Source organism: Centrocercus urophasianus, unplaced genomic scaffold, assembly GCF_019232065.1.
Source record: "Centrocercus urophasianus isolate 14NV4802_14NV808 unplaced genomic scaffold, USGS_Curo_1.0 seq_12, whole genome shotgun sequence".
Classification (NCBI taxonomy): Eukaryota; Metazoa; Chordata; class Aves; order Galliformes; family Phasianidae; genus Centrocercus; species Centrocercus urophasianus.
In genome coordinates, this window is record NW_024884364.1 from 15,641,354 (window position 1) to 15,708,545 (window position 67,192).

Below are 67,192 nucleotides of genomic sequence, written 5' to 3' on the forward strand. Positions count from 1 at the left end.
GTTTTGCCCTTTCTTCCCCATGTTGCACCCAAAGCATTGCCCTGTTGGCTGCTGGGCCAGGCCTTACCTCACACGGCAGCATGGTAGCCTCTAGCCCAAATCTGGACAGAATACTCAATATATTCATACAGAACACAAAGCAAAATCAGCTACAGAAAGGATGACCAGACAAAAATCATACCAACCACTCCTAATGCCTAAGTTTCAAAGCAGCAAAGACTAAGTGCAGCTGCCTCAAAGGAGGGGAGAACCGCCTAGCTCTACTCTGAATCATCAACCACCAGAAAACCACCAGTGCTGCAGCAGTTTCTCAGGTTTCCTTTCTCACCAAGTACTTCAATGCACTAAAGAAAGAGGGTTTCCTGCCTTTGGTAGCACAGCCAGTCCTGCGGCACCCTAACAGCTCTGAGCAGCAGAAATGCTGCTGACACCTTGCCTATGAACACCTACGACTGACTTGCTGCTGGGAATGAATGATCATCCCCCAAGCAGATATGGGCCCAGAAGAACAGCTGCTAACACATTCGCTTTCTGTTGGCCTCTTTGCACAGTCAGTTGGGCTCTGCCTGACTCAAAGATAAGAGAAAAAGTGAAAAAACACTGCATTTTATCTCAAGTGGAAGAAATAAGGTTTTGCTGAAAGCCTTAGGCAGGCTGCGGTAACCCTGTCAAAGCTGTCAATAACTGTGTCACTTTGCCCTGCATATCTCTGTGTACCTATTTGATAGAACTTACAGACAAGTCTTACAGTCGCATTGGTACCGGCTTCTACAAGCTCGGTTTTTCAGGTAGTTTCTTTCATATTATGCAGAGCTGTACGTTATTTCACAAAGGGGCAGCAGAAGAACTCCTGCCAGATTTACATCTCCAGATCACACTTGTAACAAGCAACTATGGACATGAGAAACAGCATGAGAAACAGCAGAGTGCCTGAGCTCCCTTGCAAGATAGGCCACAGATTTCTTTCTCTACTGTACTACTCCCTCAACTTGGGAAGTATAAGAATGTAGATGCTTATGAAGGCCCAGAGTTCCACAAACAAGTATTGCTGTTGAACTGCTTCATGTTCCACAGTTACACAACCAGTCATATGTCAGGTTTGGGCAGATCCGTATTTAGCATAGAAGGCGATAACATCTAGCCCCACTCTAGTAACTTTTCCCCACAGATCACAAGGCAATATACTTCCCTGCCTATGCCAGAGAGTGGGACACTTTCCAACCTTACGTGGTTTTCCTTCCGTTACCAACTCAGTTTACAGGAGTTCAAGTTCAAGTAAACAGTTTTTGTTGACCAAGTCAAACCGAAACAATTAAAGACCTAAAGAGAGAGTAAACTTACTTAAAGTGCAAAGGGTATCTGGAACAGCTGATAACAACTATTTTACCTCTAATCATGCAATACTAACACAGCTGCTAGCAAACACAGCAGATTATCCCTGCGCACAAGAAAAGGTTCATGAAAATAGGAACTAAGATTAAAGAAGAGCAACAGAGAACAAGATAAACAATATACCTTAAAAGAGTCTCCTTGAAACACAGTGGTCTTCTCCCACAAAAAAAAGAACTTTAAGTTTGTTTAACTACAGAACTGAGAGAAACTGAGTACATATGCTCAACATGTGACAGAGATATTGAAGAAAGAATCCCATCATCACAAACATTTCTTAGAATTATTACAGCAATCCACTAAAACTGTCGCAATGTCTACTAACATACAATATTATGGATCAGAAATTGGAAATAAAAAGAATTCAAGGCACAGACAGCAAAGGTATTTGTCACTGGCTGGAACAACTGCCTCCATTCTAGGTCAGCACTAGGTACTGGTACAGTTGAAATGAAATGGTATTCAGGTGGTTTTAAGAAATAAAAACACAACCATGTTGTGAACTGCTGATACTCTGAGAAAATCTAGCACTAGCAGCACAGAAACTAAGTCATCCAACTGATTACCAACCTGCAGCTGGCAGGATTGGACAAGGCCAATCTGTCCTGGTATGACGGGAGACTTACTTTCAATAGCTCGAGCAAACTTAAAGCTCTCTGCAGACTCTATCCTGTACCACCTCCACTGATGCTTGCTCACCCTAATCTTTCACTACTTGCTAACCAAACTTGGTAGCAAATTCAGTAAGCTAATAACTACTTATAACCTGTGTCAGCGTGACTACAAAACCAAAAGAAAAAAAAAACTGGTGCTACATATTTTCAAGTAATTCTCGCTTCACAAGAATTTGTCACTGATGGTGCCAATTTAAATAGCTCCCATGCCCACTTGTGATGTAACACGATGAATCTGACCAGGAACTAGCTCATGTTCAAAAAAGCATTTCTTCTATTGTTTTCCTTTAAACCAGACCAACACCCTAACCCAGTTCACTATTCACCACGTTTGCACAACAATGACTGTGCAAGATTAGGAAGAAATGACTAGCAGCTGCTTCAGACAGCTTGCCTGAGGAAGACTTCTCTTTTGGAAGTGCTGATGGCTTTGCTGCTCCCTCTCTCTATAGCACTTTCTCAGTTTACACCCAAGCACTTCTAGAGACAGCCCTTCCAAGTAAGGCAGCACTTTCACCCATGCCTGTGCCGACTTTGTCAAGCTTTAGGGTATGCAGCATCACCACACAGCCAACAGCTCTTCACCTTCCACACTGGAAGAGCGAAGCAAATGGAAAATTCCAAGATGCATTAGCCAATTAGATCTTGGAAGTTCTGTTACATACGCAGCTTTATAGAATTTATTACCAAGAGAGCCCTGTTCACCATATTTCACTTCAGTACGTTACAAAAACAAGTTACCAAAAATTGTAACTGATGGGAAACAGACAATTGAGGATGATCTCCTACACTGGCTATTTCACCTAAATTCACACGCCCTGATTTGACCCACCTCAAGTATATCCAGCAAGCTTCCTTAGCCCCACTTAACATTACGTGTATTAAGAGCCAGCAAATGTACCGCAAAGCATCTTCTGCCAGATTGGAAGGAGAAATTCATATGACAATCAGCTTTCTTGTTCTCCTCATGCATTTCAAGGCAAAAGGTAGAGCAGCACAAACTGGAAACTGCTAACCCAACAGTGAAGATAAAAATGCAGAAGCTGAAAGACGCAGCAGTAGAAGGGAACAACGTACATGTGACTTGATGTAATCACCTACAAAACAGACTTTTTTAGGTCAGCTAGCAGACTGATCTGATCACTTTAAAGTGATGAAGGTGGAAAGGAATCACTGGAGAGACTGCCCAACTGAAGGGTAACCTAATCATTCAACTAGTTCAGAAAACAATACTGATGTTGATCATGCATCAAAGTGCATATCCACAGCACCCATGCTATGGGTATGGGTACAGCATACTGTGAAACGCCATACCAAGTAAATACTTGCTCTGCTAAATAGCTGTTGTTCTAAGATAAACATAAATCACTGCAATTTGAATTCCCTATCAGTTCAGACCTTCTTATCCTCTCCTGTCACAGCTTCCGCTTACACAAGAATTCAGTATCCTTTCTATTGCACTAGTCACTATGCACAGTGTAATTCTAATCTAGACCAGCCCACTAAGAAGATAAGCAAAGCTCAAAAAAGAAAAAAAAGACAATAGCCAACACTGTAAGAATGTAAAAAGTTTCCACACTTTTTGATTTATTCCTGGGATATCTTGATTCAATAGTCTTTTAATTTAAACCTGTCAGCATGTTTGCCTTGTAAAACCGGATGGTACCCTGTACAGTACACAGGCACCCACAGCCTACTGTTCCCAGTCAGGATAAGACAAGGCCCCTGACACACAGTGCAATAGATGAATAACACATTCCCTAATCTACTTCAAGTTAGACAGCAAGTGAAAAGGTTGTATGCATCATTACAGAGAGGTAGAGGACTGGGAGGCTAGGGTCAAGGGAAGCCTGGGCATCTTGGTAATAGAATGTGGCTTGTAAAACATTAACCTATATTTTCAACTTCTTCAAAAACTTATTGCTGCTACAAGCAAGGTAATCTGAGGAATAGTCCCACCTTCAACCTAGCTAACAGAGAGTTTTCCCACCTTAGCACTTCTTCCCTTTGCAGAAACCAAGTAAGCGCTGCAAGCAAGGAAGTCTTCCTACCTACAGCATCAGTGGGCTCTGTTTGAAAGAACTAACTGCTTCTGACTGGTTGAACACAACAATCCTGACTAAACCTGGCACAAGCATGAAGACAGCACTGCAACCCTGACTTGCACTGTTATTTTCATAAAACATTTCAAGAAGCAACTGAAATATGCAGGTAAGCTCAAAGCAATGATAGATGCCAGAGGTATTTAACATCCCAGTACTCCTCTGCTTGTTATACTGACCTGTGTGTATGTGCATGTGCGCACACGTGTGAATGGGTACAAGGAGCAGTAAGAGACAAGGAGCGAAAAAAATCAGACTTTGTCAGCATGAGAAAGAATGCTAGGAAAACTAACACTCTTTCCAGTAGAAACATTCCAGTCTAGACATTCTTCAAGACTTTCAGAAGTAATCAGGCACTGACTGCCCTTGTGTTAAAGACAGATCTCACTTTAAGTGATTACTTATATGGCTTACCAATTGAGGATTCCAAGATAATCTGTTTCCCTGATGCTCTGGCTAGCTGCTCTAGGCTCACCCACCATACAAGATATAATACCTAGATTCACTACTCATGCCACAAATGTGCACAGAATCACAAAACATTTGGGAACAATCCTTCATTTTTACAAGGAAGCAACCAAGTCTTCATACGACTGAGCATAAACAAATGGGACAAACTCCAATGCACACCTGCAGCTGCACACAAGAAAATAAGCCTAACACTTGTTGTCTGGATTTAGCCATGAAGCAACAATTACATGCTTGGCCTCACAAAACAAACTATGATATTAAACTCAGCCTGTACAACACATCCCACTTAGTAACATTTCTGTCTCACTGCAGGTTATTGGCCACCAAGCATATCAAGAGGGAGAAGAGCCACAAACCACAGCAGCTAACTGCACAGCACACTCCCCAGCCACATAGCACATCTGGGTAACCAAGTGGCAACAACACACAACAGAAAGTTACTTCTGCCCTTCCACTTGCTTGGTGGAGTCTCACTTCTCAGTTTCTCATAAAATGAAAATTCAGCTCAAGGAAAAAGGAAGGAAAAAAAATTCTTGCTAAACTGCAGGAAGTGAAGCAACACATGGGAGCAGAAAGGCAGACTGCTACATATGACTGCTTACACCCTTAAACCCTAGAGAAGGTCATCTTCTCAGTACCAATCAGCTAATTACCTTGGATATCCAAGTGGACAGAACAGCTTGCAACATAGCTCTTACCCCCCTGCACGATACAAACCTTGTATCAACTCCACACTTAAGAAGAAGAAAAAAGAAAAAAAAAGAAAGTATTTTCAAAGGAAACGGGATTAACTGTGTGTGGTGTAAGCATGAGGAGAAGCCAACATGAGAGTAATTTCTGATTTGAAATACTTATATTGAAAAAATATATATATATATATATATATATATGTGTATATATATATATATATATATATATATATATAAAATAGGCACAGAATCACTGTCCAACACAGATAAAATAGCTGTTTTAGCATCCATTTAATCCTTTAAATTGTTATCTTGCATTACCCACCCACCGTAGGGAAAATCTCCTTCAAAAGAATATCTTGCACCTTTGCTTGCCTTTAAGATACTGCATTTGGTTACATACTTCATGCACTGCAGCGATCTCTTTCTCTGAGCTTCCCAGAGCATTACTGCAGTTCTACCTTTTGTTGTGGTCAGGGGAAGTATGTGCCCTTTTTTCTTTTGTCTCCACATTTATTTTCAAAGAACTAAGTTTTACTCTAAGCTATATACTCAGCTTCATTTCAAGTATTACGCTGCCTCCGAATGCGTACAGCAAGCCTTAGCAATCTCTACTTACATTTATTGCAAAATGCAGAAGTTTAGGTAAACGACAGCCAAAGCGCAGTGTCATTTGGAAGGAAGTTCCTCACCACTGGGCACGGATCCTCAGACTTGCAGGTTTTTTTTTTTTCCAGAAGTTTCCAGATACAAATAGACAATAGCCTTCTTTAGAGATTGCTACTAACTTCCTTTGTACAGTTTCAACCACTAAGTCTTACCAAGCAAAGCCACTTTCAGGTGGCACACAAACACAGGTGCCTCCCTTCTGTGCACACACACAGCTGCTTTGGGAAAGTTGCTTGTTTTCATTTCAAAATTAAATGGCAAACACAGAACAATTAAGCCCATCAGTACGTATGCCACAGCAAAACTATGCTTTATCCTTGCCATTACTAGCACTCCAACATTAGCTGTGTACTTACTCCCCATTCACAAACACTTGATTTTGGCTGATGTCATTACTGCTCCACCCAAATATTTCACCGCTGACCAAACACAAAAGGTGCTTTCTAAGTTGTTTCCTACAACTCTGGCTTCCCAGATGCTGCTCACCTTCCCACTCCACTGTGTTCTCCCTCAACAAAGAGGACAGGTGTCCCATGACTGTGCAACCAAAAACACGAACCAGAAAGGCTGATGTGCATCATGGTTGCCACACGCCACATCGCTGGGCCCTGGCAGACCTGGCATCTACGTGAGCAGCACAGCACTGCTCTGAGATGCTCTGGCTACATCTGCAGAGCGATGACTGACTCTTCGCCTTTTGCAAGGAAACGACATGCCTGAATGCCACACGGTCCCATCCACACTGGACGTTTTGCTTTTCATCTGGGAGGAGAAGGGGCAAATTCGTGCAGAAAACACACAAGGCACCAGTTGGAGAAACCTCCACCTCAAAAACCTCTGGCAGCTAAGCCAGAGGAGGTGGATTTTAAACCGAGCGTCTTCCTCGGCCATCTGGGGCAGCTCTCAGGACGGCCCTCCGCGCTATCAGCCCACCAGCGACAAGCAGGGGAGGCGTTTAAAGAGCGGGAGCGCCTCTACCCAGCCGCAGGGCAGCGCGGTACCCCGTCCGGAGCTCTCCCCGCTCCGGGGCCTTCCCGGCGGGCGCGGCCGGCCCTTCTCCCCGACACCCTCCGCTCCCTGCCCACGGGGAATCGTCCGTGCCACGGGGCCGAGCCGCCCCGCTCCCCAGCGCGAAGGAGGGCGGTCGGCGCCCGCAGCCGCCGCCGGCTCCCTCGCCTCGTCTCGTCTCGTCCGCGAGAACAGCTCCCCCGCCGTCCCCCAGACCAGCCCGAGCCGCGGGCGCAGCCCCAGAGGGACAAACGATGCCCGTCCCTCACTCACCGGCAGCCAACGAGGCGGCGGCGGCCAGCAGGCAGGCCGAGAGCGGCAGCCGCGCGGCTACAACGGCCGCCGAACGTCCCGAGGCGCCTCCGGCCGCTGCCATTTTCCTGCCGCCACCTCCCCGCGCCCCTATTGTCCGCCCCCGGCCGCCGGCCCTCCCCCTCTCGCCTCGCGGCCCTCTTCCCTGGCCGGGATAGGGCCTCGACGCTGTCACTCGCACACACCTCCCGCGGCCAGCTCGTCCCCTCCCCGCTTCTTGTCAATGATTGGTCAAAATGCCGATCCGTCAAATGTCAGTGCCCAATCCAGGATGGAAGTGCGCCGTCCCGCCTCCCGAGCAGGGCACGTGACCTTCTCTCCCCGCCCCTCCGGGCGGTGCCGCCAGGGCGCCGATCCCGGTGCGGTGCGGGCGCGGCTGCGGCCGCTACGGCGGCCGCACCCGGGTAGCACGGGGCCGGGTTTGCCAGGAGCGCCGGAGTGCGTGCCGGGAAACTGAGCGCCCAGCGGCCAAAACCCGTGAAAGTAGCCGGGCGGCACCCAGCAGCGCTCTCTTCGATAGGCAGCGCGGCGACGTCCGGCCGCTGCTTCCCGGTCTGCCGGAGGAGGGTGGTAGGGGTGAGACCCTGCCGGCTGGGAGAGCCGGCTCCGGCACGCATTCCCTGCAGCGCGGGCTGCTTCCGCGGCCCTTCTGGCTGCCAGCAGGATAACCGCGTTTGCATTTAACCTGAAAATTCCAGTTGTATTTTAATGAAGTTGCACACGCTCCAAGCCGGATCACAAGACTATTGCTCACCGCACACGTGAGACTTCCCAGGCCTAAAATATAGACGCAGGGCTCCTGATCTGCACTGTGCCCGTGTGCACCTTCCTACAGCCGCTCGGGGAGGAGGCCCACGGCTCTCCTGGGATTGCAAACGTCATTAGCTTGTGCCTTCATAATCCGTGCCCTGAGGAGAGCTCTGGAGTGTGTTCCTCAGCTAACCGTTGGGGAAGTTTCCTAGAAAGTCAGGATGGGTTATAGCTCTGCTCGGTGGCTGAAGGTACTCATTGCCACAGAAGATATGACATAAATACCCACTGCTTTACATTCAGACCCCCTGAATGGCCCAAGTTTCTCTTTCCAGGCATTTTTCCAAGGTAGTGGAACCCGAAGTGTTTAAAACTCAGACCCTGTTCCTTTCTAAATTACTCTCCTCCACGGAGTTCATGAGTTCTCTGTGTCAAAAGCAACAGCTCCTACTTTAGTATGTTGTCCCACGTCAGAGGCATATGTTGGAGGTTAAGCAGTAGAGGTAGAATCTGCCTACCGATATTCCAATACATGTTGTTGCTGTGCGATGGCAGCAGAGGGGCAGTTTGACACAATGACATCTGCCGTGAAAATGCACTTGGAGCAAAGCACTGAATTCCTCCATGAGGAAAAAATGATACCTATTGACATTCAATGATGCTTGCTGGATGTTTCTGGAGACCAAACAGTGGATGCGAGTACAATGAAAGATGGACTGCGTGGGCAATGTTTTCCTAGCAACGATGCCAGCATAGCAGCTGTGAAACAGTGGGTCACTTCTGCTGGAGCAGATTTTTACAAGGACGGCATGCAGGCTCTTGTTCATTGATTGGCAAATATGCATAGCTAATGGCAGTGACTATGTTGAAAAACAGCTTTTGTAGATGAGAATTTGCTCTATCAATTAGTGTTATTGTGTGTCCTTTATATTTGTCGTAGTTTCCATGGAAATAAATAGGAGCCATTACTTCCAGAGTGACCAACATAGCATGGCTTGGCCAGGTGAAGCTGTGGGATGACCCAGCTCACCAAGCAGCAGCACTGCTGGTCAGCACAGAGAGCACGTGGGAGAGCACCGGGTCTGCTTTTTCAGATCACGATGACTGAATTAGTGTCTTCTGCTGCTTTCAGACTTGGCAGCGCCTCCAACAGCCGCCAACGAACGGCCACTGCAACAAGTTGCTCAGGCAGGGCGTCTTCGGTCAGTCGTTCTTGTTCAACGGTAGGAACCCTTCTTCCGTGGTGGCTCGTTGGTCTAGGGGTATGATTCTCGCTTAGGGTGCGAGAGGTCCCGGGTTCAAATCCCGGACGAGCCCACTTTCTTATTTTCGATGCTTTTTTTTTTTTTTTTTTAAATCCCCACCTCCTTGCCGTTCCGCACCCACCCACTTGACGGCTGCTGCACAGGCTGAGCCCCGCGTGCATTGCGCGCACAGCGGCCGCCGCCGCGCAAAGCAGCGGGAGGACCGACGCACTGTTGCATTCCAAAAACAGAATTAGCATGAGCAACTAACGAGGAAAGCGACCCCTTCTCCCCTTGCCTTCCCTCCCCCCACCACCATGAGTCTGGCTCCCCCGCATTCGCCCCTTCATTCCCCAGTGCCTCCCTTCACCGCTGGCACAGCCCCGACCGCAGCCTTCTGAGCCCCGCAACCTCGCTCCGCTCTGCCTATCCGTCGCGGGACGGCCAAGACAACAAAAACACTGCGGAGCGCTGCGGCGGCAAAAACAGGAGGAACTGATCCCTCCCCTCGCAGAGGGCTCGTCCGGGATTTGAACCCGGGACCTCTCGCACCCGAAGCGAGAATCATACCCCTAGACCAACGAGCCGCTCTCTGCTGAGTTTTCCCCAGCTGAACACTTGACTCATCTCCTCCGCCTCTCGCCCGTGGCCATTCCCCCTACGACTGTTCTCGTATTGCGTTGTGCCCTGCCCTCCCTTCCGACTGCCTCTCATTCCGCTCGCCCTTCGCCCACGCCGCTTCTCCGCCGAGCTGCGGCACCTGCTGCTGCTTACCCCCCCTCGCTCCGAATTTGGCCGAGCTGGTGGGGCTTGAAGCCGGGCGAGCTCATTCTCAGCGAAGGAAGGGAGCTTCTACCCCCCTGTAGCCGTGGTTTAACCCTGCCGGCAGCTGCCAGGGTGTTGATATCTCCTCCCCCGGGCGGGCAGAACAACGGTCTGAAAGATCGACAGGGATTTCCGCTGTCGCCACTTACTGCTGTTTGCCTATGCTCGTCCTTACCTTTGCTTCTGTACACGCCTGCCTCGGTGATCTGCCAGATCTCTGGGTGTGAGGGGCTCCACTCAGCTCATAGCCCCAAGCCTACGCTTCATCAAAATGCTCAGAGCCTACACAACTGAAGGACGGAAGACAACACCACCATCTGTGGGCCGAAGCTGGTGTGTTCTGGCAGCATGGACACAGCAGGGACACGTACCCACCCACAGTCTTTTGCAGTGTCGTGGTACTGGCCAGAGTTTTTTCCAGAATTGCTCTCACTCAGCCTGTAGAAGGGCTGAGTGTGAGGTTTGCGTGCAGCCTTTGCTAATGTTGCCTGCTGCTTCAGGCTCCTACATTGACCCGTGAGAAAAGACACATATTTTGTTCTGTTTTGTTTTTATTCCACCGTTTATTTCTTCTGTTTCTCCCTCAGATTTCCACTCCCTTGCTTGGGACACACATGCTCATTCTCTAAACAAGCACACATGAATTGATATATACAGTCAGGCACAGTCACTCACAGGTAGGACGCTGCTGAGAGAGGAAACAGGATACAGCAAATGATTGCAGCCTGCCCTGGAATACAAGATTTAACAAACATGTTATAAAAGGTCCAAAGGCCACAATACTCTGCAACATGGCTCAAAAGGATGCACAGGGGTCATGTTTGCCAACAAGCCCATTCTGTGTACCAGGGCCAACACGGCTGGCTCTCAACAGATAACCCCTCAGTGCTCTGATTTGAGGAAAAGAAAGGCAAGGCACAGAGGCATTTCTTCCTTTGTGATTTTAGTGTTGGTGAACAGAAAGGGGACATCCTTCCAAACTCTGGGTTTTGTAACAGTGCTATACTTCAGAGCCCAGTGCAGGAAGGATGTGGGCTGTGTTGTGTTAAATCCTTGTGCCTGCCTATAAAAGAGGGACAGCATGAACCTCCGACTCTGCTCAGCTTAATATTTACCAGGAGGAGCTTTGTGAGGGACGAAGGGGAGTTGCTTAACTCTGCCTTTGGTCTTTGTAGCTGTGTCCATATTGCTGAACCCCAGGTGACTGCTGCAGGTTCATGCACTGGCACCATACCTCTCATGGCTCTGCCAGCTACCTCTTGGGGCAGCTCAGCTTTGTGTTCCCACAGCAGCCTGCTGCAGAGGGGCTGCACCTAAGCAGACATGAGCCCAATGGCCCTGAGCCACAGCAGCATTTGATTCAGTAATACAATCACAGCTCCAAGCATTACTGACAGGAAACCAGTTAGGTATGGTCCTGTTTTCTTTTCCTGCATAACTTATTTCACGCTCTCCAGATGTAGATGTAAAAGTTTATTTCACTTAACAAATGTTAGTTCCATATCTTAGCTATTACACCAAGAGTGAGTGGAAATCTAGCAAAATGCCAATCCTAGATACTTCCAAGGGACTGGCTATCTGCCCTACACCAAATCATATGCAGTCAAGCCACATGATTTGAAATAACTCCACCATCTAAGACCTCACCGTTGACTCACAGAAAATTAATAGGCAGTTTCTAGTAAGTCAGAATGCTTTCTGTCAAAAGTGTCACAGAGTAGTTTCAAAAAAAAAATAATAATAATAATAAATCAAAAAGCAGAGTCTGGAAGTTAAAAGGACTGAGGGACAGGTGGCCCTTCTAAATCAGAACTGGACTACAGCATTGGGTAAGAGAACTTGCCCTGCTGACCTACACAGCACATCTTTTCTGTGCATCGTATCTGTTCACTGTTACTTTCCACCAGCACTAAAATCATTCCAAAGTTGAAGTACACAAAAACTGCCCACCAACAATGACTGGATGTTTCACAGATCAGCCAGCTCAGCCCCCACTTCAAAGGCATTTTATGCTTTATGAACAATTTCCTAGGAGATTTTCTGATATTCAGGATTCACATTGTCTGTATTAACATATATGGAGAAAATACACACTTTCCCACTATTAAAACATTATTTACTGACATTTGAAAACCCAAGATATTTCAAAAAAAAAAAAAAAAAAAAAGCTATTGAAAAGGCACCATAGGCATACGCATGTAAGTGATGAACTTCACCTAAGACCAATGCAGGGGAGAATAAAATGACATTCTGGAGCTCAGCAGGAATAAGGAACAGAGAGCCCAGGAGTGGCGGTGGCTGCCAGGTCCAGGACAGCACATAGCAAGCAGGTCTCTCAGTCTCCAGTTACCACCTTGGGATGTCAGCCAGCACCTCAGTTTTGTACTCCCAAATGATTGTAAGGCAGTCTCTTGTTCTGACTGTCACAAAATATGATGGTGCAAAGCAGAGAGCTGGTGAGCAGCCACTCAGCTCCGGGATCGGTCTGGACCTCGGGGGATATCTGTACTCTGCTCCTCTCCTGCCACTGAAGGTTTTCCAGTAGCTTCCACCTTGATTAAGTTAGATGGTTCCTATTCACACATCATCTCCTGTGTCCTGGATGGGTACGTCCTTTGGAGAAGGAAAAGTAAGAAAATGATGAAAAATAATGAGCAAGTCTAAGTAAATACATGAGTGGGCAATCTGTGGTACTTCGGCGGTTTCCATGCTAGACTGCCTCTTTCAGTCAATCCTTACCCAACCAAGGATACTTTTGAAAAGGGGACTGGCTGAGGTGAAAGATATTTCCTCAGATCCCTCTGACTACGCAGTCAGTGGCTGGAGAACAAGGAAAAAGCTACATGGAACAAGTCTGTGGAAATATTCTTCTATTTCAAGCAGTGGAGGCTCACAGAAGCTGCTTGCAGGGCTGATTATGAAACCGGTATGAGTGTATTTTTGTTGGCACAGCTAACAGGATAACAAGATACATATCTATAAATATGGTGTATGTATATGTATGCATGTATCTATACAATGTGTGCACACAACAATAAAAATACATACATGTAGGGAAACATACAGAAATTGTACATACAAGGTAGAGTTAGTATATGCATGGTTTCTACTTTCAAACTGCTTTCAAAACAGCAGTTGGGTAGGGTGCCTAGCATCAGAGAGCCTCTTCCATTGTACTGCAGCCAGAATTGTTTGTTCCTTCTCTGCCTCTTTATCCCTTCTTTCTGTAGCACCAGCCAGGAGGACTGGTTGTTTAAATGTACTGCCTTGAAGACTCTGCAGAGATTTGATAATCTTGAGGTGTGGGAAGCAGCATAAATATTGGCAAGTTCTATCATTTTTATTAGTAAGCAAAATCTTTTGATATTTTAGGAGCTATTCTCATTTTGGCAGTACTTACCTAATGTGCATTACGGCTACTCAGTGCCCTGCTCCTGCATGGCTGATGTTAAAGGCTCACTGGCAGTCTCTAAACCCACTGCCTGCTGCAGCGGTTGAGGTGCCAGTGGTGTTTCCTCAGTGTCTGATGTTCTTCGTGTGACTGTGTTCTCACTGGTCTCCTTTTCTTCAGTTTCTTCCTTCTCTTTGTCTCCCTTTTCCTGTTCACAGGCACCACCTTCCTCCTCTTTTTCCTGAGGAGCCTCACACACCTTATCTTCCTTGTCTTCAGAGGGTGACTGGGGTGAGTTGTTCTCTCCTGGAGCACCACAACACACCTCCTCCTCCTCCTTTTCTGTATCTCCTGTGTTACTCTTGCAAGGAGTCACTTCTTCCACTTGCTTTTCCTCTTTGTCTTCATTGTCCGATATGCTGGATACTCTCCTCGATGGGGGCTTCTCATCAGACACTGTCTGTTTCTTTATTTCTTTGTTCCCTGTTTCTGCTTCCTCTGTCTTGCCTTTATGCTCAAATACCTCATCCCCATCTTCTTTGGTACCATTTTCTGGAGAGGGAATGATGTTCCCTAAATCTTCCCCATCTCCATAGTCGGACAGAGATCTTCGGAACTTCCTGGAGGGAGGCCTACGCTTTATTGATCCCCTCGTCCGCACCTTGAGGCAGGAAAGCAGAAATTGAAGCAGTCAAAGAACAGTACTGGAAAGCAGGAAAGCACAATAGAGGGAAATGCTGGGGAAAACTTGATTACTGCGCTGGTTTTCCTGCTCTACTACTGAGAGGTAGGGAGGAAGGATTGCCTATTGCTGAAGGATAAGCAGCTCCCCAAAATGTAACCTTCTTTCTCTCTATAGAGCTGATGCTGAAGATCACTGTCCCAGTGTTAACTGTGAGTCTGTCCAAGTTAAACTCTAAATCAAAGAAGCTGATTTCATGGTGCAGGTGTTGCTGACATTGGTTGTTTCAGCCTCTTCAGCTTTTCGCAGTTTGGTGGCTGAGGAAGGAGTCTCCAGAGGAAGCTGGTGAATGCAGGTTATAGCTCCTCATTTACGTGCTGTACACTCTGTGGAACACCAGGGCAGACTGTCAGGGCTCCACAAACAGCACCTTAGCTATCTTTGACATTTGCTGGCATGTGGCACCATTTCCTCATGGTGCTCCCTGCTCAGCTATCAGCCACCCACTTATTGCTGAGCTGAAATAATTGAATCCTTACACCTTACCCCTTCTCTATTGCTATGGGGCCATGAAAGCTACTGGAGCCAACTGGCCCACAAAACCCTATGGACTGGTAGGTAGAGAGAAGATTCACAGAACTACACCAAAAGCTGATTTAAACTCAGCACTTAGATCTCCTGACTTGACTACAAAGGCACGCTGTTATGGCAGGACTGAGGGCTAAAGCCTCCCTTTCCTCCTCAGCTGCAAGCAACAGACAAACTTTATCCTGCTGTGGTGGAGAACTAGAGCATGCCCTACCTTGTTATAGAATTGCAGCTGAGTGCCTTCTGGAGGTTTATCAAAGCTGACCGGTGTCTCACTTGCTTCACTGGACTGCGGCTGGATCCCTGGGCTGCTGGGCGTTGAGGGAGGGGTGCTGAACGGAGAAACCATGACTTTCAGACCAGGGCTTTTGGGAGATGCTCCCGGCAGCAGAGCTGCTGGCGAAAAAGCCAGATTGGCCTGCAAAGTAAAATTCCCGTCACTACTGTGGGTGACACCGGTGTGTAATACATGCGTTAACCACGTGGAGGAACCCTTGCTCACACTGCAGGGCCACCACATTTCAGCTGTCACAGCCCACATACCTTCTGGTTATGGGTCTCTCCTGGTGACACTGTCAACAAACAAGTCCGGGCAGAGGAGTTATGACTGGACATTTGCCCTTCCCCAACAGCTGGATCTCAGGATGAGTTCTTTTGTCATCCTAAGGACTTTGGGGATTTTCCAGTGACCCAGCCAAGCCAGCACAGTGTACAGCGGCTGAGCCAAGGTATCAACAAGCAGTCAGCGATCAGATTGAGATTTAAACCATCCCTGTCTGTGCCCAAGCAGACCTCACATTTTCAAGGTTGGTCTGCAGGTCTTCTGAATGATCTGTGCAGCCATGAGGAGAGAGAAGGCCATAGGAAGAAACAAGGCTGTGATTAACTGTGGCAAAGCACCTTGTGCTAGCCTGCTATTAAGAAGTTCTACAGGCAAATGTCCTTGGGTGCATTAACAGGGACATTGCTATGAATAGGCTTGCATTGCACTGGGGTGCTCAGGAGGCATTATGTCCAGAAGTCACGCATGCTGCCAGGAGTGGCAGCTGGCAACAGAAGGACATCACGTCTCTGGGCTATTGAGCTGTCCTCAGTGGCATGAATCAGGTACCACCAAGAGACAAAAAGGACAGGAAGCGCAGGCTGCTTATGTGTAATTCAGGGAACTGAGGCAAGGAAAGAACAGAGCTTCTAGGCAGTCTTAGGGAGTGCCAGAGACCCAAGGGCACTGCCCACTCACAGGACTTTGTCTGTCTTTGCTCCAGGTCAATTCCCTGAGACATACAAGTGGTTTAAACTGCTGTGGAGAAAGAGCTGGAGGAAGGCTCAGCCACAGCTTTCCTCCTCTCTTTTATGAGCTGGTTTTAAAGTGATGCCTTATATGCCACAGATCCAGTACAGTGATCCTGTGCTCCACACTGATCTACCAATGCTCATGCCCAAGGACAGCGTTACTGACACTGGTTACCCATTAGCAGATCTGCTCTGCCCTCTTTGTTTATGCATTGTGGGTTTGGGCCCTCGTTGGTGAGACCACTGCCCTTCCTATCTAGCTGTCACCCTCAACTCCTGGATCCTCTTTCTTTGTGGCTCCTCTGCAAGGGAAGTGGCTCTGAGCAGTTTTAATTTGCTGGGGCAGCCATATGGGCTCTTCCAGGACCTACCTGTAGCTTTTCAATCATGGGAGAGCTTTTCACCTTGACTTTGGGAATGGGACAAGCATTTGGAGATGGCTTCTGCAAAACAGAATGAAAACATGAAAAGATCACATTAAAGTAGGTATGTATAATCAATGGATATCAAGATATCACAATCACAAAACAAACAAGAGAGTTAGGCGAAGTGGACTATGACAACAAGAGAGAATAAATGGAAGGCTTACCCTTACACTGGGCTCACCACAAAACAGCAGAAGAAGGGATCTCCAGATGAGATCCTTCCCCACTGGTAGCCAGCTCTTAAATAGGTCTAGGAGGGGTGCAGCCAGGCTCCACTCCCTTCTGGCAGCACAGGAGAATTGCCTTCACCTGTGCTCCTGTGGCTGACTCATGGCTCGCCTCAGGTGATCAATCAGAGGTTCAGGCCATGACTCAGCAGTTCCCATACAAGGTGAGAAAAGGGAAATGTAAAAAAGGTACAAAACTTAGAAGAGATGGAAGTTCTTGCAGGGAAGCAAATGAAGCCTCATATAAGGCATTCATACAAAAGTTTGCCTCCTTCTTTCCTAACCACACTTCCCTTTTGCTTTCTAGACATCTTAGGGCTCTACACGCATGCGTCCTTCTTTTGGGAGAAAAGGTGATCATCCTTTGGCTGAAGTGTCTGAGTTAGGTGCTGCTATGTGGCTTTGAATTGAGTATGTAACCTATGATATAGTTTCCCCCTATATGAGGATCGGACAGATTAAAATTCTACCTCTCAAAGGGCACAGGGCCTTAATGTTGGTAAAACATTACAAACTTTTTGTAATGGTAAAGACTTTCTGCCCTCACTCAACTAACAGTTGCAGGGTACCCAATTAGTATGGAAAGGAAAAGTCTAAGTGGCTATAATGGTTGAGCTATGAAAGGCTCAAAACTGAGAAAGGGAGAGTATTTCTTTGAGAAGGTATGTAGGAAAAGGAAGGAATGTGTGACTTCAAAGTTTGTGTTTCTCTGGCGTGGAAGCAACAAGAGCCTGTAGCTATCAGAAAAGAACATTCAAGAACCATTTCTTTAAGGGCAGGCAACGATATGAAATTTGGTGGATAAAACTCATACTTTGACACTACAGAAAGCCGGAAGTGACTGGAAAAGGCTTGAATATAAACTTGGGTGAGTAGCTGCCAGCTTCTATAGACCTTATTGGGATCTGCTCATTCAAGGATGCTGTATGGAGGGCACCTCAAGACAATATTCTGCAGGCATTGCTGAAAGAAAACCTCTTCACTCTAGATTAATTATTCCTTTTTTCTGAAAAGCAGAACTGTTATGCCACTACATTTGAACCTTCAATGTTCATATGAAGCTAAAGAAAGAAAAAAAAAAAAAAAGAGATGTCCCCTGTGCTAAATGGTGTTCAACTGTAAGAAATGCTAGCAGTTCCTGCTTTAAAACAATTCAAAGGTGGTAACTGTGGATCTGTCAGTAAAAGGTTAAAAGCAAAAACAGTAGAAATGGGATGCATCTGTGTGTTACCAGAGTTGGAAGCAATTTGCTGCTAATTCTGAGTCAGTGCCTGTGTGGAAGCATGGGAAGGTTTGATGGTGCATTACTGATGTCTTCTGCTGCACAGCTTGACCGCTGTGCCATCTGCAAGCTTTTGTCTCATGACAGAACAGACTGCAGAGAAGAGATTCTTTGTCCTTGGGTTAAATTGATAACTCACTTGCCCATTGTTCTGGCTTGTCTCAGTTTTGTTGGAATACAGTGGAAGAGAGCATGGTGGTTTCCTCCGAGTTGGCTTATGTGGTGGCACCTGAGAGAAGAAAGCGACCAACTCAGCAGAAGGAACATTAGTTTGTTATTGTTTGGTTAAGTGAAATTCAAGCACAAAACAGCATGCTCTGTAAGTGACCTGCTTGGGATGGCAGTACCCAGCTTACCTAAAGGAAACTTCCAAAGGCACCACATGACATTAATATATGGATACATGACCAGCACGCTAAGCTCACAGCATCTCAAGCCCAATCCCAGTATTGGAAAAGTAGGCTAGATCTCTTTTCACAGCATGAACCATGAGAGTTAGTTTTGTGCAAAGGACACTCTTCTAAGCTGTGAAAGGTGGGGAAGCCTTCCCAGAAGCTTCATCTTCAAAGCACACTGCTGGACAATCCCTCCCCCCCACACACAGTGAAATAGCTTGGCACTGTTCTCTTTCCTGTCTTATTACCAGGACTTGTTCTTAAAGAATCTCAGCTTCCTACTTTGTTCATGGTCTTAATAATTTTTTGACAACTTGGTGGATATTCTTCAAAATCCACAGTATAACGTGGGGATAATTTTGCTATTTCCTAACAGGCAGGCATGTGAAAGAAAAAAAAAAAGAAAAAAAAAGGCTTATAGCACATGCTTTTTATGGAATTGGATGTCTTGGAGGACAAGTGGAGCTGATTTTAATTAACTACTGGTGGTATTACACCCAGCCATGGCAATGCTGCATCTCTAAGCAGACAAAAGCAGTCAAAAGCAGTCCTGCCCTTCTGCTTACATCACACTAGGAAGCAGTAATACCCAGTTTTATTGAAACCCTACCATTCTGCGACCAAACAATGCTGTGTTGTGCCACAGTGATGGTCAGAGCTTCACTGGCTGATAGGTTCCTCCTTTCCTGACATGGGTCAAGCAAGGGTTAAGGACCATCCAGGCAGCCATTAATCTGAGACCAGCCTGAGAAAGCTGTGGGGAAGTGACAGGCAGCTTGGAGAGAAAAGACAGGAAACTTTGTCCTCCTCAGTCCCTGGAGAAAATGAGTTTTTCCCTCACTGTGAGGCCCCTCTACCCTGCCTGGGCTTGGGAACAGCAGAGGTCTGCAGATAACATGTGGAAGGTTTGGGAACTTTCTGGCTTCCTAAGGATGAGGAACTTGGTGCAATTAAATCCCATACCTTAAAAAGAGGAAATGACTATAATGGGATGGATGGAGTAGTGTACTGGTGACTGGAAGAAAAAAAGTAGTGGCTGGGGAGAGATTGGCTATTCCCAGCCTGGGGCCCAGCTAAATGAGTGCTAACCTCTGATAAACAGTGGCACTCCAGACCCACACAACAGAGGTCACCAGTGCATCCTGCCAAAGACATGATGCATTACAGGGAGGATGCATTACAGGGAGGATGCCCTTAGGTGCAGACTGGGACAAAACTGAAATCAGCTGAGCAAGAAAAGCAAACAGTTCAATTTTAAAGGAGTTTTAAACCTATTGACTGGAGAGGGCTTGTCAGTAGGCATCTACACTTCTAGAAAAGTGTGTAGTGATACAAGGGGTTTTCCTAAAATGTTAGAATTCATCAGTAAACACTTTGATTTTCCTTTCTTCCTAAGAGAGGTATTCAAGTGTTCTGCTTACCTGGTGAAAGACAACTTGTGAGTTGAATGCTTGGCATAGTGGGCTTTCAGTAAAATAAACCCTCAGCATGACAGAGATAGGCACAGAATCTGAAATGTTGTTACTGTAAAGAGGTAACTGGGGCAATTAAGGAGATAACTTTCTTTCTCAGAAATGTATAGAATGAAGCACCTAAAGGTAACTTTATTTTTTTGTGAACAAGGTGCTAGTGACATGCCACTGGCTTCTATTCTACGTAACCTGTTGTTTGCCACCTTCTTCCATAGTTCAAAATTAGCTTCTTTATTATTCATTGCTACCCTCAGCTTACAAAAGCCAGCCTACACAGTGCATGCATTGCTGCCTGCTACTGTTAGGGATATCTGCATATCCCACCCAGCTTTAGAGCATCTCAGTTACAGTATGAATGTGTGGCTCTGCCAAAAAAAAACATGCACAATTCAGCAATGCACCGAAGATAGTATCACAGCTTGCACTGCACTTATGAGACAGAGCCTTTTAGGAAATTCAAAATCAAGGTGGATTTATGCACTGAGGCTCTAACTTCTACAGGCAGAAGCAAGTGTTTAATTTCCCACTTCATTACCTGCTGGTGGCTGCAAAGCTCCTTACCTCTTTTCCAGTGATACTGGCTGCTTGCTCTTTGAATTTCCCTGCTAGCTGAGCCACTGAGGGAGATGCTGACTTGTCCACCTCTGAATTGGTTTCTGTTGGCCTGTTCTGACAAATCAGAAACAGTATGCTATGAGCAACGGCTGGGAAAAACAAGCAGGCTAGAGAGGAGCTTGTGTGTTACAAAGTTCAAGAGTAAGCAACGACTTACAGCAGTTTCTCACATCTGGCATCGATCATCCAGTCTGAGAGCAGAAGTTTTGGGAATACAGGACATAGCAGTACATTCAGATATCCAAGGTAGTGAGTAGAATCACATAAAATTAGTAATTCATACACTTTTCATCCGCGGTTGAAGGTTCTATACACAGTATTTTTCATGTTCCCTCTCTTTTCCTAGCAGTGAGCTGATGAAATTGAGTGATAAATGACATCCCCATTCACTTCTCATCCCTCCCACCCATTTTTGCTGCCCTAGTGACAAGCACCCTTCCTTTTCCAATGGTTCTGTTATGAGAAGCCGTTCTCTGCCCCTGCAGCAAGCTAGCATCTGCCTGGAGATGTCCCTGTGCTGTTCTGCTTTCTATGGCAATGAAAGGATCAGGCGGGTGGGCGGGAGGGAGGAAATACCAGTGCTGAGGGAAGCTTCCCCTCTCCTGGGCCAGAGAGGCTGAGAAGTAGGGGGATTGATGGAGACTGGATGGTGCAGCTCTTCCCGCAGCAAACAGCCCTGCTCATCCTACATTGACCTTGTTTTCTTTGTTATGTATCAAGAAAGGGCAAGAGTAAGCTTTGAAATCAAAGCTCATGAAAGGAAACTTTTGTTCTTTGTCTTCAGTATCTGATGCAGTGAAAACCAAACCAGAGGAACTGTGAATATCTAGCCAACAATCCTTGTTTTTTTGGCAACTGAGACTTCAGAACTACAAACTAGGCTACGAACCATCGGAAAGGAGCCTCCACTCCCTATACCACCACTATTAATCCATGACCAGCACAATGCTTGCTGTCCTTCATGTTCTACACATTTCTATTTCTGAATCAGAAAGTAAACCAAAAGCTGTTTGAGGAATACATTTCTGTTTCTCCAGAGGTGCTCTTCCTTCTCCCTTCATGCTGCTCTGTCTGGAAGGAACTGGCTGGCTAGTTAATGTAACCACTCCTTTAGTATCGATGGAGGTAAAAGGCCCACAGAGCACCAAGCTGGCCTGTGTATCAGCTGTTTCTTCTGGCCAGAGGACCTTTCCCCTTCTCAGAGAGTGATAGCTCCCAATAAATGCCGTCCTACTTCTCCCAGCCCCACAAATCCCCAGTATATGCTGTTATTCTGTTTTCAGGATTCCTCTTAAAATCTTCCCATATACTTCTGACCAGCTTTCTCACATCCACCCACAAAAGCCATTTCAAGCTTGGTCTTCTCAGTGAGCTGCTGGCAGCTCTTCCCTCCATCTTCTTTGCCTTCATTAGTGTCATCGGAGGCAGGGGAAGTGGCAGAGAAGGGGAAAGGAAGGACCAGTGAAGTAAGCAGATGAAGAGGACAACGTGCAGCACGAAACAATGATGTCTGGGCTCAGTGGGGAGGCAGAGCCCTTTCCAGAGCTCCATGCTGTTCAGGAAGGGCTGCCTGGAAATAGGAGGGGAAGAAGGATGAAGATGGGGAAAGGAGAAAGAATCCAAGTGCTTGACTCGGCGACTCAGCTAAGGCTGAGGAAATGCAGGTGCCAGAAGTTTGTGTGGGTGGGTTGCCTCCCCTATGGTCTCTTTTCTTCTCATACTTGTGCTTCTTTCACAGTCCTCTGCCTTCACCCAGAAAATGCAGTGCATTTCCTATTGGCCTCCTTGACCTCTTATGTTGAGGTTGTTGTGTGGCTGTTTTTGTTAAACTTATTGCTCTCCGGTCTGAAAACACGGCTCCTTTTCTCTGTGCATTTCTTTTTTTGCTGGTAGCACTGCAGCACAGTTCTCCAACACATGGAGCCTGAGTCCAGCACACAGGAAGCAGTGAGCATGCCATTCTAAGATTAGAACAAGTAGCCCACGGGCTGTGTCCTCCCAAAAGTGCCAGCTGCAGGCTCTCCAATTACGCTATGCCTTTTGCAACAGGAAAAGTCCTTTCTCAGATCCTTTCTGGCAATTGAACTGCTGTCCTCTGTCCAGCTTTTTCTACAGGGCTGGGTATTTTTTTCTTTTTTTTTTTCCCAGCTGGTGTTCCAGGCTGTGTGCCTCCTAGTCGAGGGGGTTCACCATACTGGGACATTTGGATGCGGAAAACTCCCTCCCTCACATGGGAAGGAAAGTGCTCTCCCGCTGATTTCCAGTGGTTGCGTGTTCACTGCAAGGAAGTGGGAAGCCTCATGTTCTCACTCTCCACACAGAGCTGGCACCAGCCCTCAGCCTCCTCCATCACTGAGACATGGCTGCTTGGTGCTAGCTCTCTCCTGACCTGGGGTATTAGTGCATTCTCTTCCATTCTTAGTGTTTTCCCCATTCATTGACACAGTCCACCAACTTTCTAAATGATGATGAGGAGCAGTTCTGGTCTTCTTTTCCAAAAACAGCAGAATTATTGAGACTTGAATTTTGCACCTGTCAGAAATGTGGTCTGTCTGCAAGGACTAAAAGCAGTGAGCCACGGTACAAGACTTACTCCATCAGCCATTTGGTGGCTGCTATTCGGAGGTCTTTCACTCTTCCATAAAGATAAGTATCTAAGCATCACATATTCTGAAAGATTTCAGATTGAGAGGCAAAACAGGAATTAAATTGCACCATTAATGTGAGCATATCACTGCAAAAGAGGAAGCGCATCTAACAAGTTCTCTGTGAGGGGTCTCACTTTCCTCTTCCAAGTAAGCTTATAAATTTGAGTAAATTTGAAAATGTTTTTTTTTTTAATCCCATCTCATTGCTTTTGAGACTGAACCCAGTCCCTCTAGCTGTGCTGCAGAAGAAAGTTCTGCCTTTATTCATGGAGTAGGTACAGTTTCAGCAACTCAAACTTTCCACAAAAGCCTCTCCTTCCTTTGAAAGAGTCCTTTTCCTTTGGAATCATTGCCTCTGATGTGAGAGCAAAATGTACTGCTTGCCTTGCCTCTATTTTGCAGATGGCTTGAAGAGGCACCACCATTTTTAGCAGAGATGTATGCCCCTACTTCTCTCACAGGCTGTCTGGTAGACACACCATCAGGTCCTGCAGAAGTTTCCCACACCATCCCTGCTGTGTCTCTTCAAGGTGCAATTGTGACAGCACTGGCAGGCTAATATGGCAGAAGGTGCTAGGGTTAAAGGCGCTAAGGACAAAAGGGGTCTAGAAGCCACAGTTTCCTGTCTGTACCATTTGTGTACTCACAAAGAACTTTTCTTAACAGTCATGGATGTAAGCTACAGGTAGGGAGTATCACTACAGATAATGAGTTTCTTATGAAATCAAAATTATAAATAGTCCTGGGAAAAGCTGGAAAGCCCAGAGGTGGTTTTGGGGATGAATTTGAACATCCTGCTGGGATTGGTTCAAAACTGGCTCCCCCCACCCCAGGCCTCTGCAACTGAAAGCTGTCCTGACTCCATGTCATAGGATTGGTACCCTACAAGTTTGGGCACTGGCTGTGATAGGTGACTGCAGTGCTAGTCAGAAGGGGGACCTGTAGGTGTTGGAAACAGACAGTGAGGGAGAAGCTCCAGTTTGGATTTGCGCATCTGCTTTGTCTAGTGAAAAGAGCAAATGTGTATTAATTACCACACAGTGAAATGTTTGGGGTTAAGCAGCACCAACATACTGGCGGAGTACCAGCAGAGATGTGTCCCCCACTGTGCCAGAAGTCCTCTGAAGTGCCTGCTTTTGTATTTACAATACTTTGGCTGCACCGAACACCTTTTAACTGCAAGGGCAGGTGACTTTGCAGCACCTTGCAAGACTGGTGTGTTTTGTGGCTATGAACCCAGCTGCTGCTTACATGACTGTTTGCACCAGTCCTGTGTACTTTTCCACTCTCGTCTTCATGCAGCTGCATCTAGACTTGTTTATAAGGCCCTGCCCTGTCAGCTCTGCATGCCTCCCCTGCCCTGAAGTGCTTCACAAAAGCTATTCCCCAAAGGCAGTCCTCACACCAGGCCATCATGCCTGCTGCCTTCTCATACCCTGCACTTGCACAAACTATGCACAGCTTCCCCCTGACTCCCATGGAGTTTTTCACTGCTGCCCTATCCTCTGAAGCAAAAGCAAATGGGGCAAAAATAATGATAAACATAGTGGCAGACACAAAATAGCGTAAGAGGCCCAGGGCCGGTGTCTTGCTCTCAGAAACAGGATCCAGAAATCAGAGATCTTCAGCAGACAGCTCTCAGTGCTTCACCATGAGAAACCCAGTTGTCAGGAAGCTGGGTGAAAAGCAGAGAGCGTCAGCGCTTTTGGGGTGCCGTTTCATGAAATCCTGGTTTGGACAAAGAGCTCATGTTTCCAACTGCTCTTTTTTCCCTTGACCTTTCCTTCCCCCTCCCTCATGCCAGTGTGTTTGTAGGGATGTGCTGTAAACTGGATCACTGAAATGATCTGGGCTAAAAATACTTCCCTTAACTCTTTACCAGGTTATTTTTAACCCCAATCATTTCAGTAACAGCATTGGTGGCACGGCCCAACAAGGGAGCAGACTGCAGCCAAGGGACCAGACCTCACCATTGCTCACTTGGCCAGAGTCTGAGGAAAGGCCATCTTGACGTGTCCTCCTGCTCAGAGGGTGATATGATTTTCTTCACAGCCCTCCCACCCACTGCTGACCCAGGTACCTGGCTCTAAAAGGCACATTTGTTAGTACAGCAGTCAAGGCATATTTTGAACTTTTCTCTCTACCCACAGTGCTGCTTTGAGCAGCTCCTGTTCTTACCCTTCCTCAACTCTGCAGATGAAATTGCCTGCAGGACTGTGCCCTAAACCAAGTCAGGGATGTAATTCTGACTACAAATAACCCAATCAAAAAAAAGGAGATTGTTTTTAATTCAGGTTCACCTTGCCACTGAACAGAAAAGAACGCTGGCATAGCAGAGGGTCAATGTGGGCACAGGGAGCGCTGTGGCCTACAGTGTGGCACAGGAAGAGCAGCTCCACACCTACAGCAGCCAAGGAAGGGATGGGGAAGGTGTCTGGGGGCAGGAATCTGCTTAGGTCAAAGCTCCTGCCAAAATAAACATCACTGCATTCTGCTGGAGTTCAGTAACAAATATTGGGAAACGATGCTGTGGTTTCCTTTGAAATTAAAGTGAATGCAGGAGAAACCAGAGCCTTGCACAGGTTCCCATTCACCACCTGACCCTGCAAAGCAGCACTCTCAAAGGCTGACTCTTGCCTTCTGCTCACAGCTTTCCCAGACATCACATGTAGCCATCTCAATTTTCAGTAAGGTAGCTGCAGGATTTAAAGAGCGAACCATTCAGAGACCTTGTCTGCAGGGGGAAGCTTACACCATGTACCCTGGGGTCACTATCTCAGCTTGCACAGGGAGCAATACAATCTTCATCTGATAGAAGCTCCTTTTTTTTTTTTTTTTTTTTTCCAGCATAACTGAACTGCTTCGTAATCTGCTGCCTTAAGAGAGCAAGAAAGCCATTCTCAAATGTCTCAGGTACCCGCTTCTGACACAGAAGACAACATTTTGAGAGTGATGTGTTATGCTGTAGCAAGGCATGTGCCTTCTGATGGGGCTCCCCTGGGGGTGGACACCTCTTATCCCCATGATGAGGTTATGAACTTCCCTCTGGAAAGGACTCCCCCTGTGCAGATGGAGTTTGGTGAATCAGAGACATCCTACTTTCTTGCCCATCAAGCAGCGAAGAAGTGTTGACAGCATCATCTCCTCCCATGTTGCCCCATGAAGATATGGGGTGTCCATATCTTCAAGTATGAGCTATTCTTTTCTCCCTGGACAAACTTTTATTGGACTTGTGGAAAATGTTGCATTTCATATATGCAACATATGCAAGTCACTGCATATTCACAAAGCACTACATATAAGGTACCGTTTCAGTCTATCTGGAGAAAATATGAACTTCCTGAAGAGAGGCTATAGTGAGCTGGGAGTCAGCCACTTCTCTTGTGTGACTAGGACAACTGGGAATGGCCTCAAGTTGTGCCAGGGGAGATTCAGGCTGGATGCTAGGAGGTGCTGCTTTTCTGAAAGAGTGGTCAGGCACTGGAATGGGCTGCCCAGGGAGGTGGTGGAGTCACCGACCCTGGAGGTGTTCAAGGAACATTCAGGCGTTATACTGAGGGACATGATTTAGTGAGAACTAGTGGCGATAGGTGGATGGTTGGATTGGATGATCTTGTAGGTCTTTTCCAACCTTGGTGATTCTGTGATTCTGTGTTGGAGAATGTATCATGAATACTCCTCTCTACCAGCCAAATGTGTGTGTGTGACCAGTCCTAGGTGGTTAAAAGCCACAGTAATATTCAATATTGATGCAAAACATAGTAATACCATGTCTGTATGAAGTGAATCGATAAAACCTTCAGTTAGGAAGATCCCTGGATTACCTGTTCTGAGGGTAAGTGTCCAAAGAGGCCGACATATCAAACCATTGTTTTCTACCCTTAAATTCATTTACTGATCAAATAAGAGAATCTAAAGAAACTTGAATGAATCCCTGGGTATAAGTCTTAGCCTTAAAGGAGAAAATAGTGGAGAATAGACAAGTTTTGGTTCACTTGGGCAAATCTGCCTCTCTTTTAGTCTTGTTCAATGGCAAGAACTAGGTAACTGAATTTTTGTTTTCAATCTCTCTTAACAGGCACTAGTTATTTCAACTCTTGTGTAAGTGCAGTTAAGATTAGACAGCTTGTAAGAAACTCCTGTTTAAATGAACTTTAAAAAGTTCAAGAAGAGGTTTTAGTTACAACTGGACCCAAATTACCCATGGATAAATCTAATATATAGTCTTCAGTTTCATTCAAAGCCATCTCCCTGCATTTTCCACTTAGATGAATCCCTGTTTGCATCCTCATGCCAACATAATTTAAACTGTTTATCTATGTCCATGTGAGCACCGCAGTGGCATCAAGATTATTTTGAAAGGGGAACATTGTTAGGACTGCAAAAAGAGAAATAAGTGAGAAGGGCCAGTTTAGAACACAAACTCCCCCAAAGGAGCAAACTGAAAGGCAAGAGGATGGGAAAATAACGAAGTCACAGCATGAGGAACCAGGCTGCAAAAATTGCTAGAATCCAGACACAATATGAGCTTATTAATTCTGGTGATCCATGAAAGTATCACTGAGGGTGAACGTAGATCACCCAGGAAGTGGGAGGGCTCACACTTGTATAGCCCATTTTTACATCCCTAGAAGGAAATCTCACAGTGGTGGTTCCGACTGGAGCTCAGCAGTACGACGGGCCCCTGGCTCAAGAAGCAACACATCCCAAGATGTAAGCCTTGAATAAACAAACCTCTTCTTGCTACACTGACCCCTCTTCACCCCAGCAAAGCATCTTTCTTCCCGTCTCTTTCTCTAGCCTTCTTCACAAATCATTCTCATTGGAGACTGTCCAACTCCCTGTTTCAGGAGGGATTTATGTGGTTTATTTATTCACTTGGCCTCTTATCTGGCAATGCTGCTGCTCCTCATCTGCTCATGGTAAATTTTAAACTATTGGCAGAAGCCCCAGATAGAAGTAGCTGCAGCTGTGCCTGCTGTGATACCTTATAGCCAGTCCTGTCTGTCATTGTGTCGATGTAGCTCCCTGCGATTCAGGTCCAAGGCTCCTACTTGCATTTCCTACCATTCATTACAGAACAGGAGTGACAGTAACTGTGCTGTGGTCCACCACAGCGAAAGCTGTGATGAGTACTGTGTGAGCCACATCTCTGCAAACCTGCCATAACAGAGCTTTATTGCAGTTATTTTCCAGGTGAAGATAGGTCCCAAATTTGCAGTTCTGTCAAAGGCTGGAAAAGAAATATTAATTTTCTACTTTTCTTTCTGTCATGTTTTCTTTGTTCTTGTTTTCTTAGCTTCTTTTATCAGAAGCTAAACACCTCAATTTTGCAAAACGTCAGGTATCTTCTTAAATCCTTCCTTTTGGTAAATTTTACAGTGCAGAGCAAGCTTCTTGCCTGAGAGCAAATCACTGCAGCCTATCTTTCAAGTTTGCAAGTAAGTTAGCCACAAGAGTAATTCTGAGACGTATAACATCCCTCCTCAGAAATGGTACCCAGGTCAACACTTATCCCACCACATGACTGAACTGACTGACTGAATGAATAGGATGAGTGTGTGTCTGAACTCAACAGCAAGGCTGTTACATAGCCACGGTAATGATGAGAAAGAAGTTCTGACCATAACACAGAACACATAACATACAGAATAGTATGAGGAACAGGGACTTCAAAGGAAGCTTGCATGTTGGGTTTTAAGAGAAAGGGCAGGAAAATCTTATTTTACATGAAATACATAAAAATATGTAAAATTTTTCCATGTTTGGGAAGAGTTTACTTTAGGGAAACATTTTTTTTAGACTTGCAGTGGTCTGGGCTTAATTTTCTCCTCTATGGCTTCCCTTGTGAACTGCTGCCATCTTGGCACTCAGGGTCAAGTGCTACACAAAGGGTAACAGGAGGATATTTCAACTCAGTAATGATGAGCAGTCTTCTCTAGAAGACAGCAAGTAGTTCCCAAATACAGTGCAGCTGTTTCAAAACTGCAGGGACTCAGATCTGCCAGATTTAAAGGCTCATGTAAGGAAGACTAGTAAACTAGGCCAGGTTGGAGATATCTGGTAGAAATTAGTAAAGGGATTTCTTTAGATGAGAAACTTGCTCAGGCTCCTTCTCTGGTACTTCTCTCCAGGTAACCTGGGATTGCCTAGAGTTTCTGAAGATCAAAGCCAATGGTTATTGTAAATAAAAAAAACACCCAAACTGCACTGGGCTACAGACATCACTAAGAAGGTGGCTGGAGCTAGATGATGTCTTGAGGGTATTCAAGTACAGGTGAGCCAGCCAGTCTTTGGGGAGCTGGGAAGAAGAGAGCAGCAAGTGCCAGAGGAAACATCTGTAGACCCCAGGAAATTAGAAGTGGCAAATATACTATCTGCTTTCCGCTTCAGAGAGTGACTAGAATGCAAATAAAATGAGATAAGGTTATTTTAAACTACCCTCTAAGAAGTTCCCCCTTTGCTGTTGATTATAGAAGCACAGAATAGTTTGGGTTGGCAGGGACCTTTAGGGTCACCTAGTTCCAGCCCCCAGCTACAGGCAGGGACACCTCCCTCTAGACCCAGTTGCTCAAAGTCCCAACCAGCCTGGCCTTGAATGCTTCCAGGGAGAGGACATCCACAAGCTCTCCGTGCAGTTCTCAGCACACTACCCTCACAGCAAAGAATTTCTTCCTAATATCTAATCTAAATCTACTGTCTTCCAGTTTAAAGCCATTTCCCATTGTCCTCTTGCTACATGCCATTATAAAAAGTCCCTTCCCAGATTTCCTGTACGCTGCTATAGGATCCTCCTGGAGCCTTCTCTTTTCCAGGTTGAAGAGCCCCAGCTCGCTCAGCTTGTCCTCAACAGGGGAGCTGCTCCAGCCCTCTGATCATCTTCATGGCCCTCCTCTGGACCCACTCCAACAGCTCCATGTCCTTCCATGTTGGAAACCCCAGAAATGGACACAATACTCCACATGGGGTCTCATGAGAACAGAGTAGAGGGGCAGAATCACCTCCCTTAACCTGCTGGTCATGCTTCTTTTGATGCAACCCAGGATACAGTTGGCCTTCTGGGCTGCAAGTGTACACTGCCAGCTTATGTTGAATATTGCATCAACCGACACCCCCAAATCCTTCTTCTCAGGGCTTTTCTGAAGACATTTGCAACCCAGCCTGTATCTGTGCTTGGGATTGCTCTGATCCAGGTGCAGGACCTTGCACTTGACCTTGCTGAACTTCATGAAGTTGGCAAGGGCCCACATCTCAAGCCTGTCCAGGTCCCTCTGGATAGCATCTCTTCCTTCTGGAGTGTCAGCTGCACCACTTAAGCTTGGTGTCATCTGTAAACTTGCTGAGGGTGCACCCAACCCCATTATCCATGTCACCTACAAAGACGTTAAGTAACACTGGAGCACTGATCTCTGAGGAATGCCACTCATCACCAGATTCCACTTGGACACTGAGCCACTGACTGCAACTCACTGAGTGCAACCATCCAGACAATTCCTTACCCAGCAAGCGGGCCACCCATCGAATTCATTTTTCTCCAATTTAGTGACAAGGATGTCATGCGGGACAGTGTCAAACATTTTGCTCAAGTCCAGGTAGACAGTGTCAGTTACTCTTCCTTAATCTATTGACACTGTAACTCCATAATAAAAAGCCACCAAGTTAGTCAGGCATGACTTGCGCTTGGTGAAACCATGTTGGTTACCACTAATCACATCATCTTTATTTTCCGTGTGCCTTAGTAGGGTTTTCAGGAGGATCTGTTCCATGATTTTGCCAGGCAGAGAGGTGAGACTGACTAGCCTTTAGTTCCCTGGATCTTCTTCTTTTCCCTTCTTGAAAATGGGGTTTAAGTTTCCCCTTTTCCAATAAGTGGGAACTCCACTAAACTGCCATGACCTTTCAAATATGATGGATAGCAGCTTGGCAGCATCATCTGCCAGTTCCCTCAGAACCCATGGATGGAGCTCGTCAGGTCCCCTGGACTTGTGCAGATGGTCTAGAGCCTGATTTTCACTTACAGCAGGCAGATCTTCCTTCTCCCAGTTCTTACCTTTGCTTTCTGCAGCTTGGATGGTGTGGCTATAGCTCTTAATGGTGAAGACTGAGGCAAAGAAGTCATTGACCACCTCAGCTTTCTCCCTGTCCCTCGCAATCAGGTCTCTAGTTTCTTTCTGGAGAGGGCCTGCATCTTTCCTGGCCTTCCTTTTATCACTGGCACATCTGTAGAAATTCTTCTTGTTCTCCTTTATGTCTCTGACTAGATTTAGTTCTATCTGGCTTTCTTAACCTTATCCCTGGCTGCTTGGATAAGTTCTTTGTAGTCCTCCCAGGTAACCCATTCCTGTTTCCATGCCCTGTAGACTTTTCTGCACTTAAGTAAGGCCGGGAGCTCCTTGTTGATCCAAGGAGATCTCCTGTCTTTCTTGACTGCCTTCCTTTTTTGATGCACTTCTTGCAAAATGGGTGCAATGCTAATGTTTTGTAGTGTTGTTTTTCATGATTGATGTAAGGTTGGTAACAATGCCAGCTTTCATAACATTTTCTGAAATGTATTTCTTCTCCTCAGCATAACTGCATCAAGTCTTAGTTTAACTTAATCACGTGGGACTTCTGCTGCTCTCCTCACAGCCTCCTGGACCCAAAAATGAAGAAAACAGAGAAAGCAGACTCCTGTATGCCTATCTGGACTTTATTGGTAACTTATCCTATCTCGTCTGGAAAGGCCCTTATATAGGAAGAGAATGCCAGCCACCCTGTACTAGTCTTTGGCTGGTGTTGCAAATTTCTCAGGTTCAATTTATGACAAGTTGTTCTTTTCTTTATGCCATGGTATATAATTCTCAGGAGTGCCTGGTCTGTGTTTTCTAAACAGTGCCTGGTGAGATTAGTAAAACCAGTATCACTGCAAATGATGCACATTAAACTTTGACTGTCCCACTTAGTAATGAGAGTATTTAGCAATTATATCGTGCCTGTAAGTCGTAATACCAGAACATCACTCCAAACCTTCAAAACCTTCATGATTAGGAGCCTTGACTGAGAGATGTACTACTTTGTATATTTTCATGCGCACTAGCAATTGCTGCATACAACACAGAGACAGATCTGAGGGAAATCTACCAGGAGACGTACTAGGAGAAAGCTATGAGGAGAGAACTCAGCCCACTAGGACACAGGTGCACACTTCCCTCTGCCCTAGAGAACTGTGGATTCTTTGCTACGTGCTGGCAGGGCTTTAGCAGGAAGGCTGGTGAGTGCTTGCCCTAGCTCTGACCTCAGCAACAGATTAAAACTCATCTCTTGTTAGACAGAACGGAGAGTCTCAAGGCCACACCCCTTGACGACAGAACTGAACCCAGGCCATCCACTTCCTGAGCAACTATCTTATCGTATCTGTCAAAGGCTGCCAAGAAGGGGTTGATCAAGTGCCACCCTTACTTTTAGGCAGTGAACTGCAGTACCTGGTCTCTGTTGGGCTGTGGGCCTGCGCAGGGCCAGCATGTATGTAAGCTCAGCCCGTCACCTTTGGAGATGGGAACAGCTTTTGGCTCTGCCGTGTTCAAAATGAGGCATCTGGCTGATCATCCTAGACTTGCTGCTCGGTGAAGAAGGTAGCAGACCATTTAAAACTTATTTATTTTCTTTGTACATCTAGTGTTTTGGGAGTCCTTGGCTGAGGCAACTGCAGAAACCTGCAGTAACACAGGAGCACTGCCATTTCCTTCCCTGTGAACAGTGCAGTGCATTTCATGAGCTGCCTAATTCTGTTGGTGTACACAGGGCTGAGAGTATTCTCCCGGGGAAAGGAGAGGGCAATAGAGATGAGGATGTGGGGCAGGGGGGATGTAACAGGGAAATGCCTCTTTTCTAACACAGTTTGGTTTGGGCTGCAGGCGGGTCATGAGCAGGTCAGAAGGGGCAACTCCAGGCTTGTACAGAAGCAGAACTCCAAGCACTGGTCAAGTTTTAAGGCCAAGCAGGCAGATGCCTTGCGAAGTGAAAGAGGCAGCAGTCAGGTGATGACTGCAAGGTTTTTTCCAGGCCAAAGAATGGATTACAGTGTTTCAGTTCTGTATAAACAGTACAGTTATCTTGCAAAGAATGACTTGTGCTCAGCTACTCAAAATCCAGGGGAGAATTTTAGTCTGGGCTACACAAGTTCCACTTTGACTTTATGTTCCACGGCCCACTAGTTTTCCACAAGAGTCACATCTCGTGCATTAAGATTTCCCATTGAAAGTGATCTGATCCCTATAGTCGCAGTGTTGCACAGCTGTTCATGACAGTGTCAAATGGGACACATTCATCTGATGCTGTGCTCACACCAAGGGAACCATCAGCTCTGACACGCTACTGCGTGAACATGCATGCAGACCAGGTATCTGCATTTCACTTCTGTGTCCATGGAATGTAGCCATCTGGATTCTGTGCAATACAAAATACTTTTGGCACATACTAATTGAGGAGCTCCGTTTCCATGAAACTCTTCCTAAGTATGCCCTGAGAACTTCTAGCACCTACAAAGGGCTGATCTTTTTTGATAGAATTTCAGTCTGGTTTCTAACAGAACTAGATTTTTTTAGGGAAAATAAAGAAAGAGACAATATGCAGCACAGTTATAAGGGTGTCTTAAGGACACTTTTCTAGACAACAGATTTCATGCCTTGGTCACGTGCATCCCTTGTTTTTCTTGGCTTGTTTGTTCAGCTTACTCTTCCTGTCTGTCGTTGTGCAGCTGTACTATAACAATTGTCTGCACCATAGTGTACATAGGCTCAGCGAGTAGAGTCAGAGTATGATTTCCCTAGACCTCTAAGTCAACAATATGAGAGGAAGGAGAAGCTCAAAGATGATGAAAGTAGTAAAAATGAAACACTGAAGTAAGATTTAGATGAGAGAATGTGCAAAAAAGGCTCAGAAGAGACTGGGAGGGCAAGAGGACTCCTATTGCAGTGAGCACACAGGAGGCCCAGAGGAGAGGTAGGGAGCTGTAATAAGAGGCTGTTAAGCATCTATGAGCTCTAACATTATGGAGGGGAGAAGCAGTGTCGTGTACAGTAAGAAGAGATCATGATCATTAAGATCACTAGATTTTTAAAATGAATAACAAGATTTGCTTGTGGTCAATGAAGAGGAAAGTGTAGATGGACTCATTGGAGAGGTAAAAATCTACATTGGCCAGATACCTACAAGGCCAGATACCTACAGACAAAGTAATTCAGAAAACAGGGCAAGCAGATAAGCCTCATTAACTCATTCAATCAATTCAAGGAGAAACGTTTTCAGCCTTTCCTGTAAAAGGATTGTGCTTAAGTAATTGCCACATTACAAACCTGACACAACAGCTTGCAGACAATCCAAGCAGCCGGCTTGGAAGTAATTTCAGACAGCAGGAAAAGGTTTGTGGATAAAGTTGCTATCTGGCTGAATCCAGCCATACTAAGCCACATGAAGGGGGTAACACAGAAAAAAGCACAGGGACTCTGACCATACATGCAGTATAGCAGCTTTTCTATGGAGCAGCCCTATGCAGAAGGAGCTTTCCTGTAATCTGAAACATCACCAACTTCAAAAGATCATCAGTGATATGTTTTAAGCCCAGACACACCAACAAGGTTCTCCTTTCTGAGTTTTTGGGGTGCATTAGTGTCTTGTTCCAGACACTGTTGTGATGAGGGCAAGACATGCTCTTTAGGAGAGGCTGAGATTTTGTAGGTACTACAGCTTCAAGAAAAAAAAAATACAGCAAAATTCACAAATCAGTAACTTAGTTTAATGCTAGAGTAAATAGTAATGTATTTCAAACCATCTAACTGCTACCCAGCAAAGCTTTGCACTGCATAGTGGAGCTGAGCCATCAGTGGCCTTCAGCAATGACATACAACCATGCCACTAATTGAACAAAGATCTCTGCACTTACTAAGTCTAACTTTTCTAGAAGACTTATTGAAAGTGTCCTCCTTTTATGAAAGCCTGAGAACTCTGTGTCCTTCAATTTCTTTTGAGTTATTATGTCTGTTTAAAACTTCTGGCTGTATTTATCTGGAACAAACAGTTTCAAGAAATTTCTAGTCATCGTAAAAATGAGAATTTGGCCTTAAAAGAACAGTTTTAATATTGTAGTTCTTCTCTTGCTCCAAGTGAACACCAGTGACACATCTATAGTCTTTTTTTTCACTGAGTTTACAATAGTGCAAAATGTTTTTTGGGGAAATACTTGGTGTGTCTAAAACATGAGTACTGACAGTGAGCCAGAATCTTGCAGCAGATAATACTGAGCATTTCTATTAGTTGAGATTACAAAAACGTGAATTGGGATGATTAAAAGCAGGTCCCTTGACTGCCTTAAGGAAAGCCACATTGAAGGAAGCTAATGGGCATTACTTTGGCAGTAAGATGTAGCATCAACTCAGAGCCCTTGCACCACTTTCCTAAATAACTGAAGAACCCTGATCTCTTTCAAACACCACCACTGCAAACTTAACCTTAACAAAATGAACACCTACACAGCTTTCAGCTTACCTCAGGAGTAACTCTGTTTTTTCTTGTGTGTCAAGCAGGATACATAGACCTGTCAGCAACACCACCTCTCTGTCTGATGGGAACCCTCTAGCAACAACTGCTGCCTGAAAACTTGGTTGATATAACCAGACGTGAGCTACTGCAGATAACTAAAACGCACATGAAAGGCTTTTGGGGGGACGAAAAGGGTTATTTCTCAGAAATTATTCTTTGAATAGGTAAGTCACTGAAGTTGTGTGGTTTAGGAATTTAGAGATCTGAAACAGCTCGTTCAGAGCCAAGCACTGATCTTTACCCCTAGTACAATGATGCTGATGTCCTAATCTACAGCTGACAACAGCTGTGATCAAGACTGCAGTCTGGCTCGACTGAATCGCATGTCTTCCCATGTGTCCCATGTATCCTTTAGCAATCAGTATCTGGGATTTGTCCTTGAGATATTCATGCTACAAGTGCTAGCAAATGTCTCCATGGTTGAGGGGTGAGATAGTAGTACTGAAGAAGAGCATAAATAACTATTGTAAGACATCATCCACTTACCCAGCACAGCATCTGCATCAAATGCTTGCACAACTTATACTCTTGGCCTGCGTTTTCCCCAGGATCATTCCCAGCTTCCAAATCTTTCCCTCTTGGCTTCTGACTGTTGTTCCTGCTGGACAACGGACTACGGACTGTACAAGCCTGTCAGTTGCCCCAGGTTATTTGGTGGTGCTTCTCCATGTGTACTTCTGGGTCTTATTTAAGGGAGCTCTTGCTGCTCTAGAAGAATGAGGGGGGAGCCAATGGAAGAACAACCATCAGAACCTTCCAGGCTGCTTGCAGAGAGTGGGGAAGTGATGCCCTCTGTGAGGCAGGTATATCCAGCCTACATGAGCCCAGTCTCTCCTCACCTGAGGCACAGGGGAGAGGCAGCTGGGAAAATGGAGGATGTGCGCATACTATCTGAGAGCAGAGTATACAATACATGAGCCATAGTTATTTGATAGAGGCTCTTGAAACAAACAGCTTTCTGTTGATTAAAATGTACCTTGCAGAAGATTATTCTTTTAAACCATCTGAAACATGCTGTGGCTTTAAGTAACTTTCATAGCACTGCATAGCACACAATGTGAGGCCACACTACGCTCCCACCTACACAAATTGACACACACGAGTAGCTGCTCTGAAGGAAATGAGCAGACTTAATGGAACAGCCGTAGGAAGCAGCTCAGCCCTGTGAATTAGCTTTCAACTGCTTTTCAGTTTGGCTTCTCCTTTGCTTGCTTCATGTGGGGCAAGGGAAAGGCCAGCTTTTAGCAGAGGTCTGAAGATGAACTTCAACAGAAGGCAGCTTAGGCACAAGATGCTTTAGGTGAGATGAGGAAGGACAGCTCTTGGACTGATAGAGCACTTAAAGATGCAGGCACATATTCAATCTGAATTAATTGTCTAATCTGAAGCTATTAGAAGGCCAAATTAGTAATCAAAGTAAGTGAACTGTCAATGAAAGGACACAGAGAATGTAAAGAAGCAGTGACAGTTCAAAATGCTTTGGTTAAAATATGTATGTAGATTGCGATCCCTCCAAATTTCAACTTGATATTAGATACAGCCTGGTTGTAGCAGCACAGGGTTTCAACTCTTCTCAATTTATCATGCTGGGAACTGAAAGTCAGAAGGGTAAATGAGTTTACACAGTGCTCCCAACTGCTGTGGCTTCCAGGACACATCAGTTAGGACTGTACTATCTTTGTAACACATTGCTATTAAATTAGGTCTACACTGGATACAGGGCAGAGAAGGAGGTTCGTATTTATCTGGGCCAGGAATTTAGTCTAAAAAGATATGCAGATATGGAAGGGAGGAAAGTGATAGTAAGCATGCAACTAGCAGCCAACTTGAGGTGTGAATGCTAAGCTACATCCACAGAGATGTCTTTTCAATGGGACCCTGGAAAGCTCGGCAGCACCTACTGCTCTTAGGAACTGGATTTGCAAGACTTCTTTCTCAGCAGCTGCCCTTCCTCTGGTTCTGGAGCTCCTGTAGAGCTGGGCCTACGCTGGACAGACAAATCCAAGCAGCTGTAGTTTGCAGTTATGTTTGGGAATGTCCACCCAAATTTTCAAGCTAAGTCTGGACCAACTGTAATGACACATTAGGAATTTAGTGATTTCCACTGGTGAATGATTCTGATATATATCCTCAGGAGAATGCACATAAGCAATCCTCAAGCTACAGCTTAACCTTTGATAGGGATTCTTCTGTGATCTGAAAAGGACAATTACTTCTGTTTCTGAGTTAACCAGCTTATAAAGTTCTCCTGACAGCCCCATAAAAGAGAAACTCAGTGTTTGTAAGAGCTTTGAAATACCCTACCTACACCAATGTTCTATTTCTTTCTCCCAACAGCTGTCTGAAACTCTTACATGTTCTTTCTGTGACAAGAAGAGGGACTGAGTTCCTTCAGCTTCAGACACAGTTTCTGCAGGTGGGGCACTGGCACCAGGTGTACAGGAAGCACAAACTCAGTGCCTGCACACTACTCAGTGAGTAAATCAGCATTAGATTGCTCTGACCAGCACATCCATGAGTTTGCAGACCTTAAAGTGAGAGGTTTTGAGAAGAAAAATTATATTGGATTTACAAGAGAATAATTCAGGAATTTTTAATTTGCGGGGCAGACAGAGAATAAGTACCACGTTGTCACGGAGTTGACCAGATCAATCTATGTCCGTGACAGGGGCGGCAGGCCTCTGCCCTCCCCCCCCACCCCAGTCCCACAAAAAATGGGAAGGAAGGAAGGGAGGAAAAGAGCAGCGGCAACAATCTATGGAGGAAAACTTATTTTACTATAATATTGGAATGCAAGATAACACAATATATATACAATTTAATTGAAATTGAGATTAATAAATCAGACAAGATGAGAGAGAGAGTTCCCGGGACCGATTCAAACCTGAAAAGCTTGGAACGGCCAGGAAAGCACCCTCCAGCACCCACTGCCAGGCAGCAAGAAAGCGCCCCCCCCACCCGGAAGGGCCAGATCCCGTGACTGCTGTAATGTACAGGGATAGGTAGCTGGGATTGGGGCAGTGACACTTTAATGCCCCGTGCACTACATGATGTTTTGATGTGGAATACTGAAATCCAAAAACAAAAAAAAACAAAAACATAGAACCATGACACACGTGACAGCTGCATTACTTGACAGGTTTCTTTCCCATAGGTTACAAAAAAATAAGGCTTCTAGCTTTGGCCTTTGAGAATCAGCCTAAACTGATGCTTGCTACAAAGGCCCGAAGAGCTGCTGTGGATGATGCACACCTCATTTTGCTGGGTCAGAGTGTGAAGCTGCTATGGGATGGATTTTCTAGGACTGGACCTTGAGCTCCACACTTCTGAGCAATGCCTTGAAAGATCTGGCATGAGGAAATAGCTGGTGGGTGACCCATAGCAGTCATGTGAGATCAGAACTGGAACAGTGTGAGTGTGAGATGCCACTGATGAAGCCAGGAGATGTGAGGGAGGGCAGTCAAATACAGTGAGTTCCACACTCAGTGCATACAAGGGAGTAGAAGGACAAGGACCAAGAAATCCTATGGTCCAGTCTGTGGGCAAAGGTTTCTTGACTTATAGAGTAGGACTTGAAGTTACATGAGATTAAAAGTCCTGATATTAGTGGAAAAGACATTGATCTAGGAGATGAAAGAGCTATGCAGAGCAGAACTCAATATTACATAAGGTTAATAGCCCTGGCATCAGTGAAAAAGACAGCTGTGTCAAGAATAGAGATGAAAGTGACAGTGCTAAAATTGTTTCCCTTCTGCATGAATGACCTGCCTGACTTGTTTCATTTCTGTGCCCTGTTACCTCATAATCCAGAGTATTTATCAATCCATCCCTTTTCTTCCTCTATGCTCTGTTTACAGACACCTGCTGTCTGAAGGACTGGTGTGTGATAGCCCCTGTGCCTCTAACAGAACAAATAGCTTGAAACTGAAACTGGCAATGAAAATACCGGGTTTGCATGGAGGGATGGTGTTGACAACTCCATGCTCATTATAAATATTAGCAAGGAAACCAAATTAAAGTACACACATATCACAAGTTAAATACACACAAGCTGCATGGCCCAAGGGTTGAAATTACTAGGAAACCTGGCACACAAGCTTCAGTGTGTGTATGTGAAAAGAGAGGAGAAACAAAGTGGACCTTTTTCACCCAAACTTACATCAGTGGAAAATGGTACTCAGCAGTAAGGTATTTCAAGAGGGTTGACTTGAAACAATTATTGCTGTTGCAGTTCACAGTTTTACAGGACAAAGAAATCCATTCGTAAAACAGGAAGAAAGAGTAACATCAGTTTTGTGTGTCACACATGACAGCTCCCAGAGTCTTTCAGGTATTATGTCCGTTTATTTTGACCTAAATTTCCAGAAGGCAGAAGTTTGAAGAGCTTGAACAATGTGATGTGGCATAAAGGAATCATAAATGCTTTTTGGTACTGATGCTGAGTTACCACTGACTCCAGCCAGCAGCTGCACACACAGAAGGACTGTAGAAACAGTACTGTCCTGCCCCTCTCGTGGCCCCATCAATACTATTGCTTGAATTCAACAGAAGATAGCTCCTGACATTGGCTTTTTTAACACTCTCTCCAGTTAAATCACTCACATCTTCATTTTGATCCCCTTATTCCTAGGCACATTGCTTTTCCAAAGCACTAAATGATCATCTACCCTGTTAAAAGGTTTAGATTCCTGTCCCCTGTCTGACTGTACAGCCACCCTGACTTGTTTACTTCCATTCTTCTGAGTTAGCTTGTCCTCTCATTTGCATTTTTGTGTAAAAACATAAAACTGAACAAATAATTGGTCTGCATCCACTAGATACTGAGGCTTTCCAAACTGCACACATTATTTGTTGTCCTTGAAAAGCTGTGGTCTATGTAAGCAGTAAATTTCTTGCCTTAAGAGGAAGTATATAGCTTCGTTTCTTGATAAAGCATAAGGTAGGGGTATTAAATTTTGTGAAATGCTTCAGTATGCTCAGAAAGGCACCACTGTGTGCCACAGCTACGAAACTACACAACAGCACAATCTGAGCTGTGGTCCAGTTGTGCATGGTATTGAGAGCATGAGTTTCAGACATTTGAGATGCAAAGAGGCTTTGTTGAAGCTGGCACTGGTAAATCAATATCCTTTGCAGATTGGCCACTAGTCATCCCTGCTGACCAAAAAAGTGTGCACAAGCACACTAGGTTATCAAAAAGAGCTTACCATCTTCTTGTCTGCTGTATGTGGTTTGAGTTCTATTAAAATTTGATGCTACAGAAGAAGAACAGAAGGAAACTGACATGCATCTGTATGAGGTGTCAATTTAGCAAGAGAGGTTTGAGTCTTTGAAGATGACTTGAAGAAGCTCTTTTTAGCAAGTGATGCATTCCTATCTGACAGGAATTTAATCTAATCTCTTCTCTCTCACAGGTGAAAACTTCTTTCTGCACTAATGGGGCAGATAAGCCTTGTCTCTGTCAGTATATTACCAACACCTACATACTGAGGAGAAAATACCACAGAGGTATGCCTCAGATTTGATGCAAATGTAAAAGCATTTCTGGCATGACAGCATATCTGGATACTTAAGTGGTTTGGATGAAGTGAAACACCTACATGAAACACCGTAAGAACAAGGAGCCCCAGGCCTCTGACAGGACCTAAATGTGAAGCAACTGTGCAGTGAATCTGTAAAGTAACTTCTTATACGACAGATCTCCTGTCTATAGACCAAATTAGTCTTCATCCACACTGTGTTTCAAGATGCTGATGGCATATCATTGTCATAAGACATCAAAATAAACTGTGTCTCTGCAGTATTATACCACCTACAGGAAACTAGAGGACTTCACCTGTAAAATAGACAGGTCCTCCAAACAGCTTTTTTTTTTTGCTGCTATTACAGCTGTTATCTCAGATCCCAAAATGAGGTTATAGAGTTGTGGTAGAGGAAAAAGAGCATCCACCCCTCTAGCGTTATTAACCAACTACTTGGAAACAGAGGAGAAAATCTCCCCTAGTTTGTATGGGCTTGGTCAATTCCTAGTCGAAAGCCAGCAGAGCTTCCTAGCAACACCTACAGCAGCTATCTGTAAAGCAGTTCTAATGTTTTCCCTGTTCTTCAGATTAAGCAAGTCTTGGGAATGTGATAGAGAAGGTATGCATAATATGCTGCTCAACGGTAGTATGTCCTGCCAATTAGACTGTGGAGTACAGGAAAGAAGGCTTTTCCAAAAAGCTTTCACCATGACTGACAAAACTCAGCCACACAAAAGTCAAAATGGGGAGTAAAGGACAGAAAGGGTTCAGAAGAATCATTCATTCTCTACTGGCACAAGAAAAGATTAGATTCTGCACATCATTTATCCTGGGTCCCCTCCAAGTAAAAGTCAGGGTCACAGCACCCCCATGGGCTTTGGTTTTGATCCTTCCTGTCTATCAAAAGGGGGCTTCATCCAGTCACTACACTGTGGAAGTCTGGCAAACTTGATCCTTTCCAGCTCTGCTGCAGACATGCTATTTACTGTCAGGCAAAACTAAACTTGTCCAGACCTAAGGAGTAAATTAGGGTCATATGGTACCTCTCCTAATATATTTAAATACTCTTCCCTTTATTGATGTGGACTCTCTGCATTAATGTGTTATTTTTATGAGACTGGGGGAAAACACTGGAGATAAGTGCATTTGCTGTTAAGCAAAAAGAAAATAAAGAGAAGTGGAAAAGGAAGATTTTAACTTCTGCATTGAAAACCAAACAGAACAGCTTCTTGAGAAAGGGAAATTGTTTCCTGGCAGAGCTAGCCATGGAATACTGCCTATACTTATCTTGAATCCATGGCTGCAAGAGTGGAAGTTACTCAACTCAGTCTACCTTTACGTGGCTTACTGTTCTACTGCTCTGGGGAGCCATAAGGGACACAAATTTCAGCCCTCTTGGCTACACATTCTTCATTCCCTCCACTTCAATCCTCTCACAGGACAGATGATGCACACTTTGTGCAGTTTTCCTAGGTCATGGTAAGCAGCTCTGTAGAAGGATAGCTCCCTTGTATCTTGGGACGGAGCATCATTCCCCATGGCTGCTGGAGGGATGCAGTTGGGATGCTAGACCTGGAAATGTGCTCTGTTGTGATGTTAGGTTGACCACAGCAAAAAGGAAAAACGGCTTCTGACTTCGCCTGTCTGAGGGATTTCAGTGAGGGGATGTATTTGAACCCACAGATGTTTCTGCAGGCTCCCAGTGAGACGGGGAACAGAGTCAGACAAATTTTCTCTGGACAGCTCTGCTCCTAGCTAGAGGGATCAGAGCAGTCCCAGGGCCTCTTCATGGTATCTTCACCCAACAAAGATAAGGCTACTGAAAAGAGCAGCGGAGCCACCACTCCTCAGATGTCCCGGATGAGGACATTGTGGTGTAGGAAAAGCACAGTGCTGGGGACTGGAGAAATGTCTAGTAAGTTACACAGTAGGAAAGTGAAAAAGTGAGCAAAGCCTCTACTTAGAACTGAGCCTTTCCTCTGCTTAGCTGATGTAACAACAGGCAAAATCAAGATCCAGCAGGAGTTAATTGTAGAGACATGAAATCTGTTGGTAGGCACAAAGGAGAGAGTAGTCTTCCTGAAATAAAGCTGCTTGCAGCATCTTCACAACTAAGGGAACCCAGTGCACCATGGGGAGCCACCAAAGTGAAACTCTGGCTTGGATCGCATCCCCTTGTTTTGTGAGTGAAGTTCAAATGTCTCCATGCTCTCAAGCTCCTACAGAGAGGCAGGAAAGAGGAATGCCATGACTGCTGTAGAATTTGAACTGCAGAAAGCCACAAGCACTGTCAGTGGATGCCCTAACTCACAACATTTTCAGTGAGGCTTAATACAGCTAAGAGAATGAAACAGCTTGGATCAATTCCAAAAGTGTAAGCTAACAAACCAACATGATCCTTTTTTTACTGTAGGTGCAAAGATTTAGTGGCTGCTTTATGGACTCTTGCAGCTAACAGTCTGTTTGTGGTAGATTCATGATTTCAAGCTCATTTAATCAGCTTTAACACTGGAATGAAAAGCAGTTCTCAAATCTGTCTTGCATCAAGGAGCTGGGTCTTTGCAAAAACAAAACATCTTAAACATCAGCAGACCACAAAATTATATGAACTAGCAAGAACAGGGTCTTGCTGCATTTTTTGTCTTGCTTCTGTAAGTTTTTCAAAAACAGGGTCTTCCTGCCAAAGACGTGATGGAAATCATCTGTCTAGGTCAGCCCTCTGCCCTTCTTTCCCTAATGCTGGTAATCCTCATGTGTCCCACTAGAGCAAAGCACTTGCCAGTTGTGCCAGCAGCAAAGCGCAGAGCAGCTCTGCATGCTGCCGATGAAGCAAAAGGGGAAATGACAGAACTTCTAGTTCCTGTTGCACATGACCATTACATGTTTTTTAAAGCATAAACGGTAATGAGCCTCTGTGTCCTGCATACACTGCCTCAGTGTGAAAAGCTCTCAGGAAGAAATAGAATATTGGCAGGTGGGAACCTTAGTCTTTGCTCTTTGCTTTGTTTTGGTCTAATATCTTAGGTTTGGGACATCAACCACGTTTTTGGAGGGTTGAAGCAAGGAGGGGAGACCCTCCTCCCCCCACAGCCCCCCCGCGCTACTAAAAATGTGTCTGGGGAGTTGAGGTGTTATAAAAATAAGAACATAAATCTACAGCTGATCTGAAAACAAGATAGCATGAATAAAGAGTTAGATATTGAGGTAGAGGATCAGAATCAAAAGGATGAAAGTCATAGGCTAAATAATTCAGAGAAGCTTCCTGACTGTTGAACCCACTGCAAATGTGACACATCTCCTAAAAGGAAACAAAGGTCCGTGCCTTGCAACTCTAAAACACCCCTGTAGCAGGTGACAGAAAATATTGAGAGGTGCAGTCCCCTGTGGTGAGAGGACAGGAGATGGGGCAAAGAGTGCTCAACAAGACAGAATATCTGTTTCAGCCCTCAATTATTTTTTGCTCCATATGCTACTTCCTGTGCAGAGCAGTGATAACAAATTAAGAGTTCAATAGCCCCTCTGAGACGTGACAGGATACTACACAGTGAAAAAGTATTAAGCAAGCAGCAATAGCTACTGATACAGGTTTTGACAAACCTAAAAACCCTCATAAAGCTCCGCATTTGTCATGGCATGTATCTACGCTGCATTGGTTTCAGCAGTGCTTGGTTCTGCTCAACACCAAAATTTTTTAGATAGTCTGCTGAGGACTTATCTTGTAATGAACGTGCCTGATCTTTAACCCCTGCCTACAGGGCAGGCCAGCACAGATAACAAGGACTGCAATGTTAACACCTGGGCGTTATTAGAACTGCCCAGATGAGCGATGTGCTAGAAATCTTCAAAGAAAAATTACAGTGGTGCCTGGCTTTGTTGCGTGCTCCACACTGCTGGTGCCACACCAGTGCACAAAGAAAAGGCGTTTCTGAGAAGATTAATATAAAGTGTTTGGTAAGATCTGTGTTTTGCTGAAAGAAATATCCAAAGTCCTCTTTCGTCATTTGAGGTTTTGCCAATGTTGTAATCGCATTTCTATCTTCCGTGCCCCTCCTAAACACAATTTTTCCTCTGCCACTTGAAAATGGTTTGAAAAGCTAGTGAATCCAATCTCACATGAGCAAAGCAAGCACTGTCACTCCCATTTCATATGAATGGGAAAGGAGGCAAAGAGAAGTGAACTACCTTCCTAAGAAGCTGCTATACAAGAGAAGGTTTTGGGCTGAAAAGGCAGGGGACTCTCATTCCTGCTTCCACACCCCTGTCCATCAGCAGTGTGCCTGCCAAGTGACGAGAGCTCCTATGCCCTAGAAGCACAAGGCACACAGCGTGAAGAAAAGCACTGCAGTTGTCCCGTTGCTGCACTTTTCCTTCACCTTGCCGCAGCAACAGCTCTCAAGTTTGCTTTCCTGAACCAAAATGCCGCTGGTAATGAAAGTGAGACTGCGGGATCCATGTGGAACAGGGGGGACAAGTAGGTCTAAATCACAGCTGCTGTTCTATGTATTGGCTTGGAATCAACCCAAGGAGTCCACTAATCCTGTACAGTTTGTTCACTTCTCCTTACATGCGCAATTTTACTGAATTTTCAAATCCCCATTTGAAAATTATTCCTATTGAAATGTAACTCATTTTCCTACCTGAGAGACTAACTGCTAAAGTAAATGGCAGTCCTTCTCATTCCCCTTTCACAGATGTAATTTCTCCCCATACCATCCCCCCCCTCCAAATCTCAACCCTGTAAAACATTCTGAGGTCCACAGCAGAGGCTGGAATTGTAGGGGAGACACATTTATCTGAACCTCGACAATAAGGCACTTTGAACCACCTTCAGCGAGAAATTGCTTTGCAAGGTGCAGCTAATGCAGAATTTAGGAGCAAGCCACAAGCAAGTGAAAGTTTTCTTTACCTCCATGTCCTGCTAGAGAGAGGTGTCCTCAGGGCAATCTTCCTTCCCCACCCCTTTTTCTCTTATCTGTGGGAAAACTTCAGCAGAGCCAGAGCAAAATCACGCTGCTGTGGAGGCTATGTAATATCCACACTTCTGCTCAGCTTGAAAACTGACAGAGCCCAGTGAGTGGCCCTGCACTACGAACAAGGAAGAAGGGCGGGTGGGTGAGAGGAAGGGAGGGAGGGGAGACGAGAGGAGAGGAGGGGAGGCAAGGCAATCAGAGTTTAAATTTAGACACAAATCTAAACAGATACTGTCCTTCCCAGAGTGCTGTACTCATGAGACAACAAGCAGCAAACTCTGCTGCTGTGCCCAAACTTGGGGACACCATGTGTGCATTTTCTCCCTCACTTTCTATCTCCCCTTCGTATTTCTATCACCCCTTTTATTTATTTATTTGTTTGTTTCTCCTCCCAGTTATGCCTCTGTTTTTCTCTTTTGCTGGCAGTTGCTCCCCAACATCTGCCTCAGTCTCTCCCCTGTTCTCTCTTATCTTTCCAAGTCCGCAGGGTCTCCTCATCGTATTTGAGTCAGATATTTTCTTTAACACTGTCCCTTTTCCTCCAATTTCAGTTGCAGTGGACTTTCTTCAAAGTAGTCTGAGAGGTGGAAAAGGAGCAGAAATCAGGTGGCAATGCATTTTCACAGAAGATATGGTTTTGGTACCTTGGTCCATGGCTGGGACTCCCAGGCACAATATCAGCAATACTAACATGCTGTTGGGTGATTCCCTGAAGACAGACCACAGCTTCACTGAGAAAAGTACTGCACAAAAGCAGACACAAGCACAGTGTCCCCATGCGAGGTCTCACTGGCTAGCTCTAGTGCAGGACTTGTTCTTTCCATTCCAAATTCATTTCTCACATTACTAGGACAGAAACTGCAGGACATTTATCCCTCCTTTTGAAGGGAAGGACAGACTTGCATACTGGAAATGAGAAGCTTCTGTGGAGGTGCAAAAACTCAGATGGGAAAAACTAAGCCTCAGGAATGTTTTGCTACGGTTTCCCTTTCCATTCAGACTGCAGCGTTGTAAACTATACATCTTGTTCCTGTTTTAGCAACTGTTTGCACATGCTCCTTCTCAAGAATTTCAGTCCCCACCTCCTGAGAGCAGGGTGGTGCAGAGGAATTTGGAAACACCCCTTTTGTCTTTCAAGAGACACAATTTCACGTTATTGTGTTGGGGGCAGAAAAGGGTTAAAGCATCTTTTCTGAAGGTGATGCATACTTTCCCCTTGCAATGTTTCACACAAGCCTCTGCTGCGTATGGAGGAAAACACTCCAGAATGAATTTAAATGTGAACATCATCAAATCCCAGATTATTGGTACCAACAAATTGTCTCAATACATTGGTTTTTATGGCATACTTAACTTTTGCAGTACTGAATGCTGTAGGACTCCTGCAGTTCCTTAGAAAGTATAGGAATTAGTCAATTTAAATCATGGTCTCATTATCTCCTAAGTTCAATGTACAGTGTTGCTCAGTTCTTAGCCAAAAGAATGATGCACTTACTGCAATCTGGAGGTTAGGCAAGAGGACAAAATAATCTTCTGTTGCTGAAACACAGGATTAGTTGAATCCTCTCTAGTGTAAGCAACCAGCGGATGCTGTAACAAGAACTCAAATAAAATAAAGATTATTATTCTAAAAGGAATACAAAAATGAAATTCCTTCTTGGTTGGAAATCCTGTTCATGTCTTAGAGTTCTGCACAAGTTGGGTGGATAGGAACTGAAACGATGAGAAGCAGGTTAGGGTGGGGAGGGCAAGATACTTTTGGCCACCCATGCATTGCCTGCTGTAGCAGTAGCAGGAGAATTTCATACTCAGGGAATTCCCTATGGTCACAAACGTCACTTTCAAGATGTCTGCATGTAACAGACCACCAAAATTAGGTACCAGTTAGATACCATGGTTGCTTCATTGTGCTCAGTCCATATTTTCTTTCTGCTTTCAGAGGTTTTACTCTATGGAGGAAACCACTTGGGCCAACAGAAAAGGAAACTGCTAGACAGGGATAGTATCACTTTACCCACACTAATAACGCAAATGCAGTTACAGCTACACCCCCCACACTTCTCCACTCTACTTATTTATGCTCCAAAGTATCTTGTCATGAAGTAAATCTTTTCTGCCGGCAGAATTCCCAAATGCCATTGCTCTGAGCATGGTACATAGTACTCGGTTTATTAATGTTTATTCTTCCTTCTTGAACAAGCAAGGAGAGAAAGGCGCAAAAATATGGTGCATGTTTTTCTCCAGAAAGAAAGACAAGGAGTGTGGATTTGCTCTAGGCTTTCTTTTTTCCTGGGCTGAAAAATACTGAAAGATATGTTACAAACAAATTCACTTGCTTTAACTGCAAGAACCTTCTGAAAAATGTTATTAAGGGAGGTTGTACTGAGGAGCTGAGTGTTTTACATGACGTGTACGTGCAAACATGAATGTGGAATATTCTGGAGTGTGACCCTCTGTATCTCTGTTTACAGACTTTCTGGGATGTCTATAAGATTCATTTGTTGGTACATGCAAAAGAAATTTCTACATCTGTTCTTCTCAGGAGATAAAAAAACAACAGTCATCACAAATAACATTAAAGCAGACAGATGAACACAAATTTCACTGGGGTGAGAAAATGCTGTGCTTGTGGACCCTGGGGTTTTGCAGCTTCCCAGCTGATTCTTTTTGATACGTGTGAGGCCAAAAGAGCAAGTTCACTTCAGACCAAATGACTGGTGCTCCTGCTATATGCAATCACTCATCCTGGCGTGCCTGAAAAAGACGTAGTATAACTAATTCTGCCATGCTTAGCAATGCCATATATAATAATTGCTGACCTCCTGCTTTTTGGCAATGAATTATGGAGTAAGGACATCTCTATGATACTAAATCAATAGAAAGGACATGTGGGGACATGGCAGTTCTTTCTTCAGAGGCCACTCTGGAAGGAAAGCTTTGGAGGGCAACTGAAATTTCGACTCAGGTATTTCACACAGAATCACAGAATAGCCAGGGTTGGAAGGGACCTCAAGGATCATGAATCTCCAACCCTCCTGCCACAAGCAGGGCCACCAACCTCCCTATTTAATACTAGATCAGGCTGCCCAGGGCCCCATCCAGTCTGGCCTTGAAGTCACAAGTATTTGTGTCCCCATAGCTGGTTAGTTTGGGTGTGTCAATGTGGGCACTGAATCTGGGAAGGTGTGTTTGTGAGGGTGGTGAATTAGGTGAGGGTGGAGGGAGCTGTGGGTTTCTGCAAGATAGATTGAATCTCTGTCTTTGGTTAAAATGTTTGTTTAGAGTTTATTAGAACATGAATGTCAGTACCATTATCTGAGATTGTTTTGTTCATCTCTGTGTTCAAAGTGGGCTGGTAATACCCACACCATTCTCCAGAATTTATATAATTAAACAGCAGCTGTTACCAGTTGAGTTTTTGACTCTACTGAAACGGAGGTCTCAACCTTTCTTGATTCCTCTCAAGCAATTTAATTCTCAACTGAAAAATAAAGGGGATGGGGTGGCCACAGGAAAAAAAAAAAAAAAAAAAAAAAAAAAAAAAAAAAAAGAAAAAAAAAAAGAACTTGCATTTCAAAGAGCAATCAACTCTAAAAGCCAGCATCCTGTTTTGGGCTGGGTTCATACATCAACTCCTCTGACAAAAGCAAGCTCACAGGAAGTGAACGTGAACAGCATTTTCTATGGGAAACTCGCTTTTTGAACCCACCGTTCTACTGGCTGCATTCTGAAATATCTCCTCCTGCTAACCCTGCCCTCGCCTCTCACCATTAAACTAATGCTGCAAACGCTCAGCCTCACCCTCCTCTTCAGGGAGTTATCGGCAGGAAATGAAGTCAGTTGGAACGCTTTGTACTATCGATATTTTTTGCTCTAATTCTGCAGCTGCAGCGAGGCACATCTGAGCACACACGCACACACGCTCACGTGCGACCATGCGCTCATACACACAGACTCACGTGCCACACATTATACACCCCTGGGAGCTGAGGTTAATGGGCATGTTCCGTTACCAAAGATACTTGATTAAAATGAAGGGGCATGGATAATAAGGGACACTCACTGTTAACATCATGGTTTTGTACAAATTAGTCAAGCTCCTTAAGTTCCAGGATCTGGTCAAAAAGCCTGTCCCTAAACAGAGGCAACTTAGAAAAACATGGTGTTTTATAGGATGAATTTCACCTGCAATGCCTTGCCCACGTGGTTCTGGTCTTAGGAAGATCACATTGAAGTTCACCACCCCCACTTACACCAGGCAACCTAGCAATGGTGAGGGTGTACAGGAGGCTAGCATCACCTTTTGCAGCACTTGAATTTCTTCAGAGAGCTCTACTTTCACTGCTGATCCATTTGACTTTAGAAAACAAATTTAACAGGGTACAATATGGCATAGCTGCATCACATTCTATTAATACAGCGATGTGACAAATAGCAGCAGCAGCTATTGCTGGCCTGTTTCTAGACTGAAGGGTTCTTCACCCGTTATTAGCTCTAATGTCCTACAAGACCTGATAGAAACACAAAGTTATACTCAGAACAGGGTTGCTAACACAGGGTCTCTGGTATCTGTGCTGGATAAAACAATGTTTTTTACTACATCATTCCCAAGCCAGTCCTACTGCACATCTCAGCATCACAGAAAGCAGTGTCACACTTGCCCTCTAACCAGGTTCCTCAGCAGGCAGTCCAAGCTCTGACTCAATAGCAAGATTTTCTGGCTGAAAACAAAACAACATTTCTGCTTCTTAGCAGGTTACACACAGAGCAAGCTTGCCTTGCCACACTCTGTGTAGCAGCTGTTAAAAAGATAGAAGGACTTCTTGCTGAACGGTGGGCCAGCGCTATGTTCACTTCACCTCTCTTTTGAAATATATACAGACAAAAGGGGCAGAAACTAAATGCAATTTGGCAACTTGGAGGACAAGAACGAATAAATGCATTAGGCACAAGCACAAAATACCTTTTTGTGTTCAGTAAAATTCTGTATGGTGTGAAATTTCTTAACAGTAGCTGTACTGCACTGTCCTGCAGGGCTGGTGTTTCCTTAGGTTGATAACTAACTAACATTTTTAGAAACAATTTGCATGCTGGGACTCATGTGGCACCCAGTGCCGGCGCTTCAAAGCACTGAGTACTTCAGGTTTGCCAGAGCTGACTCAGAGGTCGATGCCTTCTGTCAAATGCAGCGGCGAGCAACTTTAATCACTCTGGCTGTCATTTGGATGCAGAGAGCTGGCCTGGCTCACAAATCAAGCACTATTCAGGACCAGACTGCATGGCCCGCAAACGTTATCTGCACAAAGAAAGGTTTCTGTTCATGGAGAGACTGCATGATCTAGACAGGAAGCCTGGCCCAGTTCCCAGCTAGGCTTCATCTGAAGAGAAAACTTGCCCAGCCCATCAAATAACCATACTATCTCAGTGAAGCTGGCTCGGGGCAAAAGCAGCTATGAAGAGGGCAGCTGGAGCATGATGAAACACTGGGCAGGGTGGAGACCTCACTGACTTTCTGGTTAAAATATACCTTCTCCAGAGACACGGCCCCCAGATATATCCTCCAACCGATGATATGTAAACTACACTAAAAGCACAGTTTTTCCACTACCTGGCCAACACCTGGAGGGAGTAAGTTGGCTCAATTATGGTAAGATTTTACTGTTTATTTGGCAGTTTTGCTGATGTAAACGAGAACATAAGTTGAAAAGGGGAACTAGTGGCTAGCAATACTTTTCTGAATTTGTTATGCAAGGGTCCTGGATGCCCCTAGACACACTGCATTACAACAGAGAGAATCCTTCTCCTTTCTGAGATCTATCTGAGGAAGTGAAAGAGGCCTGGATGTTTACTTCAGATAACATTGCTTCAGAGCAAGCAAAAGGAGTTAAAGACTGCTTTCTTCACCCTACAGATTCACCCAACAGCCATCCAAGAAGAAGTGGGCAAGTACAAGCCCCCTCCATTCAGTGCAGTATGCAAGGCAGTCTATATGATGGTGTGTATTGCCCACAGTGGAAAGTACTCAGCCTAATAAATCCTGCTCTCTGCAGCACAGAGAGCCAACACTACTCGTGTCAACAAATGCTGCTCAGGGATATACGCCGACTGGATGTAGCCCAAATCCCCCAAGAGGGTTGTAAGCAGGTGCGCTTGCCGGCCTCTGCAAGCACTATGAGCAGGGTTGGGCAGCAGCTCCCCATTGTGGCTGCTCACAGGGAGCACTGCAGGACACTGCAGGAGAGGAAAAACTTGCACGTGCAGTGGTACTGTCTGGGGAGAACCTCCAGTAATGTACACTCTTCTGCTGATGTACAGACAGCCACATTTGGCAAATACATTCTGCTAATAAATGTAAACTCTGTAGCATATAAGCTTCCACCTTTATGCATTTTCTTTTTTTGAGGGAAAAAAAAAAAAAAAACAACCGAAAAAAAAACCCCAACTCCATCATCTCTTTTATCTCCTTTCCTTTCTGTCCTTTCTCACTTTCTGACATCTCTTTTTTCCTGTACTGACTCCACCAACCACCTCCCATTTGCTCCCTATGACACTGTCCTGTTCCCCAACAAAATCACCATGCACCCATTCTCCCCGCCCCCCCCTCCCCTACCACTTGATTCTTTAGCTGCAGTGGGGAGAAGATGAACCCTTCCCTCTAGTTCTCAGAAGGCAGAACTGCTGTGAAAAAGAAAAGTGCATATATATATGTTGGTGGAAAAAGAGGAAGAAATATCTCTCCTTCAGCTTGCAAAATCTCTAAGAAAAAGAGCTTGTTGCAGTACGTGTTCCTCATCTGTAAATCCTAAACTAAACAGATTAGGAACTCTAGATCATTTTTGTCCCTCTTTTCCATACTATTTTCACTTCTGCAGAACAGTTGCAGTCTTTTTCAACAAATTTCACTCTTGCCCCTCCTCCAAATGTAGCTCATAGCCCTATCTATATAAAAGCATTCTTTCAGGCAGCCTTCTTTTCCCTCATACTAGCTTCTTTTCTTGTGTTTTCTCTTCAGCGCTTTGCCCTGAGATAGAATTTGCTCTAAATCAGAGGCACGGGTGCTGTGCTACGGCAGAGCAGGTTTCTCCCGAGCACTGCCAGGAGAGGGCAGCAGTGGAAGACTCCGTGTTTCAGCGTTTCCATTTCCCTAGAGGGATGCCACTGTCTGCTTCCTGGAAGTGAGAGGAACACTGAAGGAAAAACAGTTTTATTCTGCCTGTACACAGCTACAAGACAGTACATAAATGGACCCGCGGTTTATTTTTCTTCGAGATGAGATGGCTTACCTGAGTTCAGCCCAACGAATGACTCCTCTGGCATACAGCATCACTTCCACAGGCCTGTCAGTTCATTGGCCTGGCAGCCCACAGCCGGATCCTTTTCACGTGCCCACAGCCTCAGCTGGTGCCTGGATACACACGTGCCATATGAAGAGGTACTTGTGGACGGATGTCATGTGAGAAGCATGCATGGTGAGAAAGAAGCCTTGATTGCAGCCCTGAACATGTAACATAACACCTTCCGTTAATATGGGTAAAGCTAAAGGAAAACTCTTGGCATATCAACTTCTGGGAGATTGAAAGTCTGCCTGTGGCTTTTGGGGTTTGGCTAGAAGGGCTCTGGGATGTTGAGGTGATCCTACTGCAAACAGAACTCTTGGAGAAAAGGCTTTTGCAGTATTCATAGGAGGGCTCACCCTTTCTTTTCTGTAAGGCTGATCTTTCGCAGATTCCATCCGAGGAGAATATTCTATTCTCGGCATTGTTACCTGGATGATTTTAGCTGTAAATTCACCTTTGCATACCGCTGGATCTTGGGCTAGCAACAGACCCATTGAGCTCTGTCAGAGACTTGAATGTGGAAAAGAACCAAGAAGGCTGGCCATGGCACACTTCGTGCTTTGTTGCACTCCTGTTCTACTCCTTCATTTGCACCAGGCATGCTGCAAGGTGCAAGAATAACAGAGAATATTTCTCGAACGGGCTCGAAATCAATATCTGAAGTATAGAAACTTGTCATTTTTTGCTGCTGACCTCAGTTGATGCTCCCGCAAACCCGGTAACTGTGGCATTGAGTCAATGTCGGTTTCTCTACCACAGGCTGCCCCACTCACAGCGTAGACACACTCGATTAAGATTGAAGCGGAGCGAGGCGCCCCTCCGCATCTCGTAAATGTGATTGGCAGAAAGTTCCGGCGAGGCCTTTCATTGGCTGTCGGATCACCGTGGTCCCACCCCCCTCCCCGCTCCTCCAGACGGCGAGCCTGGGCTGTCAGAGTTGTTTACCACCTCCGGCAGCCGACGCGCTCGGCCCCGCCTCCCGTCATCTCCCATTGGCTGAGAGTCGAGCAAATTGGCTTCGATTGGCGGAGAGCAGAGTGACGCGCTCCACCTCGCGCCGGGTTGCAGTCCGTCGCCGCGTAGCTCGCGATAGACTGTGGCGTCGGTGGCTGCTGCGGTGCGCCATGGTGTTGTTGGCGCTCCTGTGCGCGGCCGCGCTGGCAGTGTCGGCCCGCGGATCCATCCCTCCGCCCGAGGAGGCGGCGCGCATGGCACGCTTCGTGTTGCACAACTGCGACTGGGGCGCGCTGGCCACGCTCTCCGCTCAGGAAGGGCTGCGCGGTCGCCCCTTCGCCAACATCTTCTCCATCAGCGACGGCGTCCCGGGGCCCGGCGGCGGCAGCGGCGTCCCCTATCTGTATCTGACAGACATGGAGATCTCCGTGCAGGACCTGGAGGTGAGCGGGCGACTGCGTGTGTCTGCGGCTCAGCTATTGCTCTGATGCGTTAAAATAGTTTGTGCGTCTCAGTGGTGCTGATAGCCTGATTTCTGTGGTATGTAAGCTGTTAGCTAGCCATTTCCTTCACTGAGTTCCTGACATAAGTTTATCGCGCAACCGTGGGGCGGTCACGTGGAGGGAGGCAGCTGATAGCGGATAGTGCTGACTAATGGTGAGTCAGCGCTCTTCGCAGTTAAGCAACTTCCTCAGAAAACTGAAAATGTGATATAACTTGTTCTCGTGAAGGTACACAGCCCTCTTATCTTACCGTCTGCTTTTCAGATCAATTCAAATGCCTCCCTAACTGTGTCTTTGGCACAGACTCCATACTGCAAGAAGCACAGATATGATCCTCAGAATCCCCTCTGCGCCCACATCATCTTCTGTGGGAGCATTGTAAAGGTAAGCTGTAGGTAAGGGAAGTTTGCGCTGGATCTGTTTGGAAACTGAAATGTCCACGATGAAAATGTCCAAGTTCATGCTTTGCTCATGTCTTATAAAAGTGTGGTCAGGCACTGGAATGGCCTGCCTAGGGAGGTGGTGGAGTCACCATCCCTAGAAGCGTTCAAGAGGCATCTGGATGAAGAGCTACAAGATATGGTTTAGTAGCTTGTGGTAGCAATGGTGATGGGAGGACAGTTGGACTAGATGATCTTGTAGGTCCTTTCCAACCTTGTGATTCTATGATTGTGATCAGTTAGGTCTAGACTGAAAACCAGACCAGACCAAGCAGAGAGCTTTCTATACTTCAGATATTGATTTCGAGCCCGTTCGAGAAATATTCTCTGTTATTCTTGCACCTTGCAGCATGCCTGGTGCAAATGAAGGAGTAGAACAGGAGTGCAACAAAGCACGAAGTGTGCCATGGCCAGCCTTCTTGGTTCTTTTCCACATTCAAGTCTCTGACAGAGCTCAATGGGTCTGTTGCTAGCCCAAGATCCAGCGGTATGCAAAGGTGAATTTACAGCTAAAATCATCCAGGTAACAATGCCGAGAATAGAATATTCTCCTCGGATGGAATCTGCGAAAGATCAGCCTTACAGAAAAGAAAGGGTGAGCCCTCCTATGAATACTGCAAAAGCCTTTTCTCCAAGAGTTCTGTTTGCAGTAGGATCACCTCAACATCCCAGAGCCCTTCTAGCCAAACCCCAAAAGCCACAGGCAGACTTTCAATCTCCCAGAAGTTGATATGCCAAGAGTTTTCCTTTAGCTTTACCCATATTAACGGAAGGTGTTATGTTACATGTTCAGGGCTGCAATCAAGGCTTCTTTCTCACCATGCATGCTTCTCACATGACATCCGTCCACAAGTACCTCTTCATATGGCACGTGTGTTGAAGCTGTGGTGCTTTGACAGCTGAAGGTTTACCACAGTTTAGCAATTTGGGTCATGTACAATTTACAAATCCAGTTTCTCTGACCTTTGTAGCAAAGTATGAGAAGCAGTTCCCTAACAGCACAGACTAAAACAGGACTGTGGCACAGCTGCTTTGATACATGCATGACTCAAACTTTATTGAAGTACATATTAATCCAAGTTGTAAAGCTACAAGCATTAGCCATAGAAAAAGTTTACTGTCTCACCTGGTGCTGTTGCTGCCGTAGAAGGAATTTAGAACTGCGTGTGTTATTTATAGTAGATCTTAATCCCATTATTAAGGGTAATTGGTGCGGATGGGGACTAATCACTGGTGTCTTTTATGTGATAGCCTGAATTTATATTTGTGTTTTCATACTTCAGATCACATTGCAATCCTTGAATTGCCTTCATGAAGTTTGTCATCAATACTGGAACTACTTTAATTCCAGTACCATTTATTCTAAATGCTTTTGTACTGTATCCAGAACTCTTGCTGATCTGACCCTTTAAACATTTGCACATCAAGTAGTCACAGGTTTTAGCTTCCTTTCTCTTGTAGATTTTGTTATTTCATGGTATGTGTGTGTGTGTGTGTGCTTGAATGCATCCAAACACTGGTTTGTGGGTATCCCTGACTGAGCAGGTGTAGAGGAGGTAAAATTACACCTAAAACATGGTCTTCTCATAACGCAGCAGGGATACTTCTCTGTTTTGTGATTTTTTTTTTTTTGCTGTTCCAAATAACATCGAAGATCATGGTGTATATTGTTGCTGCTTACTGATTTGAAGAATCATATCTAATTTGATAATTTACATATCATTACAAATCTATCATTACTAGGATCGAAAACAAAACACTTTCCAGCCTTGGTTTTAGGCTCTTATTCAGTTTTTGTTCTTCATGGAATATCAATCCCACTTAAGTATTAATGCCAAAGACACTTAATTTTTTCTCCCTGGCTTTTGTCCAGTCAGGTTGTGCACACTTTAAATCTTGAAGAACATGGAGAAAATCTGGAAAAAAAAAAAATCTGTCTCCAAAAACATCATTCCAGATTACATACTGAAAGCTAGAATTCAGACAATGCTTCAAGAAACAATTTCACATGGAGATTTCATTCTGAAAATGGATAGTTAACATACCTATTTGGTTTTCTGTTAAAAAGTAAAAGCTGATGTCTTAATTCATACCAACATCATTCTGTTGTCTTTTAATAACAAAAGCAAAGCTTTGTACCTCATTATTCTACTATTTATTCACTGTCTCTCTAGTAAGAACTTTAAGTATCTACTTAAGATACTTTAACAGATGTCTGTGAACTTGGATAATTTTCATCTCTAAAATAAAGTTTTTCTTTGTCCACAGTGTAGGGAGTGGTTTTATCCAGTTGTCTTTAGACAGATCAGTGTCAGGGTGGATAGAGTGTTTACATCAGAGCGGGATCAATACTTTTTTTCAAATCTGTCAGCCTGCATACTCCTCTAGAGAACAGTAGAAAGACTTCATCTAATGTCAATGAAGTACTTTCTTGCTCTTGCTTACTTTAAAACACCCTTCTGATTTAGTATTGAAAGCAACTCCCTTGGAGTATTTGCCTGTCTCATGTACACCATCCTGAAGGTAAGTAGATTCTGCCACAGTAATGAGCACCTTGGGGCAAAATATGGCTAAATGAAGAAGAGCACTCTATAGTCAGAAGTGTGTTTTAGATAATATTTGTCTTCCTTGTCTCTGTCTTGATATTTTGCTGGCTGTTGTTCAGGTGAATGATTCAGAAGCAGCCTTAGCGAAAAAGGCGTTATTCACTCGGCACCCTGAGATGGAAGGTTGGCCTAAGGATCATAACTGGTTCTTTGCCAAATTCAACATCACCAATATTTGGGTTCTGGACTACTTCGGTGGACTGAAAATTGTGACACCAGAAGAATATTTCAATGTCAAGCCTTTGTAAGTACTTAAGTTTGCACTATATTTGGAAGCTGTAACGTTTCTTATTAACAATGTGTATTACTCATCTCTGCTTTTTTAATATACATTTTTCTTATTTCCATAAATAGTCTACTGGATGCAGTATCTCAAATTGTAAGATATGTTTGATTGGGGACCCACCTACCTAAGGAAAACAAGCATAGTATCTATAATTAACTCTCTATGGATAACTGCACTTCAGCTTAAAAGAGGTTTCTTGGGATAACTCTTGCAGAGTAAGCACAGTCACTATCCTCTATTTGGGATAATTGCAAGGCAAGTTAGGTTTTGGTCTAATAGTTAAACATAGACTGTTAAGCATTTGTGAAGCTCTATCAACAGGATTGTAGCAATAACTCATTGGTTTTGAATTTTTTGTCATGATACTGAAGTATAATATATTAATAATTAATAAATACAAAAAATATATACTATATATGTTGTCAGATACATTTTAGCACAGTCAACAAACACACATACTATTTCACTTTTGTTCCTGTAGGCAGAAGAAGATCCTTGGTGATGCTGACAGTACAAATGGATTACTTTGGATGACTGCTCCATGAAAGATTTTCTATGTGTAGTAGAGCTAAGTTAATGCAAAAAATTCTTACACCTTGCATTGTTAATAAGCTGGTGTAATCCTTCTGAAGCACTTGTAAATTCACACTAATAGATTGAATCATGCCATGCTCAAAATCCTTTGTGCATAAGCCATAACTAAATGTTGTTCAGTGGACACAAACCTGGAGTGTTATTTCTCTTAATAGTCCATAATGCTGTGTTTACCAGAAAGTAAAGGATTAGTCTGGTTCTAAACTTTCAGTGCCTTAGTTAAATCATTTCTGTTTGTAGGCACTCTCCAATTCTTTTTAAAACCACTTCACTTGGCAGTGGTATTAAAAATACCACTTTATCTGACACAGCACTACAGGTGGCTCAGCTGACTGTAGACTGGAAAGCCTTGCTTATACTGCAACGACAGATGATATATTGAGTTCCAAATTTTTCTTTCAACACCTGTACACTCACAATTTGAGCTGTTTTTCTGTTAACCATGTTTTTCTGCTAACCCTGATTGGATTTATGGAAATTGTATGTGTACTTCAGGCTCATGGTGAGTTCTTGGTAAGTCTTTGTCTAGTAGTGGTTATATGCCATGATTCTTTTAAAAAAGTAATAGTAGTAGTGAAAGTACCTGGCTGTGGTACATGAAGAATAGTGGCTTGTAAATCCAATGAGACTGATACAAAAAGAAGATGTTTACTGACTTGAATTTTGAAATCTTTGGCTTTGCACTCTGATCAAACGACAATGTAGCAGCTTTTACTACTTTCAGTAGTAGAATTTGGTAGATGTTTTTGTTTTGGAAGCCTAATACAGCAATTTTAAGTCTGTAATCTGAGAGTGAGAAAGAAGCTAATACAGTACGCAACAGATGATTTGTCAACTGTAGAGAATGAAAAGTAATGAAAAGTGTTGAAAGTTTAATTCTGTTTCATAAAATAAGCCCTACACAAAAAAAAGTAGAACATCTTTTTATATGCTGTCACATCTCCCACGTGCGTAGCTCACAAATATTCAAAAGTGATTACGAACAATTAATTTATTTTACCCCAAGCCAATATTACCTGCTCGACATAGTGAAGAATGTGAAAATGCAGAATCCTTAGAGGTAGATCCATATAGTAGAATAGTGAAATTGATCACTTCCAATTATCTCTATATAGTTATTGCATCATTATACTACTGCTCATCTTGTATGGGAAAGATTTATGGAAGCACTTTTGAAGTAAGTTATAAAGTTTTCCTTCTACGTGAAGGGGAAAAAAGTGTGCATTTTACTGTATTAAACACATTGTGTGCTACTGTGTGGGATAATAAAAAAAACCCTGAAGATGTGGAAACAATTTATGATGATTAGATAACATTAAAATTAAATATGATAGTGGAAATATTTTTATATAAAACATAACAATTGTGAAAATTCAAATTATTTTATGGTATACTGATCCTTTCGATGGGGACACATGAATGTATTACCTATCACTCCATAACTTCTGTTGTATGAGACTGGTAATGCTGGGCTTTTGATAAAATTAAAATATTTTTATGAAAAATGTTCTTGGTTTTATTTATTGCACATTTGAAATTATTTATCTCCCTTACACTTTCATATGAGCACACTTATTTCAGGGTTCTTGTTTTGTTGTCACTCAGGAGTCATTTATCCTTGCTGAAGTATACATGGTGAAACCATTCTATTTCCTTTTTGGTTGAAATAAGCATCTTTGTGTTTCACTTTCTTTTTTGCAATACTGTGAAATAAATCATAAAAGAATAACACTGGAGCTGTCTTTGGCTGAGGCTTCTACTTTCATAAATGACTGCAGCAGTTACCTTTTGTACCAATACTTTCTTACTCTTATATGTTCTGCAAATGTTGTGCAAATATTAATAGGTCTCCTCAATATACACATAAATATATGTGTTTGAACAAGGCATGGTATGTACTTTAGTGTTGTTCTAAACCTAAGGTGGTGTTTTCAAGTGAGGATTCTCACTGTTATTTTAGCTGTTAATAAAATGTGGATGTCTAATAGTCCAGCCTCACTATTAATAGAATCACTTCTGTACTGAATCCTTGATTAAATGGATTCAAGCATTTTTTCCCCCTTGTATTGGTTATATTTCCAGATTTGATACTCCCATTTGTATAAACTCCTCATTATTTTCTGATTTTGGATTGGAGGCTTATTTTCATAGAATGGCCTGGGTTGAAAAGAACCACAAAGATCACCTAGTTTCAACCCCCCTGCTATGTGCAGGGTCACCAACCAGCAGACCAGGCTGCCCAGAGCCACATCCAGCCTGGCCTTGAATGCCTCCAGGGATGGGGCATCCACAGCCTCCTTGGGCAGCCTGTTCCAGTGCGTCACCAGCCTACTTCCTCCTAATATCTAACCTAACCCTCCCCTGTCTCAGTTTAAAACCATTCCCCTTGTCCTATTAAGGGGGTAATTTTGGTAACAACTGGTTTGAAATAGTTCTGTGGTGCTACTGCATTTTATTAGAACAGTTTTAGATCATCCAACCTTCCTTGCATTTGAAACTTGAGAGCATCTCAGCCGTGCACTACTTCTGGAAAGTGACAAACAACAGAATGGTTGATCTAGATGTTCCAAGTTGGATTTGAGGATTAATAGGAAAAATACTGTCTGCAATTGTTATATTGATGTATCTCCTCAAACACTTAGCTAAAAAAACTTCTGTATGTAGAAGTGGAATATGATGCAGACTAGAAGTCATACTAAACATCTGTCCATTTTTCTCCCTTAGTAACAGGCAGGTAAATGTTAACGTAACACAAGATTTTACCTTAAGAAAATTATCAACTTCTTCTCCTGTTTTTCATCTTCTCCATGTGCTAATATTTGTATTAGACTCATTAAGGAATTTACTTTTGAGCGTATTTTTTTTTGTAGTATCTGGAAATAACATTGTGGCTTAGAATAGATGAGGCTGAGTGTAAGAAATTAATATAGCTGTAAATGAATTAACTTTTGATCATATGTCTCTACCATGCTTGAACTTTCCGAGCATATTCTAAATAATAATGACTTCATTCTGCATATTCAGGAAGTAAAGTATCTCTATTCATTGATGATCAATGGCACAGGATAACTTTGGGCAACTCACTAAGTCACAGGATGTTTGTTAGCCAAGAATTTAATTAGGATAATCTTAGCACACACTCTAATAATGTAGTATTGTGTTTCCTTTGTCTACTGATCTTGCATATCGATGTTATGATTGTTGTGAGGCTCTATATCATTATAGAGCAGATTAATCCCTTATTTAGTTCTATCTGAGATTAATTTTTAGCTATTTAATAGTATATCTCCGATTGTCACAGTAAAATAACATTAACAAGGGTATCAGATTAATGCAAGAAATATTAATTATAACTTAATATTATGATACTGTTCTTTTTTTTTTTAGTTTACGAAGATTTAAAATTTAGTCAACTGTTGTATTATTGCTGAACACAAGAGGGTGCCATAGACTTACAATCCTATCGATTGCTAAACGTTTAACATTGAAATTAGTTATTAAATTCTTCTTAACTCAGAAATCCTGGAAAAGGCTATGACTGTGTCACAATACTAACAAACTCCTTTTCTACACTGCTTTGCATTACGAACGCAGTGGACTACTAGCTGCTAAAAACCAGAACCTTTCATCTTTTTTTTTTTTTCCTATTTTGTGATCATTTTGTGCTATGAAGTAGTCAAAAACAATATCCATGGAAATAGTTTAAAGGTTTTTGAACTTAAAAGCTCTAGTAAAGGAAATTGAGGTGAGTGTAGAACACCTTGGAACATCCACCACTTGGATCCGGACTTGAAGCCAGGTGACCGAGAGCTCAGCAGAATCATAGAATGTCCCAAGCTGGAAGGGACTCATAAGGGCCCATTTTATACCTATCTGTGTGATAGTCACAAACACAGGGTAACTTGACAAAGCTGTGTAGAGGCTTAGTGTATATGCGTGCAAACACGGAAGATACAGACGTTCAAGAGATACTAGGTAGTATTTAATTGCATATGTGTGAGTATTTATGTGGGGGAAAAAAAGGAAGATACTTTGCATTTCTAGAATCTTACATCGATTCAACTTATCAATTAACTAGTTATTAACTAATTAAATTAACTAGTATTAACAAGTTACTGTTTCTAGATTGAAATCAAGCACTTGTTTAGGGATAAGAATAGAGAAATAATTGCTCAAAACATACAGTATGACTAAGAATTTTGCATAGCTCTTTCACAGTGACACTTATGAAAAGAAAAGCTTGTCTAACGAGTGTGAATTGGATTTTTGATTTCTTTTAAATGCTTAAATGATTTTCAGTTCATATAAGTAAGTTTTCCCCCAGATGAGCCTTTGAACAAAATGCAGGAAATAAAGATACTTATCTCTGGTTCTGATCTCTAGCTTCATAGTGCCTTTACATTCATGAAGACATCATCTTAGTGATCAATTACAGTGTTCACAGGCATTCAAGAAAATACTAAGGCTGCTTTATAATTTATTTTATTTTATTTTATTTTTAATATCTACTGTACTGTCATTAGGGAAATTAACCTGAAATTTACACATGAAAGTATTAGTGATGTGAGACAGTAGCTTGACTAGCTCAAAGAAGAGGCACTGGGCTTTGTTTTGAAGATAAGACATAAGCAGTAGTTGTTCATGTGCATGAAAAAAAATAGAAATCTAGAGCAGATCATAAGGACTTCTCTGAGTATGAAAGAATCAGGCACAGTATATTCAGTAGTCTCAGTGAGTATACAGAGAGGGTGCATTTCAACTTTTTACTAACATCTCCTTTATAGGTTTCCAAAACTAATGTTGCACTGAAAATTTTTAAACCATAGCAGGAACAGGGCTCTTCTAGATACAAGAAACAAAATAATGAATAGGAATTCATTCTTACACTGTATCAGGGCCTCTTTATCATCTCCCATAGGAAACATACGCTCATGTCTGTGTTTGTCTTCATGATGCTGCACAGGTGCCTGTTTTCTTTTTCTTTTTTCTCTTTAGATGTGGCAGGGTTTCTATTTGCACAATGCAGCTGCAAGGAGCAGTGACAGTCAAGCTTTTTTTTTTTTTTTCCTTGGAAAAGCAGTATTTTCACACACAGAGGGGAGCAGATATAGTGAGACCAACTTCTCTTGTCTCCCTGTTGGGAGCTGCAAAGCAAGACCCGTAGCTAGGCACTGTCTTCTTTCCAGCTCTCTGTGTGCAATGCTGGCAAAAGTGCAGGGCAGGGACTAATCCCCTCGGAATGCAGCAATTATCACTAAATAAGTATTAATTGCTGCATGCCAAGGGGATTAGCACAGTTGAGCCCAATTATAGCAAAGCAGAGCTTTGCTGTAAGGCGCTCTGGTGCATTGAAATGCGGTAAGGCAATATAGGACTGTCACTCCTCGACAATTTGTCAATAGAAATTGTGGGCTTACATACTGTAAACAGCAATTTCATTTTCTTTTCAGTGTATTGGTCTAGTGCATGAATGGTGTGCCTCGCTGGGGGCTACAGCGTTCTCATCAGAGAAAATTGTTGCTTATTTAACATCCATTATCTTTGTGAGAACATCTCCAAAACCGATTTTGATACTTGTAGTGTTAGTTCTGGCGCTATAACTGATTCCCTGCTGAATCAGGGGCAAGACTCTGCAATCTGGATTCTCCCGTCCCCTCCATCAGGTCGGCCAGCTCCGCCATCAGGTGATGTAGGTATTAATTTTGCCTGCAAGTACTAACTGTATCAAATTGGCTTAGGAGAACTTTTGATAACTGACCTGTTCTCAGTCCCAGCAGTCTGCAGTGATGATTACAGGCAAGCTCTCTGTGGTAGCAGTACATGAGCCAGAGGGCAGTGTGTAGTTATTTTTTAATCCTCAGCTTGACTGTGGTGTGTTTGTTTTCTAGTTTTCATTTATTTCCTGTTAAAACTGCAAACCCTGCTGCTTTTTTTTTTTTTTTTTCTTCAGTCAAAGCATAACCAGTAAATAAGAAAAAGGAATGCTTCTGGGATGAATCAGCCCCTTGCATTAGAGCAGTTCCAGGATTTCTTGTGTCCAGAGAAAGAAGGGCATATTGATGCACAGAACCAGCTGAATGCGTGCCTTATCTATTTTACGAAAGGTGTTATACTTTATAGATAATGAGCTGCGCCTTAACCTGCATTAAACACAATGGAGTTGTATTTGGGGATCACCTCAATTCCCCGCCCTATTCTGTTTCAGGAACCATAGATAAAATCTTGTGGTCTTCCCAGCACAGGAGAGTAACTCTCGAAATGTGCTTTCTTCCACCAACATGTTTAGATAAAGAGTTCAGTTAGCTGAGAGCTAACTCGAGACTTCGGAAGAGCTTCCTGACCCATCAGGGAAGTCTTCATGTCTCTCACATGGCTTTGTCTGATCTGAGAATAACTGCTGGTTCAGCTGAATTAGGGTTGGCTGTAGTCTCTAGTCGAGTGTTATCAAGGTTATTAGGAAATGTGTAAACTGAGTCGTTTAAATTGTTGGTTAAAAACACATGTATGAGTTTGTCTAACACACAACATAGGTAGGAGCTGCCAAAATGTTATCCGTGCTGTGTAGTTCCTAGAGACTAAACAAGCTCAAAATATGGTGGCAGAATAAGAAAATGATTTCTCATAGTGCAATCACAAGATGTGAAGACAGGGTCAATTTTTCCTAGAGAACAGACCGCTTCCCCTTTTTCTGCACTCCTCAACTGCATGTGATTTGCATCTCCAAGGTTATATTTGTTTAGAGAATAACTCATAATGCAAGTGTGATTGCTCTTTTGTATACAATTGTATTTTGGTTATTGTATTTCAGTTATTGTATTTTGATTAGGATGATATGCTTGCCTCCATGTAAAAGATGAGGGATTGGAAGAGAGAATTTCTAGGAGCACTATCATGCAAAGCCTTTTTTTCTTCTCTATCCACAGTTCTAAATGAAGTCCATTTCTCTGACCTTTCCCTAACTAGACATGAAAACACACTGACCCAACTGCTGTTCTCCCAGTGTGCCTACTGTTGCCATTAATCTTCCTTTCTTATACAGCTCTTCATTCCTTTTCCTTACCTTTGGCCTCAACTCTTTATTCAAAGTGATAATTTGCTGGCTCTCTGCCTGAGGGAGAAGCTGTGATCAATAACAGGAGGAGACAGGGGTCAGCAGAATAGTGATGAGCAGTGCCATTTGCTCCTCTGAAGGCGTTGGTACCCAAAAATATCAATAACTGGTATGATATTATTTTCACTTTTGGATAAGGTGCCAGTGAGATTTAGATAGCCTGCAGTGAAAGCAGGGCTCTTATTCTGCTCACTAACTTTATTTCAGTCTTCCTTTATGTAGTAAAGTGGACAGAGAGAGCTTTATTCAGCTTCCACTGGAATACAGACCATGTACCCGTGTACCTGAGTGCAGCCAGTTCTGGATCTGGCACACCTCTTCCAACTCCAGCATGTGAGGTGGCTCTCACGAGCTGTGCTTTGCCCACTGCCTGACAATGAGCGACTGCATCTCCAGCTTCCTCTTTTAGCATCTGGGGTTGAAAAGCTGCACAGGAAACCCTTGCTGAGGCTAAGAGAGGGCAGACACTCAGCAGTACTATCCATGTACTGCAGAATGGCATGCAGCACTAGTAATATTAGTGCTAATTATTTTGGTATTGAATGGTACCGTGTATAATAGTTATTAAATAAAAGAATTATGCTGTGTTATCGATATATTAGCCTTCATTATTCCAGACTGCAAGGTGATGTATTTCTTGGTCTCCATCTTCCAAGAATTTCAATTTACTTGGCTTTTGAAAGACCTTACTTCTTATATGCACAGTAATTCACACCTTGTCAGTCATCTTCAGAATACTGGGAAACAGAGATCACCCATCCTGTTCCCATATCTGCTGGGGATGTAGCAGATTCCTTTTTCTTATTTCGAAGAATCAGAAATGAAAAAAAAAAACCACCATTTTTCATTAAGATACTTGTGCTCCTTCCAACCCTAAGCTCTCATCCTGAAATATATTAAATAGCATTCCACGGTCTTTGAGCCCATTATATTTGATTTAGGGGAAAGTTTACTTTTCAGTTTTAAGGTGCATCTTAGTCATGTTTTCAGGCTTCTCTTATTCACAGTTGTCTAAAATTTACTCTTTATTTCTGGTAATAAAAGTGAAAAATTTTATTTGCATTTGAAAAAGTTAATGTGATTTTTTAATTTTTTTTTTCCCCCCAAAGTGAGAGCTGGCATCATGCTGAAGAGTTGTTGTT

General features: G+C 44.0%; 2 protein-coding genes and 2 non-coding genes across 5 annotated transcripts; 2 read left to right on the top strand and 2 right to left on the bottom strand.

The window, feature by feature from the left end:
• Positions 1–9,309: 9,309 nt before the first annotated feature.
• On the top strand, positions 9,310–9,381 carry TRNAP-AGG. The gene has a single exon. It is a non-coding gene; the product is annotated as a tRNA-Pro (tRNA).
• Positions 9,382–9,823: 442 nt separating this feature from the next.
• Positions 9,824–9,895, bottom strand: TRNAP-CGG. The gene has a single exon. It is a non-coding gene; the product is annotated as a tRNA-Pro (tRNA).
• Positions 9,896–11,591: 1,696 nt separating this feature from the next.
• On the bottom strand, positions 11,592–46,348 carry RCSD1 (RCSD domain containing 1). Of its 2 annotated transcripts, XM_042809775.1 has the most exons (7): positions 46,156–46,347; positions 20,450–20,557; positions 18,161–18,250; positions 16,459–16,530; positions 15,009–15,212; positions 13,534–14,185; positions 11,592–12,746 (listed from the first exon to the last, which is right to left on the bottom strand). In XM_042809775.1, exons 1-6 carry the CDS (start codon positions 46,159–46,161, stop codon positions 13,550–13,552), a joined length of 1,116 nt encoding a protein of 371 aa, XP_042665709.1. In that variant the 5' UTR covers positions 46,162–46,347; the 3' UTR covers positions 11,592–12,746; positions 13,534–13,549. The 2 variants fall into 2 exon arrangements, with proteins under 2 accessions (XP_042665709.1, XP_042665710.1); XM_042809776.1 differs by lacking the exon at positions 18,161–18,250 and having other exon boundaries at positions 46,156–46,348.
• Positions 46,349–54,665: 8,317 nt separating this feature from the next.
• Positions 54,666–60,444, top strand: CREG1 (cellular repressor of E1A stimulated genes 1). Its single transcript, XM_042809777.1, has 4 exons — positions 54,666–54,953; positions 55,278–55,397; positions 58,119–58,303; positions 58,827–60,444. Exons 1-4 carry the CDS (start codon positions 54,681–54,683, stop codon positions 58,888–58,890), a joined length of 642 nt encoding a protein of 213 aa, XP_042665711.1. The 5' UTR covers positions 54,666–54,680; the 3' UTR covers positions 58,891–60,444.
• The last annotated feature ends 6,748 nt before the right edge of the window (positions 60,445–67,192 follow it).

What these genes read in the sequence shown, in the direction of transcription:
- RCSD1 (XM_042809775.1), bottom strand. An exon ending in CCAGTATCACTGGAAAAGAG is followed by an intron (nt 18,251 to 20,449) that starts GTAAGGAGCTTT and finishes TTCTTCTCTCAG; the next exon opens with GTGCCACCACATAAGCCAAC. An exon ending in AGCTGCAATTCTATAACAAG is followed by an intron (nt 14,186 to 15,008) that starts GTAGGGCATGCT and finishes TCCTGCCTCAAG; the next exon opens with GTGCGGACGAGGGGATCAAT.
- CREG1 (XM_042809777.1), top strand. Translation starts at nt 54,681, where the DNA reads ATGGTGTTGTTGGCGCTCCTGTGCGCGGCCGCGCTGGCAGTGTCGGCC. An exon ending in TCTGTGGGAGCATTGTAAAG is followed by an intron (nt 55,398 to 58,118) that starts GTAAGCTGTAGG and finishes GCTGTTGTTCAG; the next exon opens with GTGAATGATTCAGAAGCAGC. An exon ending in TATTTCAATGTCAAGCCTTT is followed by an intron (nt 58,304 to 58,826) that starts GTAAGTACTTAA and finishes TTGTTCCTGTAG; the next exon opens with GCAGAAGAAGATCCTTGGTG.